Source organism: Eucalyptus grandis, chromosome 1 (genome assembly GCF_016545825.1).
Source record: "Eucalyptus grandis isolate ANBG69807.140 chromosome 1, ASM1654582v1, whole genome shotgun sequence".
NCBI lineage: Eukaryota > Viridiplantae > Streptophyta > Magnoliopsida > Myrtales > Myrtaceae > Eucalyptus > Eucalyptus grandis.
In genome coordinates, this window is record NC_052612.1 from 50,904,144 (window position 1) to 50,973,750 (window position 69,607).

Consider the following 69,607-nt stretch of genomic DNA (forward strand, 5'->3'; position numbering starts at 1 on the left):
TATTAGGGATGACTCTGTGATAGGAGTTTTTGTTCATGAAACTTGTGCTTAGCTCGTATTATAGCTATGACATGTTGGTTATATAGGTCAATGATGGATAGACATACTACAGAAGGGCTTGTAGTGGGCATTAGTCCTCCCACATTTGAAGTTCTTTCTCTGTGAATAACAAATGAATTTTACTCATCAAAAGTTGCTTCTCAATTCACTCATCGAGCCTAAATTGTAGAGAGAAGAGCAGTTATTAATGGGAAGAAAGATGTGCAGTTGGATGCAAGGGAACTGCTGCTTTTTGCTCTGTTTTAGGCCGCTCCTGGAACAGAAATTTCCACATCTCTGCAACCCATCAAACGCAAAGAGGATTTCGATGAAGCAAAGCATGAATTTTTGTAGTTATGACTGAATGAAAGAGATTCATCTAATCTAGTTGCCACGCTCGCGAAGCCGTCGCAGTGGTTGAAGGGACTCCATGGTTAGCTTCTCGAGGAGATCAGGTTCGTGGCAGATGGATATTGCTCCATTTGAGCTTTCGCGAGTTAATTTGATCCCCTTGGTGTTGGTCGAGCTGGTGCCGTGACCTTGGAAGGGCTTGGACATGTTGGGGTTGTGGAGATCGTTGCTTAGCTCGGCCAAGGCCGCGAGGAGAATCGCCCATGCTCTGGGCATTTCCAGGGTTTATCACTCCACAAGCGATTCTATGGGTTTCAGAGTTCGCTTGCCGAGCAGTGGTGCGAAATTGGACATTGCTCGGTCTACTTGATGACAAAGCTCAGTAAGGAAGGGAGGATAGCAGAATTGGGAACAGGTTTTGTAGAAAGTGTACGTAATGAGTGATAAGGAGGAGCAGATGACGCTTGGGAAGAGGACCATTGGACCTGTAACTTGGGGTAGGACGCCGACAAGGGTTGGTACTTGAGCTGATCGTAGTAGAGTGTCGGCTCAGGCCAGGGCAAGCGGAGTAGCGCTGCCTCCAGTCGATGCTAGAATTGATGGGATCGTTTAGGCACTTGAGACGCTAGGAGCTTTGATGGGGGTAGCAAGCCTAGAATTAAGCCGCTGCCACTGGCTGCTGCTACCGCTGCCATTGCTGTTGCTGCCCCACTTATCGAAGTTCCACCTAGGAACGTGGTTGTTCGGAGAGAGAGGCCGATGCACACGCTCGTGGAGCAGTTCTTGAAATTGAACCTGCCGAGGTTCACTGGTGCAGGAGATCTCGAGGCTGCAACCCTATGGATACAAAACTTAGAGAAGGTCTTTGCACTACTGATGTGCAATGAGGAGGAGAAGGTTGTCCTAGTAGTATACCAGCTGCAGGGTAACGCGAGTACTTAGTGGAGGGCCACCAGAGGCAGAATAGTTCCTGAAGGCGTGGTCTCGGTGTGGAAAGCTTTTCTTGAAGCCTTTAACGGCAAATATTTTTCTGACAGCGCTCAAGAACAAAAGATGGAGAATTTCAGCACCTTTGTCAAGGGATGCTAATAGTAGATTAGTATGAGGCCAAATTTGTGGAGCTGTCGTAGTACGCTCCTAGACCGGTGGAAGATCTTGAAGATAGAGCTCGAAGGTTGGAACGACCTTCGATCGGAGCTGAAGAATCTGCTGGTGCCATTTGACTTGAAAGATTACAATGAGCTATATGGTCGGGCTCGGTTGATAGAGGAATCTGAATGAACAAGCCGCTGCATCTGGATCGCGGTTTGGTTCGAGTAGGGAGGGAAATAGGTTTGGGAAGAAAAGGAGGAATGTATCCTATTCCACCTAACAAGAAAGATGGGGTAGGCAAGTACGCACCGAGCAGATTGGCATGTGTCGCTTCTATGGAAGATGACACGGATTAGCCCCGTGCCATTCTAGGTTATAAGTGTGGCCAACAGGTCACTTGGCTAAGAATTGTCCCAGAAGACCGATGGGACCGCAACAGTTGTTGCTACCTGTCGCGACCAACTTTTTCGGGTGTGAACCACCTAGAGTTTGGCTAATGGATTGTTAAGCCTAGACTTAACTCGGGCTCTCCCAAGCCCATACCAATTCGCGACTTAAGTTTGAATTCTTAACATGCATATGGATTTTATTTAGGAGTCGCCGCTAATCTATTTTTGGTGGGTCAATTAGAAACCCAAGTAAAGTAACGGGAGATTTACTTTACTCCTACGAACCAGAGACTATGGGTACGGGGACTTGGTTACACTAGATTTCTCTAATGCCCTTTCGGTACCTTTCTTTTTATTTTGAAAAATGTTTGGCAAGCAGTTTGGATTGATTTTAATTCCTAACATGTGAGATGACCATGCAGGTGCGCAAACCACCAATTTAACACTCAAGAAAGCAAATGAATAAATTGCAGGACTTACCTCATAGCAACGAAAGCACCTGCGTTGTTAGATCAGAATTCACATCAACAACCCTAGATATGATTTCTAATTAACACGCAATTTCTTTTTTTTTTTTTCACTTAATTAATGAGAATCATGCTTTATGCAATGCATGTCACTAATTTAACATGAAATGATATGACATGGCAACATGACTTAGCTATATGACCTAAGCGATATGACATAAATACGAATGTAGTCTATCTTGAAGCATGAGATGGATTTATTCTAAAAATATATATATATTTTTATTTTCCATGAGATTCGAAATTAAAGAAATGCAACACTTCAATAAGCAATCTAAATTAATCTAATGACCTAATTCTAATGACGGGCAATTTCTAATTAAATGCATCTAACAAAAATCACTAAATGACGTGCATGGTATGAAACTAATTCTATATGACGTGCACATGATTTTTATTTTCCTAATAAGCATGCAATCTATTTAGGAGAAATTATCTAAACCTATAATATGCAATCTTAACATGCAATGACGTGCAAAGAATGTCATAATTCTAATCTTTTCCTTTTTTATTATGAAATTCGAAATTAAAACTGCAAAATAATTAAACATGCAATTCAAATTTAAAAAAAAGAACTAACATCCTAAATGACTGCATTTTTGGATTTTTCATTTTTTCAAAAATTTGAAATAAATAATTTTCCTATTCTAAACATGCAGGATAACCCTAAAACGATGAATATTCTAAAACAAATCTAATCTAACTCGGATTTTTTTTTTTTTCGGATTTTTCATTTCTTTTATGGGAGATATCGAAATAAGACATCAAGAGCAGCACGGCAACAAATGAGGCAAGATATCATCCATGTCCATTTTGGAAATAAATTGACGAATCGTATCTCGCGCATGAGATCGGATTGGCCAATTTTCAAATAAAATCGCGAATCATATCTCGAGCGTGAGATTGGATTGGCGATTTTTCCGTGCGTGCGAGTCGTATTTCGAGCGTGAAATCGGACTGTCAATCATACGCACGTTGCGAAATTAGGAAATTTCCTAATTCATGTGGGATCAAGAGATATTTCAGATATGGCAATATCGATCAAACATTCAAAGAAAGATTGCGATATTACGAATTAGGCAACGAGATATATGAAAATCAAATTGATCGAGAGTCTTACCTAATTCACGATGTCACGTGGGTGACCTCCAAATTCGGATGGATGATGGGTCACGGAAATCACCGTGAGGAAGGCCGGCGATCAGTAGCATGCACGGTTGCTCGGTAATCGTCGGGCGTGTTCCACAAGACTGAGTATTTGGAATTCTGTTTGAGAACTTCAGCTTCTTTTCACTTTGCTATCAAGCTTCACCTTTTGCAAGTTCACATCGTGCGCCCACTATTCTTTCACTCGCAATTTGGTGTCTTTTGTTTGACCAAGTCTCAAGCTCCACTCAATCTCTTGAAGACCTCATCATATCCTCCCTTGGCCGTCCAAAACGTGCGTTGCCGACGATATCTCAATTGCAGTTTTGTAGATAGCCAGGGATGTGCGGACTACGATTGTGAGAGAGTTACGTAACCTGCAAGGGAAACAAAGAAACAAAACTTGCCAAATCTAAATTGCGAGTCTGACTGGTGGAACACGTTGAGGCACAGCAAGCTGCCGTCACCAATCGTCGAGCGAGGACCGGACCACCACAAGGAACCGAGAGCAACGGTACGGTAAGTTGTTTGCATTCTTGGACCTCACGATGACTAAGCGGGCTACCGAGAAGTTGCTGTATTTTCACCAAAAATCTGCACGCAGATGGTAAAACATTGTATAAACATGACCGACTATCGTGAAAGCTCGTTGGCTGGCCGCAAAAGAAAACATCAAACTTGCGAGATAACTTGTAATCGTCAAGAGCAAAATTGATATTGCAAGGGAACTGAGAAAGTTTCACTCTTTGGGCGCCAGGTTGGGCAAAAGTGTTATAGACGCAAGGCTCAGCGACCCATAAGGCGTCAGGGACTGGTCGTCGTTAGATGGACCGCTCCGTGATGATTGAACGGCGGATCTAGAGTGGGGCCGGGAACCGGGAAGCTCGCCAAGTTGCGGCGATGGTGATGAGCTCTCGGAATGCCGATGAGGATTCCCCTGGACTTGATCGCGGGTCCGGCACGAAGAAAGGCTCGGTTGCCTTTCTTTCTCTTGACTTGAATCCGTAGCCTCCTTTTGGCTTTTCCTTCGTATTGTGGCCGGGAAAAGCTTCAATTAGTTGAACTTGACGGTGAGTGGGTGTCGACTAGATCGGCAAACCACACTCACGAGAGCGGCCACCAATGTCACATTTGCATCACCGTCTTCGATGTTATGAAGGGCTCCTGTCATCTTTCGGGCTCTCGCCATCTTTCTCCCCTGCTACCCCTCACGTATATCGCTCTCCTCTGTGTGGCCGGGTGTTCGCACATATGTGGCCCCCTCTAAACCCTACGCATCTAATCTATTTATAGGCCATGAGTTAGGGTTTTAATTTGTTTCCAAATTCATATCCATGAAAATTCCTTTTTCCGAACGCAATATCACTTCTTATTTTCCACACCTCTTCTAGATTTCCTTTGCAAAAAATGAATATTCTCTATTGATTTTTTCAAAAATTGCAATAGGATTTTTTCAAATATGGGCTTAGGCTAAATTGCTCTCTTCGTAGACTTAGTCCGACTTGTCAGCTTAAAGTTCAAAACCACAAAATCAAACCAATTTGTCACCGACCCAATGTAAATGCAAATTAAAACATAAATGCACCTAAAACTATATGTTATGCAATTGACTATTTTTTCAAGGATAAAATTAACCCTTAATTTTTTAATGCAATAAATGACTAAACGGGTCGCCAAAATTTAGGTGTCAACACCACCGCTGCCAATGGGTCAGAATATGGGGTTTGTGTCACAGAATGCACCTTAGGATGGACTAAACAGGCCCCTAGCTCAAGAAAGGGGTACGCTGTCACTAGAAGGCAAGCTGAGGACTTGCCTAATGTGATCACAGGTACGGTCTCGTTGAATGACCACGTTGCTTATGCTTTATTTGACCCTGGTGCAACTCATTCATTTATAGCTGAGCAATTTGTTAAGCTGGTAGGATTGAGTCCTGAATTATTGGAGTCAGTGGTTAATATATCTACACCGTTAAAGGATAAGGTGTTGTCTACGATGGGCTGTTCTGGTTACAAGTTAGTGATTGGTGAGCAAGATGGGAAGATATATTTGATAGTCCTAGCCATGTATGATTTTGATGTAATAATTGGCATGGACTGGCTCACCAAGCAACAAGCTAAGATGGATTACTATCGTAAAGCGATTCAGTTTAACCCGTTAGCGGGTGAAAGTTTCGAGTTTATTAGGAGTTGAGGAGGACCCTCAATTACCTTAATCTTGTTGCTTGAGGCAACCCGTTTGTTAGATGGGGTTGTCGGGATTACTTAGCGATTGTCGTGAATACGACGGTTGAGGAGCTGACGATCGAAGATATCGTAGTGGTTTAGGAGTTTCTGGACGTATTTTTGAAAGAATTGCCAAGTCTGCCGTCAGAAAGAGAGATTGAGTTCATGATTGAATTGGCCCCCGGACAGAGCCAATCTCTAAGGCTCCTTACCGGATGGCATTGTCTGAGTTGAAAGAATTGAAGGTGCAGATGCAGGAGTTGTTCGATAAATGATTCATATGTCCCAGTGCGTTACATTGGAGCACCGGTTTTATTCATAAAGAAGAAATATGGTTCGTTGCGCCTGTGCATCGACTATCGTCAACTCAATCAGGTGACGATCAAGAACAAGTACCCACTGCAGAGGATCGACGTTGTTTCTTGGAAGTGTTCCCGGGAATAAGAAACAATTTTTTTTTCTACTTTTTGTTTCCGTTCCAAATGGAACAATTTTTGCTCCAGAAATTTTTGGGAACAGAAACAAAAATAAACAAACGTCCCCTTAATCTCTTTGAGAGATAATGATAAATCACTGATAACTCAAATTCAGAAATATTGACATCTTTTAATTTAAAGAATGCAAAATTAATAGAATCTTTAAATTTGATTTGTCATGTATTCTTCACACATCGCGATATAATGAATGGAGTATTATAACTATTAAGACTACACTACATTAGGATATTAAAAATGTTATTATCTCTAATGATATTAACTAATTGTTTAGTTCTCTCTCTCCAATGTGTGCGACTACTCTTTTCTTCGGTTTCTTTTGCTTTCCTTTTTAAAAAAAAAAAAAAACTATTTTCTTTAGTTTCTTTCCACATCCAAGATATCCGATTTAATATAAAACATAATGGCCAGTACATAAATTGATGTTAAATCAGATGGTATTGTAATAGTACTACTCAGTTTACAAATGAATCCAGTAGTTTTTCGTTTGCAGATATCTAGTTATCAGTTTGGCTCAACCAAATTTATTGATTTTTGCTTTGTAAAACAAATAAGCCAAATAACTTTCCTTTTTGGCAAATTAAGTTACAAAGCCCTATTAAAAAGGTTCAATTTTTATATAAATTGGTTATACTTAATCTCTTTGAGAGATGACAAGTCACCAATGACTTTAATTCAAAAATATTGACATATTGTAATTTGAAGAATGCACAAAGTAATAGAATCTTTCAATTTGATTTGTCGTGTATCCTTCTCACGCTGCGATACAATAAATGGAGTATTATCTGATTGTTTCTCTCTCTCCCCCCAATATGTGCCATTTTCTTTGGTTTCTTTATTTTTCTTTTAAAATTCTTTTCTTTAGTTTCTTTCCACGTCCAACATATCAAATTTCATATAAAACATAAATTGATGTTGAAGCAGATAGTTTTGTAATAGAACCAATTAGTTTATAGATAAATCTATTTTCGTATGTGGACGTCAAGTTGTTATAAGTTTGGTTCCGTCAAATTTATTGATTTTACTTCATAAAATAATTAAAGCCAAATCAATAAATTAATAGATCAAAAAGTTTTCATTTTCCTAAAGCTGTCTTGGTTTAGTTTAATCTAGAGACTTTGATCTCTCTGAGAACACCTATGTGCTACAAAATGCCTACGTCTTTCTACATTGGTAGAAATTATTAGATATGCCAAAACATAAACATGTTTGTAATCAAGAAGAGTTATTTCTTTGTATAAATAGTTTTCAATTTAAGGCTCGGAACATATGATGCGAATTCTTTCAATACCTGAGGGTGTGCCTAGAAGAACATCTTCCGCCTTATATTTTTTTTACGTTTTTTAAATTTTACGGCTTAGGCATCTTTTGACTTTCTTAATAATTTGAACCATCTAAAGCTTTTACAAGATATTGACAACAGATTGGCGAAGAATTGTTTGATATTTATAGAAATTTGGGAACCCTTTTAAATCTGGACCGAGAAAATTACAAAAATTAAAAAAGGAAATATTTGCACGCGTAAAACCAAAACAAACCTTGTCCAGTTTCCCTCTCCTCCTCAACGTTTGTATCGTATAAGAACCTTAGATAGAGAGACCACATCAGTGACATGAAGACGAGACGACTCCTGTTCCACCATAACTGAAGTGAGGATTTCTCAGGTTAGTCTTCTTCTACTTCTTGCCAACGTTCCACCAGCATTCCGGACTGAGTTTCTAAACGGGAAAGTCTTGTGGCGTGAAATCTGTTCCAGAAACCAGAGAGATCGTTGCAGTTTCTTGATAGCTTCTTGCGCACCAAGCACTCTGTTCGAAGTCACTGCTACAATGGGGGAGTCACTGGATGACTGGAGGGATTTCTTCAGAACGATGGATACGGAAATTTTTGAATTCATCGACACCGCGATCATGATAGCCGCCTTGGATCGCCCGAGATATTTTCGGCTACAAAGGGAACGCATCGCGAAGCGGCTGTCCTCGGCCATGACGACTCAGAGTCGGCGCCCAGGGTGCGATGATCTGCCTGCGTCGCATGATGGTAGAGATGATTTTATACGCGCAGGTAAAGGAAGCAAAACGATCAAGGACTACAGTAGGGGTGACGTCGAGCGCGATAGGGTGGACATGAACCCGCAAAGCTATCTTGATTGCGGAGGTACTAAGGCATTCAGTGATGAGTTTGACAGACAGTCTCTAGTTGTTCGTGAAGTTCTAAGGATCAAGAAGGTCTTGGACAACAGTCAATGCGAGGTGAATATCCTAGCATGAATTCCATACATCGATTCTCCTGCTTTTCTGCTTCTTGTACATCCTAAGTCCATTGATTTCGAGTTTCTGTAGCTTTTGGGGATAATGCCTTGAAAAGTTGCTTTTTGTTTTGTTCCTCATACAAATATAACCTGGCTCTGTTTTTGGGTATGGCAGTCTGATTCCGCACTGTACGAATCATTGAGAAAACTCCAGTTGATGACTATCTCGATGGATATATTGGAGGTTCGAGTAAATTGCATATCTTTTGTTTAAGTTCTAGAAAGACAATGCCAATAGGCTTCTTTAATTCATCTAATTTCACCGGCTTCTTGCAGAAAACAAAGATTGGGATTACTCTCAATAGTCTCAGGAGGAAAGATGTATCGACACAGATTGCTCGGCTCGCACACAACATCACTATGTATATTTCAGTTCTATCAATTCTCATTCAGTTCGTTGCTTCTTAAAAATCAGACGCTTGCACTTAATGTGTGTATGCGATGATGCTACATGAAGCAATCAAACATGTTTTTCTCAGTAACTGCTTGTTGCAACTTTTCAACCACTTCAAACTTGATTAGTAACTTTGTAGAGGCACCGGATCTTCTGATTAAAGTAGAAACTCCTTCGACCTGCAATGCCTGCTTCTTGCATAATCGAAGCAATGACGCCCTTTTTGCATATTTCTTGTTTGTAGCATAGGATTGGGTGCCTTAGCAACTTCACTTAATTGGAAGCGCAACAGCATGATTATTTTGTGAGGATTTTCTGTCCTTCTCACAAATCGGTACTTTATATTAATGCAGGAGATGGAAGGCCATGGTCGAAGAAATCTGCCGCAGCACAGAGGATAATGCTGGTAATAGCACTGCTAGGCAAACTTTCTTGTAACTTGATTCTTCTTTAGGTGGGACCCCATTGTTAGTTTGGTAATCAGTTGGAAATTCTTATGTGGATCCGTGCAAACTCGGAGAAATGGATTGTGCCGATAGACCGACATCCTTGGTGAAGAACCAGAACATCACACAAGGGTACCAACAGAAACGCCACGAGGAGGCCGGTTCAATTGCTAACAGGAACCAGAGGCCAATAATGGACAAGCACCAAGCCACTGTGAAGCCCCACATGTCCTCAAGCATCAACTCGATGAAAAATCCAGCAAGTGAGGTTGGGACATGGAAGTTCGAGAAAGAAAGAATGCTTCAAAACTCAAAGGGAATCACGGGGTGCAAAAGACTTTTCACCAGTCGACAAGATGTAAGTGCGAAAGCTATTTAAATTCAGATTATCATTCTAACCAGAAGCTGACTTGGTCATGTGGTTCAATCAGAAGATCGACGGCTCAGATGAGGCTGCAGTGGAAAAGAAACTCAGAGCCTCCGACGGGAAATTACAAGAACATCATCGACAAACACAAACAGGTTAGTAGATTTAGCAAGAAGTTCGGATGTTTCTTAGATCCAGCACATTGTAAATAATCACTCTGTCCGTTCTTTTCGACAGCCAAGAGGCAGCCGATGGTGTTGGCTTTACCTGCTCTCCCAAAGCGACGGGCAAGGTATAAGGGTCTGTGCTCTCGTGAAAGAATCCAAAAACTCTTAGGCAGATGGCGAAGTCACACAGAGAATAAAAAGAATCTTAGGCAGATGGCGCAGTCACGGAGCTGGATCTCATTGTTTTGAACACTAAAGTTCCGAAGCCGAATGCAGCTGCTGTTCGATTCTCCATGTGTGAAAATCTGTGTTTATTACTTCTGGACATGTTGCGTGTTAGTAGGGATGACTCTGTGATAGGAGTTTTTGTTCATGAAACTTGTGCTTAGCTCGTATTATAGCTATGACATGTTGGTTATATAGGTCAATGATGGATAGACATACTACAGAACGGCTTGTAGTGGGCATTAGTCCTCCCACATTTGAAGTTCTTTCTCTGTGAATAACAAATGAATTTTACTCATCAAAAGTTGCGTCTCAATTCACTCATCGAGCCTAAATTGTAGAGAGAAGAGCAGTTATTAATGGGAAGAAAGATGTGCAGTTGGATGCAGGGGAACTGCTGCTTTTGCTCTGTTTTAGGCCATGCTCAAGAGCAGTGTCCGACATACCTCGCATTCGTTTTGCCTGTCTTATAGCTCCTGGAACGGAAATTTCCACATCTCTGCAACCCATCAAACGCAAAGAGGATTTGGATGAAGCAAAGCATGAATTTTTGTAGTCATGACTGAACGAAAGAGATTCATCCAATCTAGTTGCCACGCTCGCGTGTCGTAGATTGCTCTATTCGTCAGTGAAGTTGTCGCAATGGTTGGCTTCTCGGGGAGACCACGTTCGTAGCAGATGGAGATTGCTCCATTTGAGCTTTCGCGAGTTAATTTGATCCCCTTGGTGTCGGCCGAGTTGGTGCCGTGACTTTGGAAGGACTTGGATATGTTGGGGTTGTGGAGATCGTCGCTCAGCTCGGCCAAGGCCGCCAGGAGAATCGCATCTGCTCTGGGCGTTTCGAGGGTTTGTCACTCCACAAGCGATTCCGTGGGTTTCAGAGTTCGCTTGCCGAGCAGTGGTGCGAAATCGGACATTGCTCGGTCTACTTGGCTGATGACGAAGCTCGGTAAGGAAGGGAGGATAGCGGAAGCGCGCAAGGTGTTCGATGAAATGGATGGGAGAGATGAGATAGCGTGGACCACTCTGATATCCGCTTATATCAAGTGTGGGTTGATCGAAGAGGCGCGCAAGCTGTTTGATAGGGTAGATGCCAAGAAAAATGTGGTGACTTGGACTGCCATGCTCGGGGGATATGTGAAGTTGGGTAGAATACGTGAAGCGGAGACTTTGTTTGACGAAATGCCCCATAGAAATGCTGTCTCGTGGAACACCATGATTGACGGGTATGCACAAAATGATCGAGTTGACGCAGCGTTGAAGTTGTTTGAGAGCATGCCGGGGAGGAATGTGGTTTCATGGAATACAATTATCACTGCTTTGGCACAGCGTGGGAGAATTGAGGAAGCAAGGGCGCTTTTTTATCAGATGCCGAGAAGGGATGTAATTTCCTGGACGGCGATGGTGGCAGGTTTGTCTAAACATGGGATGATTGATGAGGCAAGGGAGTTGTTTGATAAAATGCCGGAACGCAATGTTGTCTCATGGAACGCGATGATCACTGGTTATGCACAGAATAAAAGGTCAAGGGAGGCTCTTAATTTATTTGAGAGAATGCCAGAGAGGGATGTGCCGTCATGGAATACGATGATCACAGGGCTTATTCACAATGGAGACATACAGAGGGCCAGGGATTTGTTCAATGAGATGCCCCAGAGGAATGTTGTCTCTTGGACTACCATGATCACTGGGTATGTTCAGGATGGGCAAAATGAAGAAGCACTAAAAATCTTTTTGAAAATGATGGGTGATGATGAGAAAAGGCCTAATCAAGCAACCTTCGTGAGCGTTTTGGGCGCTTGCAGTGATTCGGCAGGTCTTGGGGAAGGAAAGCAAGTTCACCAGGTAATTTGCAAAACACCATACCATGATGATACATTTGTGGCGTCAGCTCTCATAAACATGTACTCAAAATGTGGGGAGTTAGTCACTGCAAGGAAGATGTTTAATGATGGCTTGTGGAGCCAAAGAGATTTGATATCATGGAATTGTATGATCGCAGCTTACGCTCATCATGGATGTGGAAGAGAGGCGATCACTTTGTTCAACCAAATGATAGAATTAGGTTTTAAACCCGATGACTCCACTTATGTGGGGTTACTCTCCGCATGTAGCCATGCTGGTTTAGTGGAGGAGGGCCTAGAGTGCTTCAGCAGACTTGTGCAGGACAAATCCGTGCAGCTGAAAGATGATCACTTTGCATGTTTGATTGATCTGTGTGGTAGAGCTGGTAGGCTGGAGGAAGCTTTTAATTGGATCGAGCAGGTTGTGGACAAGCCATCTGCATGTCTTTGGGGAGCCCTTCTAGCAGGATGCAACTATCATGGGAACACAGAAATTGGCAAGGTGGCTGCGGAGAAGCTTTTCGAGTTGGAACCAGAAAATGCCGGCACATATTTGTTATTGTCTAACATATATGCATCAACAGGGAAATGGAGAGACGCTGCAAGAGTGAGGTCGGAAATGAGGGAGGAAGGTTTAAAGAAGCAGCCAGGTTGTAGCTGGATTGAGGTGGGAAATACGTTTCATGTGTTTGTCGTTGCCGACAAGTCTCATGGTCAAAAGGAGCTTATCTATTCTCTGCTCCGCGATCTTCACTTGAAAATGAGAATGAAGAGGGCTAGTTCTGTACAAAACGATATTGATGTAGCAGACGAGGACTTTTTGGAAGCATGAAAGTCTAGATATTTGCCCTCTCTGTCCAATTGCAACTCTTACTTTGTTTGCTCAGGTTTGAAAAATGGATGACATTCCTGTGGTCATGCGGTAACACGCCCTCCTCAGCCAAGCCAACCGTTAGATTTAGATAATTCAAAACAAAGCATAATGAAATCGTAACATATGTAGGTTGCAAAGCTGCTCATCCATTCAATGTTACTTCTCTTTCGTGTTTCTTGTCTCTTCTCGTCCGGTTGATCAACTTTCCTTCCCTAGAGCATATGCTAAGATGAACGTGCAAATTTTGGTAAAGCATTGGTCATTGCGTGTATCTTTAGCAGAGTCAGCTGTGTCCGAGCTAAGCTTGATTGCTATTAGAGTACTTTGGAAACCAATGCGTCCGTTCCCGCAATACATAAACAATCCGATTACTGCTCTATCTTTTTCAGTGTTCATTGGACACAGTTTACCAGCAGAAGAGTTAGCACAGTTAAGTAGAAGGTAAAAGGTTTCTAGTGTGATTTTAGTCAATTTCTACCTAAGCTGCTTTTTAAGATGCCTGAAGGATCATGCTAGGAATCTCCTTGGGATCGATAGATCTTGGAGCAGACATACAAACTGTTTCCATTAAGAGACCCCTTTCAAGCGCTACCTGTCTGAAAATCTAAAAAAATATGGTAGTTGCTTATACATACATGCGTACGGAGACCCCCTACTTCTCTTGCATCTGCAACAAGTGCCGACTCTTCTCAAATTTTCTACTTGATTAAGGCTTTGCATAAAAGCAGTTATTAATTACTTCAAGTAACTCTAACGATGGAGACTGAGACACTCTTGCAAAAAGGTTTTGGAGCATATACACAAGCTCTGGAGCATCCAAATCTCGTTTCAAAATGCTTCAGTAAAAAACTTAAAAAGAGCAACAATAACCCAGTTTCAGTATCCAGGTAACACAGAGACTATTTTCCCAGCTGAAAATTCCACAGATACATTGGATTTATCATTTCTTGCGAGCCAATGCTGCTGCGACACCGCCTGCTAGAAGTCCGACAGCAGTTGCCGTGATGCCTATTCCGATTACACCATCTGTATTCCAATAGGAGTTATCAGCAAACCTTCAGATATTTTGATGCATTAGAACAATTATCAGGACTAGGTAAATTTTTAATCCATACCCTTAGTGATTCGACTTTCAACAGTCTTTTTGAGTGTCAACGCTTGCCTCCAATCAGGTACAATCTACATACTCAAAGATATAAAGGAATCAAGACATGAAAAGAAGCATGTGAATATAGCTTCATCAAAGAAGAGGGAGCATTTGACAGCTGATCGTCTGATGGAGAAGTACAGTGACCATCCCATATCAATATGAAGCTAAGAAAACCCTTGACTTATAAGCACCAGTAACACTTAAACAACTCACATAAAAAATTCTCCAAGAAAAAAACAAATAGAAATTTTGAGTCAACAAGTTTGCTGTTTAAGTGAGTCAAATCACAATATCGAGGAAAAGCTCGACAGTGAAATCCTTTCAAAGAGGATATCGTTAATAATTATTAACAAAATGATAATGAGTACTAGCTAGTAATCGACAGATTGATAATAATAATTTAACTCATGCATATCTCACAATCTCTTATCTCAGAAGTGTTTAAAACTCCCGTAGTAAAATGTGATCATAATTGTAAGTTTCCATAAACCACAAGAAACAGCTTATTTCAAGCAAAAAAACATAAAGCATACTTGGTACAGAAGACAAGAAACGCAAGTAACTGGAGCAAATGGTTGACTTACTTCCAAACATTGCTGTACAAACTGCAAGCTTTTGGAATACTGACCACTTCTGTAATATCCAACAGCCAGAAGATACAGCTTCTCTCTCTGTTGTAAAGGGGTATTCGTGTTGGCTAAGGAAGCTGAAAACAGATGTCGCCAAATTCAAAATTCAATTGTGCAAGCATTTTATATAAGGTTATTTTAATTTCTAACATCTTCCCAGGTTTGAAGTAGCCTACAAATAATAGCCAGATTCAACCAACATCAAGGTTACAGGTCATAGGAATAACCAAAATATACATCTGCCCCACAAGCCAAGGTTTCCCTTTTCAAGGAATTGTCACTTTTTATTTCTTATATAAACGAAATTCATGAGGTGAACGTACATTTAAATTGGTGCAGATCTCGAGAAATCAACCATCAGGATGGCTTATAAAATGCAACCTAAGAAACATGACACGGTCCTACTGGGAGGAAACAGTCAGACCGACAGAGTAAAAATTCTGATAAAGAGAAATGACCAGAAGTTTTTTTGCCAATTTCATCCAGAGATCATGCAAACAACCTGGTAAAAGAAGACATTTTTCTTGGGCTGATCTAATCCTAATAAATAATCTAGAAAGATGAATTTTTTTGCACAATTTGCAGTGACTTCCAGGAAACAAATTATGATAACAAGATAAAACAGAAAAGACAATCACGGTGCATGTGATTAGATAAATTTTGCATTAAGACTTATGAATGATCTTAATTATCGGGGGTGCTTCACCATGTGCTGATTATTTCTATACCGAAAAACCAAAAGGAACAAAATAAATCTTAAAATGCCATGTGCCATAAGTGAGCTGACAAATAAAAGATATTACTGAGCAACAAGTAAAAGAAAGAAGTTAGAACAGATAATCTATTCACTTGAATATCACACTAGACAGCTACTGCTGCATTGAAAAATACAATTGTTGAGAGCATTGAGCTAGAAAAAAAAAGAAATGAAACAGCGAAGACAGATAACTACCTTCAAGCATGGCTATCCCTCGCTGCACATCTTCTGGTTGTCTAGAATGAACGAGGGCCCATGATAACCTCATTATGCTTTCGCTTTTGAGCTCATCAGAACCACCATTGGCAGCTTCTGCAACATCTCTCTCACAGCCCTGCCAATGTATAATAACTTGACTCAGCAATAGAAAAGCTGAGATACGTAATAAGATCAATCAAACAATCGAGAAGTATGGAAGCAAAGAGAGTTTTGGGTTTGCCTTTAAGGGGTAGGTATAATGATAAACCAAACCACACAGAAAAATAGAATATCCAGATTCACTATAACAGGACATAATAATTAATTAGGTGACAAAAAAAATTGCACTGGGGCAAAAGTAAAGACAAGCAGTAGATCTCAATGACAATTCTTACAACATGAAAGTAAACTCCAATAAGGAAAACCGTCCCCAATATCCGTGGACCCAAGAGATGGCAGGCAAATCCACAATCATTTATACAAGCTACTTGGCTCCTTGAAGCCCAAAACGAAAACAAGGAAGCTTTCTTGCAGAAAATAATCCAAAGAACTTGTTCCCCTGTTCAAGACCGCCACTGGTACACCAATGATATTGTGTGCATTTGTTTAACAAGATACTCGAGCAAAATAGTAAACCATGAAAGCTTGGGATATCGATCAAATTCTCTGATCAATCAAATGCTGAATTCCAACTTCCATCATTAATTTCGAATTAGTTTGTAGAGAAGGAACCTCTATGTAATAGCATAATAGAGGTTCCAATGAGATTCACTAAAAAAAAAATCTTCCAAGAGCTATATCATAAATAGTGTATCATCCAGCTAGCCAAGTATTTGAATGACTAGATTTCTATGTTGCAGTCAGTGGGCAGTAATTTTCAGTATGAGATAGTTATTCTCCTTATTTCTAAGACTAGCAAAAAAGTCACCACAAAGACCAAGAGAATCACCAACTTATGCGGATATTACCATCCAAGAACCTTCACTGGATAAGATAGTAGAAGGCTTCACCCAATTGAGCACGCACAACAAAATAAGTGCCAGTTATAGTAAATACTAAATTTCTGGACAAAAGAAAGGCACATACACTAATTTCCATGACAAGTTTACCAACAATGAACAAATGAATTGTTACGATTTCTATCTTCTTCCAGGATAAACAACCATCAATTAGAAAATCGATTTCCAGAATAGGGACTGGCTTCACTTTTTTATTTTTCCCTTCTTACTTTTCTTGTAGAGTTTGAAACTGGACTTTGATTCATAGTCGAATACCTGAAACCCTTTAAATATACAAGTATTGAGACGTATAGTCATCTAGAATCTTTCCAGAATGTCTTAACGATAAGAAAAGTTTCCTTTCTCATGTACAAAGTTTTGGAGGCTAAAGTACTTAAGCTAAGCCAAACAGCCTTTTCCCTGTGGCCAGAAAAGGCCTGACGAGGCATTGAAGCTCCTTTCCTATTTAAGGTACTACAAAGCAACATTTAGAAAAACCACAACTTTGGCACAGCGCCAGATATTGATCCTTCCCCGCAAAACCTGTTTCGCTGCCTCTGGTCAATCCAACAACTAGGGTTCACCCTGAACCATGAATTCCATTTAAAAGGTGTTGCTTTAGTCTTATGATTAAAGGCACTATGAATTCATGACGCATCAGATCATGGATAACCCAAGATTTTTTTTTTTTTTTTTTTTTTTTTTTTGTGGTCAAAATGGATTACCCAATTTTTTTTTTTTTTTTTTTTTTTGGGTCAGATGGATTACCCGAGTTGACTTTCCTAATTCCTATCAACACCCATTTACTACACCCGGAATCAACCGGTCCCAAGCCGACACGAATCCACGGAAACACCATTCCCCGCGGACGCGCCGTCAAACAGAAATGAAATCAACGGGGGAACCAGTCTCCGGCTTTAAACCTTCGGGTATGACGGTGATCCGGAGCAGATAGAACAGTAGCTCCCACCGATTGCCGGGAGAAGAGACCCGTTCGAATGCACGGGACGATCGAGATGAGATGGGGGAAGAAAGGAAAAGCGCGACTCGTCGGAATGGCGGCAGAGGGAGGGAGGATGGCTTACGACGATGATGTCGCGGTCGCACCAGGGGATCTGATCCTCGCCCTTGAAGAAGCCGCCCACCGAATCGAAGAACCGCCCGATCTTCGCTTCCATTTCCGAATTTCGCAGTGAAAACGCGATCCAGAATGCACAGCAAAACGCGCAACGATGCGCGAGAGAGAGAGAGGGGAGAGGGTTTTAGCTTCTGATTTTTACGTGGAGAGAAAGGGAGAGGCCGGTGCTAAGGAAAGGAGGGTGACGTGGCGTTGCGTCGTTTCGCGGGCCAGGCTGAGCCCGAGCTTTCGTTCAGTTTTTGGGCGGGCCGGGCCGGGCCGGGCCGAGATCAAGCCGTGCTGGGTTTGTCAGGGGTGAATAATTGAGCTGATTCGACTTGAGAACCAGACCGATCCAACATTAGTCGACCCGTCGGTTTCCATTTTCAAGGTAAAAAATTTGAGAATTGGGCTTATTCTATCCCGGGACTGTCAATTCTTTTTTTTTTTGGTCGAAAGTACAATTACTATTCATTTACTTAGGTAAGTTTGGAGCAATTACATCAAAAGTATCGACGCAAAATAAATCAAACAGGGCTGTCAGGAGATTAGTTACCAAATTACTAGGAAGGTAATTCTTTCTTTGGGCTTTTGTAAGCCAGTCTGCTGGTCTGTTGGCTTCTCTGCTGCAATGGGCTACAGAGAAAGGCCCGGGAAGTCCTTTAATTTTGCCTTGATCCAGTCCACAATCGGCGCCACTTCCCATTTGAACTTAGTCGCAAACAGAACCTCTTGCACAAGCAGCATACAGTCAGAGTGTACTTGTAGGCTTTGGTTAGATTTGGTGGAGAAGAAGTCTAGGGTTTCAAAGAGAGCGAGTGCCTCTGCCTGTTCTACCGAGGATGCCGCCACCAGCTTGGAGAAACCGTCGACTAGGCGACCTCGAGAGTCTCGGAAGATGCAGGCGATGGCGCCCCTGTGCTCGTTCTCCTTTGTTCTCCACAAAATCTGATGTCGCGCCTTTGTTCCGGGCAAATGAGGAGTCAATGTTAATTTTCAGTATTTCTGAGGTTGGGGGTTTCCATTTGAGCGTGTGAGCCTCGCTTTTCTTCTCTTTTGTTGTGGTTCTATTCTAGATTGCAAAGTCTTCATGTAAGGCTACTGATTTAAACAGGGTTTGTTGCGGGTGCAAGGGGTTTTGTCCGAAGATGGACCGGTTCCGGTCTTTCAGATGCACCACAAGGTAGTGGTGATTTGGTCAAATTTTGGTGCACTTCGTGGGTCTTCTTTCCTCATGTACAGCCATTCATCAAGTCGTGTTAACCCGATTCTTGTGATTTTGATTTGCAGAGGGGTAGCACTCCATATTTGAGCTGTCCAAAGGCAGAGTAGCAAAGTATGTTCAATAGTTTTGGCTTTCGGTTTGCAGATAGGGCATAATGGATCAGGTACTATTTTCCTCCGGTGCAAGTTGTCCAATGTAGGTAGTGCGTTTTGGCATGCATTTTAGAGAAATTGTTTAACTTTAGGTAGAGTTCCAGAGTGCCAAATATATTCCCAGAGATCTGGCTTTGTTTGGTGAGAGGAAGTTGCTATTGTGGTTTGTGGGTTGGCTGCTCAATTTCTAGTGGTGAAATAGCCACTTTTCACTGTATAGGACCCTGATTTGTTGTTAATCCATACCATTTTATCTTCTGTAGTGGATAGTCCAATAGGGGTAGCAAGGATTTCCTTCACTCTTTGTTCATCAAACAACGACCTTACCATTGTTTCATTCCATTTACCATTCCCTTGTTTTATTAATCTGCCCACTTTCTCTGGCTCATTTCTTGTTGCTGGGCCTCTAATGGGTTCACTTTTTAGCCATTTATCTTCTCTTATCAAAATTTTCTTACAATTGCCAACGGACCACATAACTTGCGGAGATATAGAGTCTCTTCCCAAGACAATGCTTAGCCATCCCCACAAAGGTCGGGAACCTTTTCCAGCTTTCCAGAACTCGCATTGTGAATAGTAGAGGCCCTTCATCAGTTGACTTAAAATGGACTTAAATTGCTGTGAAATACGCCACGCTTGCTTTCCTAACATAGTTTTATTGAAAGCTAGTAAATTTTTGAAGCCAAGACCTCGTTCATTCTTCATAAGTTTCAAAGTTTCCCATTTTTTCCAATGAACCCCAGCAGTTTTGTTACCATTTCTCCACCAGAAATTGGCAATTTTCTTCTCAATTACTTTGCAAATTAACACGGAGATTTTGAAAATGGACATTGCGTATTGCGGAATGGCCTGCACCATTAATCAATATCTCCTTGCCTGCTTTTGATAGCAAGTTGTCCTTCCAACTCTCCAACTTCATGTTAACTCTAGCCAGAATCCAGGCGAAGATATCTTTCTTTGAGCCTCCCCAATCTGAGGGAATTCCTAAGTACTTCTTTGTTTTCTCTATTTCTGGAACTCTCTCAACTCTGCAGCCATATTTCTTCTCAGATTCATTGGGCAGCTCTTGCTGAAATAAATTCCTGATTTGTTTAGATTAATAGCTTGTCCTGATGCAAAACAATATTGATGTAGAATGGCCGCCAAATTCTGACATTCCAGTATAGCAAATGTGATAAAGTGGGGTAGCTACTATTAAGCTTAATTCCTCGAAGTGTACCATCTGCTACTACTTGTTTCATCAAGTGAGATAGGACATTAGCCACTAAGATAAAGAGATAAGGGGATAACGGATCACCTTATCGAATCCCTCATGTAGGCTTGAAAAAATGTTGAGGTTCTCCATTGAAATTGATGCTGAAGGAAACCGTTGAAGTGCATTGCATCACCCATTGCACCCACTTCTCATAGAAACCCATCTTGATCAAGCATTCTTGAAGGAAGTCCCACTCAATTCGATCATATGCCTTTTGCATGTCAAGCTTTAGGATAGCTTGGAACTTACTTTTCCTCTCCCGAGTTCGCAACTTGTAAAGTACTTCCTACACAATTAAGATATTATCTTGAATTTGTCTGCCCCTCACAAAGGCGCTTTGTTCTTCAGCAATAAGGCTTGGTAGCAGATGTTTAAGTATATTTGTCATTGCTTTGGAAATGATTTTATAGACAAAATTGCACAGACTAATAGGCCGTAATTGTTCAAGCTTTTCGGGGTTTGGGATTTTGGGAATAAGGGTAATTTGGGTTCTATTCATATTAGGATTTAGGTATCCAGTCTCAAAAAAATTCCGCACTTCTCTAAAAATGTCTTGGCTTATATCTGGCCAATGATTTCGGTAAAACAACTCATTTAGCCCATCCGATCTTGGAGCTTTAGTAGCCCATAATTGTTGCATTGCAGCAATAATCTCCTCCATTGTGACAGGTTCTACTAACCTTTGGTTCATCATTTTATCGACTGAGGTAGGTATTTGTTGTATGATAGGCTGGAAGTTACGAGACCCCACTGACTCGTATAAATTTTTAAAGAATATCTCTGTCATCTCCTTCAAAGGTTGTTTCTCTTTCACACAATCATCTTCTGCATTCTTCGGCAAAGTAATTATGTTCCCGATTCTTCTCTAAATAGTTGTTGCGTGGAAAATTTTTGTATTTCTATCTCCCCATTTTAACCAGTTAATTATAGAGCGCATACCCCAATACATCTCATCTTGCCGCCATAACTTGTCAATTTCCTGGGTTATCTTCTTTGCTGTCTTGCATTCTTTATCTACTTTAGAGCCATTTGTCAGCTTTTGTAGTTCACTTCTCAGCTAATCTATTCTTATTTTTGCATTAGAGAATATGTTTTTGCTCCACTTTGCCAGCTGTTTTGCCACAATCTGCAACTTTTCCACCGTATTTAGATTTTGGGAGTCGTTTTCAACCCAAGTTTTCTTGACTAAATGCACACATTCCTCATCCTCTGACTAGAATGCTTCGTATCGAAATACCCTCCTCCTCCATTCCTTCCGTGAGTAGAATGATAGTGTCAGAGGGCTGTGATCAGATCCAATGGCTGGTAATGCTATACATTCAGCATTAGGATGTGCTATCCTTCATTCGAAATTACATAATGCTCTATCAAGTCGCTTCTTGACAAATTGTTCTCCTGCTCAGTTGTTTGTCCAAGTGAACTCGCATCCCTTGCATTCTAAATCCATTAAGGAGCATTGGAGAATGAAGTCCCTGAATGCTGTAGGTCGGTAATTTTCTACTCTCTTTTTACCCACTTTTTCCTAGTGATACAAAATTTCATTGAAGTCCCCCAAGCAAAACCAAGGTAGATGATAGTTTACACTTGTTATATATATGGCCTCCCATAACAGTACTTTTTCTTGAAATTCATTAGGAGCATGTACGAAAGTAATATGCATCCTCTGTTGGGTTTCTTTGACTTGGCATTGAACATTTATATAATTTTTTGAAAATGAGTCAATGGATAACACTACCTGGTTGTCCCAGAAAAGGGCCAAACCTCCTGCAATTCCTTCTGGATTCACCAAGAAATTGTTTTGAAATTTCAACCTCCTTCTTATACGTTGCACCTTTTGCTCTTAATTTTTAGTCTTCATTAAAAAGATAGTATTGGGCCTTTCCTAAGTCGCTAGGACTCTCAAAGCTTGAATTGTCAAGGGTGTGTCCAACCTGTGACAATTCCAACTTAATAGCTTCATGGATGATCTGGTAGCTTATTAGGGCTAGCCACCGAAGCCTACTGATTTAACTTCTCTGCCACTTTAATAGGGATTTCCACCAGCTGTGTATTGTCAAAAACTGGTGTTTTTGAAGTTTGTGTGCCTGGGAACTGTCAATTCTACAAAGTTAGTTTCCGGGTATAACTAGTTTTGAGTCAATTTCAAAACTAGTTCTTGGGTGATATCGATTTTGAACTGATTCAAAACTGAGCTTAAATCTCTTATACTTAAGTAGTTTCTACTTTGTTATGTTGGAGTACTTTATTTTGTCTTTTATTTATTTTTTATATGGGAAATTTTTACATTGCAGGTACAAAATGATATGCTTGATTAAAAAAGATTGAAAACAAGAAGGAAAAAAAATGTAGAACGACTCCCGGGTTGATCCTGAAATTGGGTGGATCGATTCCAAAGTCAACCAGTTCAATTCTTTATTTCAAAAGATCAAACCAACTCTACCAAGGTAGATTTCAAGTTTTTAATCTGAAATCTACTTACTACTAGGATGATTAGTTTTTAGGTGACCTTCCCACCTTGATACTTACCATCCCTAGTGCTTAACCACTTGCCAGCTGTGTAGAACAGTAGAAATGATTATCGAATAGGTTCATTCTAAGCCGAGTTAGAATCAAGGAAAGGCAATTTAGAAAGAAAAAATGGCAACTTTGTGAATAGATGCAAGATGTAAACTAATGTCAGGTTCAATATATTTTCGTCATGTGCAACTGAACATTTGCTATTAATACGATACCGTATCCGCTTCCAAGTATTGGGATTTTATGTATGGATTATGTGAAAAAGCCCACCCCCCCCAAAAAATAAAAATAAATAAGAGCACTGGCTTTCATCCATAAAATATATGGAGGTAAAAAGTCGTGGGAGGTAACGTGGCTCCACTCAAGAATCCATTCTACCTCGCTTTTAAGATATTTACTCAAAATTTAAACATGAACTCGAAATTATAGCTTATTTATTTATTTATTAAAAATTATTAAAGGTCAATATGAAATCAAAGATAAATTTGAAATTCTAGTTATTTTCACGTAACAATATTCATATCCAAGCTAATAATGTGTCTCAAGTGCCATAAGCTTTTAATTTCTTTCCCTTTAGAATACGAAAATTGACTTAGACAAATGTCAATAATCAATGCGCTCCAAACATAATCTAAATTTTTTTCTACTTTTTTTAGATGAAAAACCCCGATTGGTATATTTGTGACAAATTTAATCCAAATTAATCCCAAACTAATACATTGGCGATAAATATACCTCAAACTAATTTTTTTATCACTAAAAATTCTATCCTCTATTTATTTTTGTTAAATTTGATTAATATTACGAAAAATCATAAATTAGCACACCTAAAACCTCAAACTAGTACAGTCATATATCATCCAAGTCAATAATTTGACCATAAAATTTAACAAAAACTAATGGAGAATATTGTAATTAAAAAATTAGTTCGAGGTAAATTTGTCAACGATGTTTCAATTTGAGGTTCCTTGTGCTATCTGTTCTTTTCTTTAAGGGTTCATCTTAAACAAGCATGACATTAAATAAGGAAACGTGCTTCCTCATAGAATCAAGATAAGGGCGTTGGATACGAGCGATCCGGTGATGTTTCCTTTCGCAAGATTTCGAAACTGAAGAAGACGGATATGGCTTTGGACTGGAAATCCACATCTGCAACGAACCCAACTAGGGAAGTGAGTTAAACTCTCTCCTCCAACGCTTCTGTACCGTCAACTTTCCTTCTTGATCGCTTCTTGCTCCCGGCACGCTCATCCGAAGTCGTCGCCGCCATGTCGAAGTCACTGGACTACTGGAGAGCGTTCTTCCGAGGGACGAACGCCGACGTCTTCGAATTCATCGACAATGCGATCGCAGTGGCTGCCCACGATCTCCCGGATGATTTTCGGTCGCGGAGGGGACGGATCATGGAACGCCTGTACTCGTGCGAGACTGGCCGGCATGCCCCGAGTGAAGAAAGCGAGGCGAACGGCGACAGTGGGGTTGACGTCGAGCAAGAAGCGGTGGGCATGGACAAGGAGAGCTGTTGCAGTTGTGGCGAGGCCAGGGCATTCGCCGATGAGACTGACGAGCGGTCTCGAGTCTTCGGTGAAGTCCTGAGGATCAAGCAGGTCTTGGACAAGAGTCGACTCGAGGTCAGTAGTCTAATATAACTCTGAATCGGTACCGTCTTTTCGCATGGCGATCTGTTCTTGCCGATGTCTTGTTCGTTCTTCATCATCGATTTCGGATATACATAAATTTTCGGCAACAGACATGCGCGTAGACCATTAGCTGCTGTATTGATCATTGAGAATCTTGAAGCACACGCGATCTTTTACTTGTTTTGTTTCTCGTTTCAGCAGTCTGCTTCGGCACTGTGCGAATCACTGCGAAGACTTCAGTCGATGGCCATTACTCTGGATATCTTGGAGGTTTGAGTGCATACCCTTTCGTATGAAGTTCCTAAAACACAATGCCAGATAGGCTTTTGAGCATCTTGTTTGTCATTTTTCGCCCAATTTCGCTTGTCAACCATGAGTACCTAAAAATTGACCATCTGCAGACGACCAAGATCGGCATAAGTGTCAACAGTCTCCGGAGAAACTGCAGATCGAAGCAGATTGCTCAGCTTGCGCACGGCATCATAGGGTATGGTGTTCCTTACCATTCTCGTCAAGCGTACAAGAATGAATTAGCTCCTGAAAAACATGACATTTACAGTGCTGTCACAGGAAGAAATAGAACAAATCTCACACTGACTGCTAATCAAGCAAATCTTTTCCTTGACGAAAGTCAGAATCTTTAGAACCAGTTTGTACTGATAATTGATGATTATTTCTGGGAACTGCAAATAATTCGATCCGGTTGTTGTATAATCCAAGTCAGAAACACCCTTGTTTGGCATACCAAATGCCTGGTTGATGGTTTGGCATAGATGCTTCAGCAACTTGGTTTTATTCAGTGTCTAAAAGCTTGGATTCTTTTACACTTCGATCCAGTTCTTGTATAATCACTTCTTGATCCTTTTCGCTGCAGACAATGGCAAGCTATGGTGGATCCTGATGGAAGTAAGCAGTCTTTTATAGAGCGCATGGCTTTTTCAGCTGCTGTTGCTTGCCATGCCTTTTAATGCAAGCTGAACTTTTTTTGTGCAGATCCTTGCAACATTAGGGAGAAGAACTCTGCGATCCAGAAACCGAAGCAGAAGCTACAGGTTGTGAAGCCCAACGGGTCCGCGCAAAGTGACTCGAGAACTACTCCTCCTGACGAGATCACGTCGGAGAAGTTCGATAAGGAAAGAAACGCTCAACTGGAAAAGCCGAACAAAGTCGCCGTGTGTAGCAAAAGACGACTCGCCGGTCAAAAGGATGTAAGTAGGAACGGAAGTCTCGAGTTTCGGGTTTATCTTTGCCTCGAAAAACTAACGATGGATCTCTGTTCACTCAGAAGCTCAAGTTCTTGCAGGAGGTTGCAATGGAAATCAAATTTGAAGCCGCCAAGAGGAGAATCCAAGAGCGATATCAGCGAGAAGCAAACAGTAAGTGATTACAGCAAATAAATCTGGCGATTACACTGCTTATTTAGCAGTTGTTACTTTACCATCATCCTTCAGCAAGGATTAGTTTCAGTCTTCATTAGCCAGAAAAGAAAACAAATCCTAGCCCGCGCCGGTTTGGTCACGAACCAAAAAAGATTTGCTTAGAAAAGTTTCATTGTCTTGCCAAATGATTGAACACTGCTCTGCAGAATCTTGTCTAGGAATTAATGGTTACTCCAGGTGGAGGAAATTAAGGTTTTCCATGAACTCTCAAATCTTCGGAATCATGCAATTACTGTTTTTTTTTCCTGGACAGCCAAGAAGCAGCGGGCTATACTAGATTTGAACTTACCCCATCTCCCAAAGCAGGCAGCAAGCGATACGACTCGACGCTCAACCACCGAAAGATCTCATAAGCAGCAGACGAATGGACAGCGCTAAATCCCGTGGTTGTGAAGAACATTCTTCAGAGGACTTCTCCATTCTATTCTCAATAGGCGGAAATTTTTGCAAAATCTGCAGGGACAGCGATCTTGTTCCAGACAGTGTAGACACTACATTCTGAATTTCCGATGACAGATGACAGTTGCATATGTCTGTCCTCTTTATCAGCTGAAAACATAGTTGGATATGCAACAGTTAACTCATTAGTCACGAGGGCACAATGATCTGTTGCTTGTAGGAAATCAAAACTAGTGATTGGTCATCGTTAATTCATTTCCTACAGCCTAATTAATGTTGCTACAGGATACATACACGCTAACGAGGAAGCGTCGTCCACAAATCCTGCAAATGCATACAGAGACCACATTTTGGATTTAAAATCGACTCTGGGATGAGACCGTCTCTACTTGCTCCATAATCTACTCACTTGGGAGTCGTCAGTATCTAGGAACACAAACATTGTCACTTCATTACCACGGCATGAAAATTGCACAGATTCAATCACATGCATTTGCCCCCCACAAAAATAAACGACGAAAGTTCAAAGTTATCATCTGTCGGATATACACAGCTAAGACCAAAACACTCCACGCACCTACACCGAGACAATGTGAAGTCTGTTACCCTGTAGATGAGGGTGATCAATAGCCACTGGCAATCCTATACATATAGTCAATGGGTTAAAGTTTTCATCACAGGGATTTGGTGCTAAAAGGAGAATCTCCCAACTTCTTCATCGTCCTCATCTATTATATCTTCATCCTCCTCAGAGAATCTCTCAAAACCGTCTACATCTTCCTCCTCTTCGTCTTCGTTTTCCTCATCCATCAAATCCTTGTTCTTTCCTTCTTTATCCTTCAACCCTGTGCTCAAAACCACAGTTTCTCCCCCGGTTTTCTCCATATCCTTCCGCAGCTTTTCCATGTTCTGTCTCCGACGTTCTTCTTCCAAGCGCTGTTTCTCTGCTCGTCTCTTGTCAAGTTCAGCCCTACACAAATAGATAATAAACAGTCAAACGGGCAAGAATATTAAGGTAAAGCTACAAAAACTGAAAATTAGTACTAAAGACCATACTTGTAGTTCTCCATGTACTCCTCAGCACTAGCCTCAATGGTCTTAAAGAATTCAGCCATACCAGCACCAGAAATAGCAGAAACTCCAACTGATTTCAAGTTCTTATAGAACTCATCCAGCACAAGTGAAAGACTTCGGGTTAATGTTGATGTATAAGAGTGATCTGAGTCAAGCGCTGTTTGAAATACCTCAAAATCTTCCATCCACTGCAACACCAAGAAAGATTTGCATTCTTTACTACAGCGACGTATCCTCATTGAAAAGGGAACAGAAGCTTTTACTCATACACTGTATCTTATTCCAACTTCTTCACAATTAAAATCAAGAGTCTTATGAACTATAAGATATGCAGCGTACTCTACAGTGGACATCTACGCCACACCTACAAAGAAGGGCACACGATACAGAAGACAACAAAATTGGCACAACCATGTAAGTCAAAACTTCACAAGTATGAAGAGGTTGGAAAAGAGGGGTGACATTAATTGTTCCTACCTCTTCCTAAAAATTTTCGTCCTAGTAAATTCATTGTCTACAGATGTAACTTGGCTTCTTTCAAGTGTTGTGATTTCAATTCCCTAAATAATCGGGGGATCAAGTTTCTCTACTCTGGATCATTTCACAGCTTAAGTAAAAATATAGTCGGAGATTCCAATCTGATGCACATGACCCACTATTCGGCGTAAGATGTGAACAACGTCATTCAAGCAATCAAGCAAATGAACAACACATAAACACTTATTAAAGCGTTTATCCAAGAAAGGCAGTTTCCAGCTCAGTGTTTAATATATAAGAGGAAAGAAGCAAAAGAGAACTTACCTCCAAAGCAAATTGGTGTTGAGCCACATCAGTCTTATTAAATGCCAACACCATAGGCAACCTGGTTTTGTAGAGGATACTACAAGCATAGAGCATATTGCTCATAAAAGTAACAGGACTTTCTGATCGAGGTGTGTCAACTACATAAGCAATAACAGTAGGAAAGGTGGAAGCAAATGCTTCTGTTATAATGGCTCCTGAAGCAGACCACGTGAAAATCTCAATTTGACCTGGAGTGTCCACTAGAACATAATCAAGCTGATCTGCTCGCTTCTCAATAACCGATACGACCTGGTATTTGGATAAAGAAGACACGAGATCATTATTATCATAAAGAAAAACTGGAAAAGAAGAAGAAGAAGAAGCTCGTGACAATGGCAACCCGATATAACACAACTAATGGAAAGTTGTACAAGGCAAACACGGTCTACATTTACTTATTTTCCTAAGTTTTACCTCATCAAACTTTGTGGCAAAAAGGTTAAGTGATGTGAGAATGCCGCCATTAGGCCCAAGATTGAACTGCTTCATCACTTCTTTATACTTAACGGTGTCTCTTATATCGATATTGGCACCAAATGGGAGGGTCATTATTGCAGGATCAAGGTTAATGACATAACCCCGGATATTCGAGGCTTGCGTGTGGCAAACAAGCCTGTGCAGAAACGTCGTTTTTCCGCTGCCTACACGATTTATATCATCAATAAGGTACTCGCTAGAAACAAGAGAACAAAATTTACAATTTCACTAACTTGAGGCAGCCGACTTTAAAAAAACTCACCTGCCATGCCGATAACAATGATGATGACAGGCTTTCTCTTGAATGGCATTCCTAGCTGCCCAGGCGACGACTCCGCAATGTTCAACTTCTCCAGCGACTCATTAAGTTCCTCCTTTTCTTTTCCCTTCGTCTTCAAACAGCATCGAAAGTAACATGAGGACACATCAAGCCAAAGAAAAACCGCATAAGCTTAACAATCGAGACGGAGAAGAATCGCCCACCTCCACGCCCGAAGAGTCTAGGGTGTCCATTGGCACCGAAGCGCCTTCATCAGCAGACTTGATGTCCATACCCTGAGCACCGGAATCGACATCCATTATCCGAAACCTCGCGCCGACCTAGCTCCGGAGAAAACGCCGCTCCGCTCCGCTCTGCTCTGCTCCCCAGTCAACTGATCAAGAACAAAAACGAACACTCGGTCATTGGAAGCAGCTCGAGAACCTACCAAAGCGTCGCTCCCGACGCTAATCAAAAACCTAGACACATCGTCCCTCCTACTACTAAACTCCGCGATTCCAGAAACAACCCCATTACAAGCTTCGCCCCCGTACAAGAGCTCAAGAAAAAGACGACCGTCGCAGGGATTAGGTTTCCGTCAAACCGTGCGCTCCTATCGGCGGACGGAACACCGAGAGCCGAGGACCAAACAACGGAGGCGACTACTCAGCCTCGCTCCGGCGCGGCGGAATTTAACCGCCGCCGCCGCCCCGCCGCCGCCGCCGCGCCAGGGGAGGGGGAACGCGAAGCGCGCGAGGAGAGAAGGAGGGAGGGGGGAAGCTTACTCGGACCGTTCGTCGCCGAAATCGCAGGTCCACCTCCTTCGAGCGAGAGAGCGGGAGGGTTTTGGCAAAACGTTTGTTTCAGGGAGGTTCTACTGACCGAGCATCCGAGACTGGAAAAGCCTTTATGATGCCCCGGCGGTGGCGGCATAGCCCGAAAAGCCCGCCCGACCGGCCCGCAAATTTTTGGCCGAAATGGACTATTCGTTCCACGAAAAATAAATAATTAAAAAATGCTTTTTTAAAAAAAAACTGATTATATCTTTAACAGAAATAAATGAATACAAAATACTTTTTCTCATCTATGAAAATATTTGAAGTGCATTTATTTTGTAGAAGATGAATAAATGACTATCTTGAAGTGTTATAAAGGGGGCAAAAGAAATTACTATGGATCTTTTTAACATTTTTCTTTCAAAATTTCTTGATTCTGTAGTATGATTTGCTTCTTCTTTTTAATGTTTCACATCCACTTGACCTTGCATGAGAAGTCCTTATTGATGTGTCAATGCTTGTATGGTTGAAAGCTATTAAAATCTATTATTCTTCCAATTTATTCTTGTAATCATATTTCACGTGTAAAAAGAATTCTGGATCAGCCGCATGAGATAAGACGATTACATATTAGCTAATAAAACGACAAAAACATTATACCCATCTTGAGAATTACGTTTCTAGGTTTGTCCCTAGAAAATAACTAGATCGAATTGCTTCGGATTTTGAGAAAAATCTGAATTTTTGGCATTGCAAATAACCAGTCTCTTTTGTCTATTTTTCAGTTTCTCTTGCGACCCTCTTAAAAAGGCTGACCTCACCTCATTAAGCTTGAGAACAATTCAGGAGGAAAAAAAAAAATTCAAATAAGGACCTGAACCACCATGTATACCGATTATTCACTCGAAACCGAACAGATTTGTGTAGAAACGCAGCATAAAATTTGCTGAACTAGCGCTCCAGAAATGAGCACAAGAATGGCCTTTTCATCCTAATCCGTGGAGGACGCATTTCCCACCTTGCCGATCCTGAGAAAAACAGGGAACTTGACGACCTTCTCCGCCTCGCCGCCTTCCTCGTTCCAAGCCCGCCGGTACCTCTCGACGACATCGCGGCCCAGAAGCTCCACGCCCTCCTCCTTCGCCTTCAGGTACGGCGACGTCGACCTCACGAACGTGAGGAACTCATCCAACCCCATCGCCCTCTCCGCCACGAACCGGACCGGCCCCGTGTCCTCCATCCCCTCCACCGGCTCGAACGGGAAATCCATGTCCCTGTACTCGTCGATCACCACCCTATGGGTCGGGCTCCAGTACGGGTTCGAGTCCATCGAGTAGAACTCCTCGTAGATCGAGTCGACCGGGCCGGTGACCCTCGGCATCGTGTAGCCCCACGCGGCGATCACGCCGTCCGGCTTCTTGAGCAAGCGCTTCGCCTGTCGGTAGAAATTGGGCCGGTCGAACCAGTGGAGGGCCATCGCGATGGTCACCAAGTCGACGGTCGACTCCGCGGCGACCTTCTGCTGGAGCTCGGCCCTCGACACGACCGAAGAAGTGAGCTCGTAGCGGATGTTGGGGAGCTTCTGCGCGAGCTCGAGCTGCTCGGGCTCACGTCCGTGGCCACGACGTTCTTGTAGATTTCTGCAAGCTGAGATCAACACGACTTACTATGGCCCCGCAAATTAAAACTCCGGAGATAGCGAAACAGACGGCAATCGACGGCGAGGAAACTCACGGATCGGGCGGCTTGGCCGCTTCCCGTGCCGACGTCCCAGGCGAGGTCGCGAGACGGCGTCTTGGATGCAATGAATTGGAAGAGCTGCGGCGGGTAGCTTGGCCGACCGTCCGCGTATCGCCGGGCTTGCTTCCCGAACAGCTCGGCCATGTCTCTCTCTCTCTCTCGTGCAGGCAGATACGAGGAAACGAGGTGGGAGTTCAACCATTTCAACTGCGCATGCTCACTCCATCTCCATTATGCAAGCGGAGTGGTCCATCTGGGAAAGCGACAGCACCGTGTCGGATCGGCCCTCTTCGTCGCTCGTCACATGTTCCTTGTCTCGACCTTAAAGCTGCAAAAGAGAAATTGGAAAGGTCTCTGTTCCAGATAGCTTTGATTGATGGTCATTGGTTAAAATAATAGATGTTGATAATTTTGAGGGTTATATTAGGAAAAACTCCAAAATAATATATCTATAATAAATTTATCTCAAATTAATTTATTAATTATATATATATATATATATTTTTTTTTTATACTAGGAAACTCTATACGCGACTGCCCAGGCGGGTAAAGGCTGAGTGATGTTAGCGGAGGACCCACGCACCCCAACATCACACTTGGCATGGGTTTTGGACCTCCACTTTGGGCAATGATAATCTGAGCCTCTTTATTCGGCGGAGCACCACGGCCGATAGTATCATAAATATTTCTTAACTAATATATTTATAATAAATTTACCCTAAATTAGATATTCATTTCACAGAAAATATGGCGTTATTGAAAAATGTTTTCTATAAAGCTATTTTTAGGAAAAGATAATATTTTTCCATGTTTGGTTAAAACTTGAAAATAAACTAAAAAATATTGTTCATCATTCAGTATGGAAAATTTCATTTGATTTTCCTTCGTGCACTACTTTTAATAATCTTTTTATTTTTTATTTTATTTTTCCTTTTTCTCTTTCTTCTTCTTTTTGGTTGGTTTCAGGTAGATAAAAGGACAAAGAAGGGGGTGTGAGATAAGAAAGAGTTAGTGGGGAAAATGTTTTTCCCTATTTTAGAATACTTTTTCTATTGATGGAAAATGTTTTCTCTAACCAATTAATTTTCCATAAAATAAACACTGGAAAATTCGGAAAAAGTTCTTTCGAAAGTTGTTTTCCGTGAAATGATTGGAGTCTAACTTTTAGGCCACTAAAAATCTTAGACTAATATATTTGTGATAAATTTATATCTGTTGATTTCCATTAAATTGGATTAATATAAAAAAATCACAAATTTGTACACATATGACAAACGGAGAGTAAAATCCTCAATCAGTATACTTGTCAATTCAATAAAAATTAATTGAAACTGGGAAGATAAATTTGTCAAAAGTGTACTAAGTTAGGATTTTTAATAACCAAAAAATTAATTTAGTAAATGCATAAATTTGGGATTTTTCGTGATACTAATCTTATCGTAAATTAAAGTCAGCTGACATGGGCGTTTAAGGTCAAATGGGAAGGTGTCGCCATTGCAAATAATGTGATGCAGAAGTCAAATGAAGGCTCCTAGCCCCACATTATTTTATTCGCACGCCGCATTATTTTATTCGCACGCCAAATTTGTAAGCGCGATTCTCACGCGCTGCCCACCCTTCCGATCTTGAGAAAAACCGGGAACTTGACGACCTTCTTGTCCTCGCCGTCATCCGCCCAAGCCCGCCGGAACCTCTCGACCGTGTCGCCGCTCAGGAGCTCCACGCCCTTCTCCTTCGCCGTCTGGTACCCCGACCACGACCTTATGTACGTGAGGAAATCCTCCACCCCCATGGTCCTCTCCGTCACGAACCGGACCGGCCCCGTGTCCTCCATCCCCTCGACCGGCTCGAACGGGAAATCGATGCCCCTGTACTCGCTGTCCACCAGCTTCCGGGCCGGGTCCCAGTACGGATTCGAGTCCACGGAGTAGAACCGGCGGAACACGGAGTTGACTGGGCCGTCGACCTCCGGGATCGTGTAGCACCACGCGGCGATCACGCCGTGGGGCTTCTTGAGGACGTGCTTCACCTGGCGGTAGAAAGTGGGGAGGTCGAACCAGTGGAGGGCTTGCGCGACCGTCACGAGGTCGACGCTCGATGCGGCCGAGACCTTCCGATCCAGCTCGGCCATCGACATGACCGGGGAAGTGAGCTCGTACCGGACGTTGGGGAGCCTCGGGGCGAACTCGAGCTGCTTCGGGCTCGTGTCCGTGGCCACGACATTGCCGTAGATCTCCGCAAGCTGAAAGAAAAATGACACGACTCCTTTACGGTCTGACCCGGCGGATCGAAAGCAATAGGACTGATGCCAAAGAAATGGAAAATGCGGCCCGACAAGCCTATGGTACTCACGGATTGGGCGGCCTGGCCGCTGCCGGTGCCGGCGTCCCAGGCGAGGTCGCGGGCGGGCGTCTTGGAGGCGATGAAACGGAAGAGCTGCGGCGGATAGCTCGGCCGAGCCGCCACGTATTGCTGGGCTTGCTTCACGAACAGCTCCGCCATCTCTCTCTTTCTCTCTAGCTAAGTGATTTTTGCTGTGCGGATTTTGGAATGAGAAGCTGTTCCAACCGCTCCGCATCGCAAATATAGGAGGGAGAGACCGTCCGTTGAGAAGCATCCGGCGGGCTTCCTTCTGCCGGGTCGTTTTTTTCCATCCTTTCTAGTCCACAACTAGGAAGCCAAATAGGTTCTTTTAATGGGTTTTTTTAATTCAAGTGCTATACGAATTACTGATTGAAATTATTTTTTAGGAATTTACCCTTTTTGTTAATTTAATCTTGTAATTTACGCACTTGACTTCTCTAGATAGGGGAAAAAAAAAGCTCCTGAAACTTTCGTGGAATTTTAATATCGACATGTTGGGTGTTTAAATAAGCCAATTGCGAATAGTACTCCTTTAAATGTTTGATGTTATGGTTGCTGCATTATACAATGAACAAATTATCGTAGGAAGCTTGAAAGTTGATCTACAAAATTTTTGTATTGTGATTTATTGTAAGTGTAAAGTATGCTACATCAAATGGTATCCGTCATATGATTAGTATACTTAATAGGAAGTAAGAAACTTTGCATTTTCTTATTCATTTGCTATCTCATGTTATTGTGTACTCGGTGCTACAACAATTTGAGTTTTATCTTATGTAACTTAAATTCGTACTGTAGAGAGATTCGGTGACAGGATCCTACTTAATCTTGTTTATTTAGTGTGATTTATTAATGTTGGGGGACCTAGCTAGTAGTAAAGGCCCACACGTCTCTTGACTTCAACTTACATCATTAGTCATACCTTTGAATGGCACGTGCTGCATTATCTAAATACAACGTACCTTTCATACATAAAACTTTCTAACCGCTAGCATTTTGATAGATTTACAGTACAAGCTTATCAAGCTCGGACCTTTAGGCCATGGATGGCGAGAAATACTTATGATGTGGTACAAACATTCTGCAATAGTGCGACATCCTTAAGGTCCCACTCAGAGAGGAGCACTAGCGTTGGTCGTCCTCTCCAAGTACTCTAATGATAAACAAACGACAGCGGTTGACTAAAGAAGTATAGGCAGACTTCCCCTACAAAAAGGCACTGAGTTGAGGAGAACGTGCACGCCAAGCCGCCGCTCAATTTTTATGGGCTTTTTTACTCCAATTATTTCGCTTGTGATGTCTTGCACGATCAGAAATAACACCATTGGTGTGATGTGGTATGAAAAGTCACCGATTCTTGCACAAATTGAGTTTGTCATCTAACATGCTTATTCCTATCTTTTAGGAGTCAAGTATCGCATGATTGACGCTAGTACGTGGTAATGATCCTTAAAAAACGACATTTCGACTCTTATGTACTTCAAATTGGAAATTTAAAATGAAAGTCACTAGTAAATTTGATATATGGATGTGTTCTCATGAGAAAGAAAACGAGTGATTTCTATATATGTCCGTGATTTTGTATGTGTTTGATCAAATTAGATAAGCAAAATTGAAGAAATGTTGTCGATAACATTGATTTCGCACGAGAGCCCAGAAGCAATAAGAAAGAAGCCCTTGATGGGGCTAATTCAAAGTAGCGGAGATCGGGAAGGCCGGTTCCGACGTCAAGAGGCTTGGAAGAGGAAAGAGACAATGAATTTGGAAAGAGAGCAATAGAGAAAAGGGATGAAACATGGACAGCAAGCCAACAGACACACCCACGGTCTAGCAAGCCCACCAGCCAAAGCCACGTCTCTTAAAATTGGGGAACTCCGATCTATCGAAGTCTGATATGAATAGCCTAGAATTGATCATTTACAGTAAGAAACATTCGACATATATTAACCATTAATAAGGGCTGATCATATGTGCACATGTAGATGTGCGTGGATTCATGAGAGAGAGATCATTCAAGATAAAGTTACTCTAACAACCATATTTAATAGGTGGATCATAAATTTTTGAATGATGATACGTGCAAATTCATCGTCATTGAAAATTTCATAATAAAAGAATTTTTTTCTTCCTGAGAATCATTCCAAGGAAGTTAGTCTTCATTTGGGTTATGGTTTAGGGAATATGATTTAATTCTTACTAGAAAGAGAAGATGTTTCCTTTTGATGTAAACTTGTTATTTTCAGTTCATGAAAGATGTTTTTCGTAAATCAATTACTTTTTCGTTATCTAAACACTTGAAAAAGTCAAAAATTAATTTTACTGAAAACAATTTTCTTTTAAACAAACAAACGGACTGATAATTTGATGACAGCCACGGTCTCCTTTCTCCTTGATATGAAGGAAAGGTGACGATTTGGGCCCAGAACAGGAAGCCCAGATTCAGTCTGGCCCATTAAAGCTAGAGCCCAATGTCCATAAAAGCCCGGCCCAGTGGAATCTGCTTCGGAGCCCCGAAGCCCGACAAGTCCCCCCACCCTTCCCGTTGTCTTCTCAAACAAAAGTGTTGAAGATACTGTTGCCCATAATTGATCACAATTGATCCTTGTTGATCTAATTGTGATATTTAGAGAAAATTAGAATTTTGTATATTTGGGAAATTATTCTTTCCTCCTTTTGTATATTTGTCTTCTTTAATTAGTTCGGGCTTGTACTTTATTAATAGAGCTGTAAGATGTACAATTGATTTGTAGAGAAAGAAAACACATTTCCCAACTCTTAGCTTGTTTCCATCTAATATTTTGACATGGTATTGAAGCCTTTCTTCTAGCTTCCACTCCTTTTTTTCGTCTTCCTCTCTTCTTCGTCCAAACTTTTATGTTCATATGTTCTCTTTCTTTTCCACATCAAGCCTGCAATTTTTACTAAATCAACAAGGAAACAAAATGCCGAGAAACCAAACTTCAAAATCTGGCACATCCCAAAATCTAGAAATTTCTTCTAGCATCCAAGGATTGGGTGACTTACCTTCGGATGAACAATCAGATCTAGTGACAGAAAACCAGACATGAGAATAGAATCAAGTGCCGATCCATGAGGAGCGACAGGGTTTTGTTTCAGGCCAATTCCTTCCGAGCCCATATGTTCAATGGGTTCCAATCCAAGTTCAACCTATTTCGGGCAAGATGAGTTAGATAAATCTAGCCCAAAGTTCCACTGGTTTTGCCAAGAGAGTCAATGGCGGGCCAGGGGAGGAGATTCGCACTTTAGTAATGAGTCCAACTCCGATGGGACGAGTTGGCCCTTCTCGAGTCAAATCGGTTTGAGTTCATCAAGATTTGGGGCAAATCCGTACCCGACTTATGGACTCGGATTTCTTCCCTTCACAGGCATCATTGGCGATCGACCTGAACCTAGAGACCCCCTCTACACCTCCGCCGCGGACGGACCGGAGCTCTATCTCATCTCTCAGCAGTTGTCGGGGCTGAAAAATTATTACATTTGGTCACGAGAGTTTTGTCGGGCCCTGATCACAAAAGACAATGATTTATGGATGGAACAGTTCCACTTCCGAGTGATGAACGCCTTGTGCGCCACTGGAGAAAGTGTAATTAGCTTGTCCGGACATGGATTGGCAAGTGCCTCACCCCAGAAGTTGCCGCCGGACTACCTCCAACCGAAGATGCTAAAGGAATATGGGAAAATATACAGGAAATGTACGGAAAACTTGATCGAGCCAAAATTTTCAGCATAACCTAGGCTCTATCTAAATTAAGACAAGGGAGTCTTTCAATCTCTACCGTTTTCAACAAATCTCTACCGTTTTCAACAAATAGTCAGCACTATGGAACGAATTGGAGATGGCCAAAGAAAAACTGGAGGGACCCGAGACAACCCTAGCACAATACCGAGCGATAAGGGAGAGGGAGGAGGTAACTTCTTTCCTACTCATCTTGAACGAAAGTTACTTACCGTTTTGCAGCCAAATCCTCGCCATGGAACCCGTACCTTCGCTTGGCTGGATTTATTAGCTTGCGGTCCAAGAAAAGTCACAGTGCTTGGCTTCCTCAGAGTACCTAAAAGTCAGGGATTGTGTCATCCTCGCAACTAAGGCAATGCCGGAGCAAAAGTTAGCCGTGGGAAAAGTTGGGTCATGGAAGCCATGGTGAATCGGGAGCTGCAGTTGTAGTAGCTCTAGGGTTAGCAAATGGAGAAGACAAGTCCTTTTATTCAACTGGAATAGGTGGCCAAGATTTAATCAGCTGATCGGATGGCTCTGGCCTTTTGTGGACTCCCTTTCCAGTGAGCGACAGAGATTTCATCTATGGATCCGACGGCTATAGTTTAACCAGACGATCCGACAGTCTGGGATACATCTGGCAAAGCGTAGACCTGATGGCACATAACAAGCCACGTTTTCAGCTGCATGGAGGGGATCTAATGGTCATAATTCGACTACATCCTCAAGTAAATCCCATGGGGGAAATACCAACAAAGGAAAAGACAAATTCTGCGATTATTGTAAGCATCCCAATCATACATGGGATAATTGTTGAAAATTACATGGGAAGCCGGTAGATAGAGAAAGGAAGGAAAATGATATTTCCATTGCAACGAATGTTAAAGCTCACCAGCTCATTAGTAATGGTCAATTCTAATAAATCATGAGAGCTCTAAACCAATTGGGATCACAGGATAAGGCAACTGGTTATACAAGTACTTATGATTGCTTAAGCTCTATTTCAACTTAAGCATGGATTATTGATTCTAGTGTTAGTGATCACATAGTTTGGGACAAACGTTTCCTTTCCGATGTTCAAGAATCCTCTCATGTTACTTCAGTCCGCCTTCCAAATGGGAATGATACCTCGGTCACCAAAATTGGAACATTTAATCTCAGTCCATCCATCACCTTGAAAAATGTCATGTTTATTCCTGAATTTCAATTTAACCTTATCTCTGTCTCAAAAATTTGTGAGGACAATTTCTATAGGGTCATTTTTAATTCTATTACCTGCTTATTTCAGCCATTTTGATTGGGAAACTGATGGGCTTGGGTAGAATTCAAGAGGGACTCTATTTTTGGGCCACACTTCCCAAAAATCCCAATGTTTCATTACCTTTAAATAAATGCATCTTATGTAATGCCAATTCTAATAAAAATATTTTGCTCCATCACCGTTTAGGCCATAATGCCTCATTTCCTCATCCAAAGTGTCATATTTGTCCAATAGCTAAACAATCTCAATTGCCTTTTTCGCAAAGTACCCCACGAAGCAAAATGGCTTTTTCTCTCCTACATGTGGACATTTGGGGACCATATCATACACCACATCGATATGGGTCTCTTTTTTCCTTACAATTGTGGATGATTATACATGGGCTACCTGGATTTTCTTGATGCAATCTAAAGCACAAGTGCTTTCTCATGTTAGAAATTTCCTTGCATTAACTAAGAATCAGTTTCACAAATCTGTACAATGGATTCTTATTGATAATGCTCGTGAATTCTTTAATCATGAGTGTTCTTCTCTATTTACATCACATGGCATCTTTCATGAGAGTTCTTGCATTTATACACCTCAACAAAATGGGGTAGTTGAACGAAAACATCGCAATCTCTTAGAAGTTGCCCGTGCTCTTAAGTATCAAGCCTCAATTCCGAAAATGTTTTGGGGAGACTGTGTGGTCACAGCAGCCTACTTGATCAATCGGATGCCATCCCGAATCCTGAATGGGAAGACTCAATTTGAATTGCTTTTTGGAAACAATTGGATATTAGTCATCTTTGTGTCTTTGGATGCTTGTGCTATGTTTCAACAGTGGGCCCTCGAGATAAATTAGGTCCCCGTGCTATTAAAGGTATATTCATGGGATATCCTATTTCTCAAAAGGGATACTTGATCTATGATCTATCTATTGGTCGCTTCACTGTTAGCAGGGATGTTACCTTTCATGAGGACATTTTTCCTTTCCAAGAAGAACTTCCTTCAGGTTCAGGTTCAGCCACACATCATCGTCTCTTCCTGAGAGAAGAAGATTTGTCGCCTTCACAGCAAGTTCTATTTCCTCATGTCTCATATTCTACACCTGTAAGTAATCCGCAATTCTACACGGATTATGCCACACCTGGGGAGCCATAAGCAGTGATATCATAGGATTCTGCTCCACCAACGAGTTCAGATAACATCTCTGCTATGCCACTTGTAAGTGCACCGGATTAACCTCGACGATCAGGGCGTACTACGTGCCCGCCCACGTGGACAGCAGATTACATTTGTCCCACCTTAGAGTTATCTGATACACATCATCCTATCTCATCTTATGTTAGTTTTGCTCATCTTTCCCTGGAACATATGTGTTGCATTAGTAGAATCTCCAAGGGACGGGAACAATCTTCATATGAGGAAATTATCAAAGATCCTCATTGGCAACAAGCAATGAAGGATGAACTATGAGCCTTAGAAGAAAATGAAACTTGGGATATTGTTACCATGCCTCCTCATCGACGACCCATTGATTGCAAATGGGTATATAAGATCAAATATAAGGCAGATGGATCTACTGAACGATATAAAGCAAGACTAGTGGCCAAAGGATTTACGCAGCGGGAAGGGTTCGATCATACAGAAACATTCTCTAGCCAAGGAAGTCATTGTTCGTTCTTTTCTTTCTATTGTGGCTTTGCGTGATTGGCCTCTTCACCAGATGGATGTTCATAATGCCTTTTTTCATTGAGATCTCGAAGAAGAAATTTACATGGATCTTCCACTGGGTTTACACAGACAGGGGAAGAATTGAGTATGTTGTCTTCGTAAATCCTTGTATGGACTCAAGCAGGTCTCTCGCCAATGGTATGCTAAGTTCACTACTGCACTTACTACTGCACTTATAGTTGCAAGATTCCGACAATCCAAACATGATTATGCCCTCTTCACATAGAGTCAAGGTACATCATCAATCTACTTGCTTATTTATGTTGATGATATCCTCATTATAGGAAACAATGAGTCTACCATTCAACGTTTCGAAAGGTATCTACACTCCACATTTTGGATTAAGGATTTGGGACCTCCTAAATATTTTTTCGGAATAGAGATTGCACGATTGGATAAAGGGATTTGCCTCAGTCAACACAAATTTATCCTGTAAATCATATCAGAAGCAGGATTATCAAGATCCAAGCCAGCTGTTGTTCTAATTGAACAAAATGTTAAGTTAACCATAGCGGAGTACAATAAGGGACTCTCACCCCTAAATGAAGATCCTTTACTGAAAGATCCTTCTATTTACCAGAGACTTGTCGAGAAGCTTATCTATCATATAATGACTAGACTTGACATATACTATGCAATGCAAATTCTCAGTTAGTTTATGCACAATCCGAAATAGTCCCACATGAATGCCGCACTGAAGATCGTGAAGTACTTGAAAGGATGTCTGGGTTTGAGAATATTGTTATCTCAAGATAGTAACATGGAAATGACATCATTTTGTGACACAGATTATGCTATTTGCCCCATGAGTAGAAAATCTATTATGAGATTCTATATAAAACTGGGAAACTCATTGTTCTCATGGAAGACTAAAAAACAATGTCATTATTGTTTGCTGAAGCGGAATATCGAGTAATGGCAAAAACCAGTTGCGAAATAGTTTGGATAAAAGACTTAGAGGCTTACTTCAAGATCTTGGCATTTGGGTAAAAGAACCAACTGTCTTGTTTTGTGATAATGATGTTGCACTCAAACTAGCAGTATATTCGGTTTTTCATGAAAGAACGAAATATATAGAAGTTGATTGCCATTTTGTCAGGGACAAGATCTAAGCTAAAGTAATCAAGACAAGAGGGATAAGTATGACGGAACAGCCCACGGACATATTTACCAAGCCCTTATGTTAAAGGCAACACACGCATCTATTAAGCAAGCTTGGCGTTCTTGATATGTATAGACCACCAGTTTGAGGGGGAGTGTTGAAGATACTGTTGCCCATAATTGATCACAATCGATATTTGTTGATCCGATTGTGATATTTAGGATCCATTTGTTTCGTGGAAAATATCATGTTTTTGGAAAATATTTTCCTAGAATTCATTTTCTAAGAAAATGACCCTATTTTCCAATGTGTGGCCAAAATCTAAACTTTGAGTGGAAAATATTTTTTACCGTTCGTTTAGCTAATTTAATTGTTTGGGAAAAATTATCAAAATTGAATTTTAATATTTTTAATTGACCAAAAATTAGTTTTATTTTTTAATATTTTTAAAAATAAAATTTAAATTATTTGTATTTTTAAAAATAGAAATTTTTATTATTTTTTCTTTCCTTTTATTTTCCTTCCTCCTCCTTCTTCCTCCTTCTTCCTCCGCTACCGCATGCCTGACAATGGTTGGCTGCCTGGTGGCCGACCAAGACCTAGTCGCCAGATCTGGCGAGCTCGGCCGATCCAGTGAGCTTGAAGCTCAGCCAATCTTATCCAAGCTCGCTAGAGTTTTGGGCTCTGGCGAGCCGCAAGCTTAGGTTTGCCTGGATCGGGAGCCCGAGCTCTATTGCTAAATCCAGCGAGCTCACGGCTCGCTAGAGCCTAGCAAAACTCTGGCGAGCTCGGGCGAGGCCCGAGCTCCACCCCAAGCCAGCGAGAGCTTCACCTCGCCTGATCCGGCGAGGCCTGAGCTTGGCTTCGCTAGATTGGGCTAGGCGGAGCCTCACCAGCCTGGGGGGAGGCTCGAGCTAGCTTGCGGCCGCGGCCGATGACCAGCAGTGAAGAGGAAGTAGGGCACGTCATGGAGATCGAACTGTCGGACGAGGGGACACTCCGTTGCTGCTAATCGTTAGTGTCGAAGGAGGAGGAGGACGAGATCGAAACCCAAGGCTTCGTGAGGGTGGAGATTCAGCACCGCTGGATGAAAGGATGCTCCGCCGCTGCTGTTCGTCAGTGTCAAAGGAGGAGGAAATGAGATAAGAAGGGTTTCATGAGAAAGAGGGCAAAATTGAGTAAGGAAAGCATAATATTATGCACATGAAATCATTTTCCACAATCTAATGGGAAGATTTTTTATTAATCGGAAAATATTTTCTTTGACCATTTATTTTCTGCCATCTGAAATTTCAAAAATATTTTATTAGAAATTATTTTTCGCGAAATAAACGGACCTTTAGAAAAATTAGAATTTTGTATATTTGGGAAGTTATTCTTTCCTCCTTTTGTATATTTGTTTTCTTTAATTAGTTCAGGCTTGTACGTTATTTTTTTTTTGGTCGGTGGGCTTGTACGTTATTAATACAGCTGTAAGCTGTACAATTGATTTGTAGAGACAGAGAAAACACATTTCCCAACTCTTGGCTTGTTTCCATCTAATACTCTGACAGACCGCTCCATCGACGGTGGCCGCTCGCAGTGATCGTCGGCGCTCGTAGTTTCGATCCGGCGAGCCCCCATCTGTTTCGGGAGCGCAAAAGCCGCAGGAGACGATGGAGTTGGTGGCGCCGCCGATACCGGCCGAGACGTACAAGCTCGGGTTCATCGGGGCCGGCAAGATGGCGGAGTCCATCGCGAGGGGGGTCGTCAGCTCCGGCGTCCTGCCGCCGTCCAGGATTCGCACCGCCGCGCACACCAACCAGAGCCGACGCGCCGCCTTCGAATCCTTCGGCGTCCAAGTCCTCCCCGACAATCAAGCCGTTGCGTATCCCTCTTCCTCTCTCTCTCTCTCTCTCTCTCTCTCTTTCCTCTCTCTGTGGAAGCGTAAAGGAATGCGAATGATCGGATCTTCGGACCGCCTGATGAAAATGCAGTGATGTGATTAGCGTCAAGTTTCGGTTTTTATGGAATAGGCGTGAAAAAGGTGTGAGCTTTGCCTTTGCCATGACGTATATTTGCTGCCCCGGCTCTGCGTCGGCGTGTCACTATTACAGGGTTTGGTTTAGTTATTGGAACGACATTGCTATTCAATACTGAAACAGCTCAAAATCTGTAATAAGTGTATGAGAATTCGATGTCCTAGCTCTGCCTCGGGGTTTTGTATTTTTGCTCACGGCGAAAAAATTCAGGCTGTTGCTTCATCCTTTTAGTTGCTGGCATTGGTTGGTGTAAGTTAATTGGGTGGAAAATGACAATTTGTGTGTCTTGTCGGCTGAGCAAGTTCTTGAGCAAATCCGATATCTTGCCCGGGTCTTTTGGACTGTGAAATCTCTTCTTAGATTTTATGTTGCTCTTTGAGAACGAGCAAGTTGGTTTAGCGATTGTATAGCTTGCGGTTCAGTAGACCTACTACTTTTCTTTTTCTTCTTGTTTGTGGATGTGAGAAATGAGTGGATGAACAATTGCGAGTTATTCTACCTCCTGGGGTTTCTTGACGGGTTTAATCTTGAGTAGCTTGTTCCTCTTTTTCCCCTCTCTTTCTAGATAAAGAAACTTAAATTTTGTGAAAGCAGGTAGTTGAAGACAGTGATGTGGTCATCTTCTCAGTGAAACCCCAAGTCGGTATATAGCACTTGTACTCTGTTGCTCAGTTTGTCGCTTTTCTTGTCCTTTCTTTTTCTCAAATTTCAATAATGGGATAGAAGCACATATATGGTCGATATGACCACAAGCCACCAATGTTCTTCAGCTTTGAGTTGGTAGCAGCCAAACATGTGACATGTGATTTCACAACATGCTAGTGCATCTCAGTTATCACCAGATTTTGGATGAATGCCTTCACTATTCTTTATCATAACTTTTGCAGTGATGATCGCATGCTTCTACAACATATTCTCACCTAAAGGGATAATTTAATTCTGTTGATGACCGTCAATGGTCCACAGAAATTAAAGAATTATGACATTATTCTGTAGTTTTACTAAGTGATGATACAATCTGGAGAAGGATGTTTCCATTGATATTTGATTTCAAAAGTAGAATGGATATTGGTTCTAGAGGTCATGCATCTTCCTCATTGCTGAAAATGTTACTTATAGTAGAAATTATTTGGAATATTTTTTAATTTACTTTTGTTGTTCTTTCTCTAGTTAAAGGTGTTGTCTCCCAGTTGAGGCCACTACTATCAAAAAAGCAGCTTTTGGTCTCAGTAGTTGCCGGAGTAAAATTGAAGGATTTGCAGGTATTTTGCCCCACTTTCTTTTTTATCGGCACGAACTTTTTGGTTCTTGTCTCAAGTTTCATGGTATGGGAATATCTTATACAATGCTATTGAGGATTAGAGGCTCTTTCACAATTCACATCATCAAATACCTGAAAACTGCATCTCTGCCGTCCTTATTTTCCCCCACTTCCATTTTTTTCATGCTATAATGTATATATCACTTTCTTGGTTTGAATAGACTGGAATGACGTTTCTACAATTTGTTATCTTCATTCGATATGTTGTGCAGGGATCAATTTCTCATTTGAGCAACCTAATTTACGTCCTGTGGAACCATTTTTGTGAATTTAGGGGGTGCAACATGAACCGTGGATTAACATTATATTTTAATGGTAATCATGATTTAGATTTAACAATGCTTAGGAATACCCTCAACAATGAGATGGGATTTTCAGTGTAAAATTCTGTGCTGCTTCTTAAGTAGAGTATAAAAATTATGCTAGGTAAAGAAACAAAATGTTCAGGTATGTTATGTTAATGTATAGTAGTTGTCCAGATGGACAGCTGATAGTTGTGATAGTAAACTTTTTCTAATGAAACTTTGACTCTTTGAAGTTTTCTTATCTATGGGCCTTTTTCTATTAATTATTATTTAGAATTGAATACCATAATCCGGGTGTTCACTGTCGGTTACTATTTCATCTAATCTTAAGAATTGTCTGTTTTTGAACTGCCTAGAGTGAGTATGCTTTCCTTTTTCTAGGATTGGGCTGGCCATGATCGATTTATCCGTGTGATGCCAAATACTCCTGCTGCTGTTGGCGAGGCTGCATCTGGTAATGTATATACTAGGTCTTTGCTGATCTTCCTTGTATGCATGGAAAAGCCAATATTGTTTTGGCCTTAAATCGTCTCATGTAGAAACTGACTTTTTTTACCATGTCTCTTTGGATGATACATAATTTCTCTTCACAGACTGTGTTGCTTCATCAGAATCTGAAAATGCTTTGACATTGCAAATTGTTGATTTTCTTCCATCATCTTCTTATGCAGTCCAAGACTTGGTCATGTCTGTTAGCTGCAGGGAGTTAAATGAAGCATCGAACCCTCTTGATTTGATGTGTTTAGTTGTTAAGTTCCTCAAGCTGGATTTTAGAATATTGAGTTCTTATCCTGAGTATCTACAATCAATTGTAATGATGAAAGTGTAGGGTTTCCTTTGGTTGAGTTAATGTTGCTTGGCTAAGTCATTTTCAAATTACCATAGTTTTGTATTATGAAAATGTGCAACAATTTTTGTTTGGATGTTGAGGTTTCAAGTGTTGTGAGAATTATTTGGGATCTATCTTCTCATTAATCATCAGGAAAGAAGATCTAGTCATCAGGTTTCCATGATACTTGCAGTGTAGATATAATCCATGGCACTGTCGTGATGTGGTCAGGATGGATTACTCTTTCTGTTATCTGTTCTTGTGATACAATGGCAGTATAGTTAATGCAAGTGTTCTGCCCTTTCATCGTATCACTTTATTATAAAGTGGATTGCTCCGATACCCATGTGGAATTACTATTACTTATTTTGTGAGATAAATTTCCAAAGTGATCTGTCAGATTCAACTATGTTATTATCTGATTTCGTAAGATTGAAGTACAATGAGATTCTCTGATGTCCTTAATGTTGAATAGTTATGAGTCTGGGAGGAGCAGTGAAAGAAGAGGATGCAGAACTCATTGCTACTTTATTCGGATCTATAGGCAAGATTTGGAAAGCTGATGAAAAATATTTTGATGCAATTACTGGCCTGAGGTATTTGGAATGGCTTTTAAAGCATCAGTTCCCTTATACTTCTGTGAAGGTTTTGTATAAAAGTGTGGTGAGATTACAGTTTGACTTAGAGCTTTCCTTTTTGTGTACATATGCAGTGGCAGTGGTCCAGCGTATATCTTTCTGGCAATAGAAGCTCTGGCCGATGGAGGAGTTGCTGCAGGTCTTCCAAGAGATCTTGCATTAGGTCTAGCTTCTCAGACGGTGGGTTGTCTTGCATAAAATCACATTATTGTTTTCCTAATGAGAGATTGTGACACCTTTAGAGTTATAGTCAGATGCTCCAATGCAGCCTGTGCTTAGGCTATGAGGAAGTCCTTGAGAAATCCCCTCTTGACCTTCTTTTGAAATGAAATCATCATCCTAATAGATCTTATTTTGTTATATGCCCTGAAAATGAGGATTGACTAATAGAGTTGCTTTCTCATGGGCTTCTGCCTTTTTCCCTGGCAGGGTGGCTTTTTTCTGTTGCATGATGTGATTACATATTTAATCTTCTTTGCTTTCTTTAAATAATATTTATGAAGGGAAACAAATAGAAGAACTTATGTTTGTGAGTTACGCACATAGAATGCTCTGGCTAATACGATAATTATAGGTTGAGAAAGTGTGGGTCTAAATCGACACCTAGAATAACTTAATGCGCAGTCTCTTGAACTTAGCATACCAAAAGGCCCAGAAGAAAGAGAAACCCCTTTTCAAACACATGTATCTATCTCCCAATCTAGTTCCTCTCTCTCTCTCCACCCTCGCCTGCTTAAGTTTAAAATCATTTGCAAGTAGTATTCAGTCTAAAAGTGCCACTGCCTCTTTTATCTTCATAGACTTGTCATCTTCCATGGATAGCCTCAACAGAGATGGATGTTCTAGTGTAATAAAAAAGAAGAAAAAAAGAGGAAGAGGGATGTCACTTTCTGGAATGCAAAGCTTTTGGAATGGTACATAATATAGGTGACTATCCAATAACGAACTTGGATGAACACAGTGGACATCTAATGGTCCATTATGCAAACAAATGTAAAAAAGAAATTAAGCTCTGTAGACTATATTAACAAAGTGAAGTACAGGTGGTGTATTTTAAGGTTTGAAACATTCTTCCATTCCATTTTCATTTTGGTAATTTGATTCATATTGCACAACAGTCCATTACATTCTACTGACCTCTACTTCCTCTCTCTTCAGTCTTCGTCGCTCTTGGCTCTTAATGTATTCCACAGAAAATTCTTACCCTTAACATTTACTCATTTTATTTCCACGAAACCTATTTGCAAAGGGTTTCTACATCATATGACTGCGTAATTGATCTTCCTCTAGCAATTGGAGCCTGGCCAATGATGATTGGCAACTATTTGATCAATTTCTTACTCAGTTCATAGATGCGCTTGTGATTGCCATTGGTAGAAATCCAGTGTGGTGATTGGCTTGTTTATATTCAAGGATATTTTGGTTCATTCAACAAAAATGTCGTGTTTTAAGCTATTTTGGATGTCGAAATGGTGCCATCCTTACAAAAGCCACAGCGTAGATAGGTACGTCTGTTGTACACTCTGGCGGAAGAGTTGACAGAAGTAACATTAATGCTGGATTATGGACCGCACTAGTTTTATTCCTAACTTCAGTACTTTTGCTAGGTAAGATACCTTAATCATTTTAACAAAACTTCAGAAACTTAGCATGGAGAGATTGCTGTGGTTCCTGTATGAATGTCTGCTTGAATTATTAGTGGCTTGCACTGGCTTTCATTCATTTTGAAGCTTCATTGTTTTGCTGCTACATTTGCAGGTGTTGGGTGCAGCATCTATGGCCTCTAAAATGGGCAAGCATCCCGGTCAGCTTAAGGATGATGTTGCATCACCCGGGGGGACTACAATTGCTGGTATTCATGAACTGGAAAAGGGTGGATTTCGGGGGATTTTGATGAATGCAGTCATTGCTGCTGCTAAGCGTGGCAACGAACTTTCCCCTTCCTAATTCCGACTTCAACTTTTCAGCCTACATCGTATTCATCATTTTAGAGAAAATAGCTCGTAAGTGTGAGGATGGTTCTCTGATTTTGACTTGAATACCAGTTTTATCTTAGGCTAGGCTTCTCTAAAGGTTTCACTTTTCGGCTGTCGGAATCTATTTAGTTCCATTGCAATCCTTCTGCTTGGTTTTCGTATTAAATGAAGGAAGATTACTTATAGGTGCAGCTTGAGGTTCAACTTGCCTGTAGTTTTTAAGTTCCCTTTCTTTCAAGTTCTGTACTATCAAGAGCTTGTAGATCCAACGACCTAATTTTGGGATCATATCTTTTCCCACGTCGGCAGGGATTTTCTTCTTTCGGAATGCAGGCGTCCCTGTAGCACATTTTCTTTAGATTAGGTTGAGCAGATTGATTATGGATGAATGATAGTCGTCGCACCCCAACTCTCCAAGCATAGGGGAAACGACACGACCTTCCTCCTATTCAAACGATGTGGCCAACTCACACATAATCAACATAGAACTGTCCTCAAAATATATGATACGTGATAAAAAAAATGCAAGCTGATTAAAAGGACTGGACTGGACCTGAGCAGGTCTGGTCGGAAATAGCCTACGGACGTAAAATGTGGGCAATGTTAACCGCGGGGGACCAGACAACCCTATGCAAGGATCCCGGCTCGGATTCTCGCGATGCTCTTCTCCTAGCGTACTAGGTTGGGTACTAGGTTGGGTACAGGAAAATGAAGAGCAGCTGGTCCGGTCCGAAACGGCACGACCTTCCTCCTATTCAAATGATGCGGCCAACTCACACATAATCAACATAGAACTGTCCTCATAATATATGATACGTGATTTTAAAATGCAAGCTGATTAAAAGGACTGGACTATTTAGTGTACCGAAAAGGACATTCATCTCATCAGCTAAGCATAAAACTCAAAAGATTAAACTGTACTGCATTTGTCCAATGAATGACAAAGCTAGAGTCGAAAAGTACATTTCATTCCCAATAATCTCAAATTACCTCAAGTGAAACTGAAAATATTTGCCCGTCGAAATCTTCTTATCCTACTTGCTGGTACCTGTAGAACTTGGAAGAAAATTGGAAAAGAATTGAAATGAATGGTATGAGTAAGCCATAGCTCAATGAATAAAAATCTTTTCTAAATAGATTGAGCATTTACTATGCTTATGTATAAACATTTTGAACAAATAACTCATATTTGTGAACCAATATATCATATATATATATAAGACAGATGTTTTTATATGGTTTCACACAGGTTCATATAATCAGGAACATCAAAAAAACACCAAATATTTGTGTTCAATGTCAAACTATGGCCATCTTAAAACGAGGCATATCAAGATTTTCTCTAACATAAATCTTCACGTATATCAGCTAGTGGCTTGATCCAAACAAGACATCCCGAGAACAATGGTTCAGATCATAGCAATAAGAGCATCAAACTATCATCACATCCTCCAACGAATCATAAAAACACATCAGAATGACCAAACTGGCAAATCAATACAAGTAGCCTTTCCCAAGCCCTTGCATCAAGTAGAGGGTCGGAAGTAGAGTATATTTTGCATAGCAATTTTTGAATTATTTCAAAAATAATTTTGACAAGTGCTTTACTATGCAATTTCATGTAATCAAATTGTTAGTAAATGCTTAATCCATCTGTATGCAACAAATAATTTTGACAAGTGCCACTTTTCCTTTTTACTAAGCGATGATTCTTTCATATCTTACAACACATTTAATTCCTATAATTTTCAAGACATGGGTTTCCAAATAATAAAAGACATGTTATACTAAATTGAAAGAAAAATATTTTGAACAGCAAACTCATAATTCTATCAATGAAGCGAGAAATGAACATCAAAATCAATTAAGACGTGACCAAACAAAGCTTATTTGGTAACAAAAAATAGAAAAACTCTTGATATGCATTCAAAAACTTGTTCAAAATAGACAGCCCCCCCAAAAAAAAAAAAAAAAAAACTCTACCAAAGTCTTTTTCAAATGGGTCCAGAGTCATTGGAAATCTAACTTGATGTACTTCAAATTGTGCCTTTGACCCAAAAGATGACCGTAGACTGGCAAAAATCAACGCTCAAGATAGAGATAGAAACTATTTCAACGGGATGCAGTAAACTTCAAAATTTCGTCTTGATGACACTGTGACACAAATCGACTTCTCTAAAATCCTAGAGGTCCACGACATCTGAAAAGTTTCTTTACAACGCGATTATACAGCGCAAATACCTCTAATGTCTACCAAGCAACTAGAATTCAAAATAATCCTAAATTGCAACTTTACTAAGAAATTCCCTCTGATTAAAGGGATCAAGGCTTGGAATTCTTACCGAGTGCTTTGGACAGATTTTCGAGATGTCTGTGCTTGCAGGAACTGAATCCTTTCCTTTCTATTTTACGGTTTTTCCTCTTCCTTTCTTATTCCTTTCTTTACACTGTTCTATTTTTCTTGACGCCACCTGCAGCAAAAATGAGAAGTGGGCTGAGTTGTAGCTTCATGGGCATTAAAATGGGTTTGCATAATTGCTCTGGATCTTGTTTCATTTTGGCCCCTTGTCTCAGTGTCTCTCAGCCAAAATGATTGTAATTTTTTTGGCATTGTAATTGCTAGTCACTGATGGTATTAGGTGCAGCAATGCACTCATAGAAGATTATAAAGGTCATTAACTAGGTGAGCGTGTTTCTGATTGGTCGTGAGTGAGGATGACAAAGCCTCATTGATTACCAGCGTCTAATGCTTACTGCTAGCACTTTTATGCATGCTATGTACATGCCGATCCATGAGAAAATGATCTTTTCTTAGCAGAAGTACGTAAAGTAAAAATAATGCGAGCGCACTGTTTTCTATCGATTCTTTAAGCTCATGCAGTTGGCAAGTACTCTATTGTGTTCTTGATATTCTTTGAGATTAGAAACCAAACTTCATGCTTTAAAAGATTTTTTTTTTTTTTTTTTTTTTTTTTTTTGGTGTTAGCAAGTGAATTGAGTTTGAGATCATAGAAAACGTTGATTTAAATATTTTCTGGCTAATACCATCTATGGCCACACGTGATAAGATCTCAAAGGATATCATCTAGATTTGATGCCAATGGCTGACGAAGAGGAGTAAAAGCAGAAGAATAGGTTTCTTGTTTGGTTCGATTTCCATCCAATCTTTTTCACTCTTTGCTTTAGTTTCTGTTTTCCTCTCAAGAGTCATTCTAGTCATGAGAATCCTTGACCTTCTGTCTCTTACCTCTTTCTTGCCTGTTGTTTACTAGTTTTTGATTACTAAAATGTGCACAGAACACTCAGATTTGGAAGAAAAAACAGAGTATCCAAATTAGATACAGGTGGCAATTCAAGAGGGACCTGCTTGTGTCAATGAACATATGGTAGTGATATACTATATGTGCAGAAGGTGTATGTTATGCAGGCCATAGCAAACTATTACACACTGATTCACACACCCCAAGTAGTATATTGGTGAATTCTCCTGCAAAGCTATCAAATCATAGGTAGGAACATACCAGACAGAGGCAGCAGCACAACGGGGCACACACGCTGGATTGTTGGGGAACCACAAAAACAAGCCATCAAGGAACTGTCAGAAAATTTCGAATAATAGCAGAGAAAGGAGTGATTATGAATTTCAATTGCCTTCGAACTCTCATGAGATCGAACTTTTTGCTCATTGATGCATTTGATGCAAATCTTCAGTCGAAGCTAAAAAAGAAGGCGATTTTTGTCGACTTACAATCCTTGCATGAAAAAGTCCTTTCCTTTCTTCTTCTTCTTATTCTTGCTGCTGCACAAAAATTTCCATTTGCTTGGGTTTGGCGGGCTTTCTGTCGGGGACCCTTAAACAAAAAAAGAGGACGTTAAAAGCTTAAGCTTTCAAATGCGCCTTAACTTTCGCTACTCCGATGAATAAATCCTTCCATCAAGGTTATCAAGAATAGGGTGGTAAAATACCCGGAAGAAGTGGGTTTTGTTGTGCTCCTGATTCGGGCATTTGGGAAGAAGAAGAGAGCGGGAACAATGTAACTAGTGCCTTTCAATGCCCTTTGTGTTTGCTAAATGTAGCTGATGCTGTGATGTTTTTCTTGCTTGTCTATATATAGTCGCACTAGACATATCTCTACAGAATTTATATTGTTTCAAAAGGTGCACGTGGGGGCTCTTTCAAGAACCAATGAAAAAGAGTAAGAGTCGAAGTAGAAAACAGAATCAATCTATCGAATGGTTCTCAATGAAAGGAGAGATTATTAGAACCACAAGCATATTTTAAAAAGAATTGGGTTCTCTAATTGTCTGTAGCATTCGCGGAGGAATCAAGTTGGGAGCTCAATCTACTCCAAGTTTGACACTAACTATACATGAATTCTTCACTTGTAAGCCAAAGCCAAAAAGCATGGCTTGCAGAAGCTATGAGGAGTGAGAACAATGGAACTATTTGGGGAATTGTTGACGTGCAGAGAACGCGGGATTTGATAGATAATTAAGTTCGCCATCGGATGCTCCAAATTCACTTCTTTGAACACCCAATTAGATCATGACACAGCATCTAGTATATTAGCTTTAGGATGTCTTCTCGACCTACATTATCTTACTTTTATCCACATTGGAAGTGGATCATTAATCAACCATCGACTCTAATAATATTTGTTAGAAATGCGAAATGTAGGAGAGAAGAATTCAGAGAAGAAATGTGGGAAAAATCCTTTCAAAATTAGGAAGTGAAAAATCATGGTGTCGTAAAAGACAATTAGGTGTAAAGAGGAGGGAAGACAATGAGAGACTATTGTTAATTTCATGATTAGCCTCCAAGTCGGACATTGATGGAGTTTTTTTTTTTTTTTTTTGGTAAAAGGTAGTAATATGTCAAAGTACAAAAACAGTCAAAATGAATAAACATAATGAAAAGTATGCCATGCTGTAAAACACAAGGCAATGCCTAAAAGAAGGCAAACAGCAAACTATGAACAACCGGCAAAGAAACAAACATCATAGGAGGAGAGATCTTCTTGAAGCGTTGATTGAAACCAGGGTCGATTACGGGTCTCCCAAGAAGATAATGGAGTTGTGAAGTATGAAATAGAAAAATATTGTTGCTAAGGGTATGCATATAACTTCTGCCTTAGACTCTTATTATATATTGAGGTGATATCTCTTGTAATTATAACTTGAAACTCGATTCTTATAGTAAAAAGATTGCCATGTATGGCGCTGTACTTTTTCTCTTAATATTTCGAAAGAGTTTTCCATGTAAAATTTCACCTGTCCTTTTCTTTTGTTGTGTTCTCTTTTACGTTTCATTTTCCTAACACAATCTTATGGGAAAGTCCGTATTGTGACTTTGTTGCATGCTTTGTCCGTAAAACATTGGTCCTCCTCTGAATATTATATGCAAGTACATGACATGAGAAAATAATAAAAAGAAAAGACATTTGCCTTCCTCAGGTACATTTACTGAACTTCTATGCTCATTCTTGGCCTAATTTTTTTAAAAATAATCCAACCTTAGTTCGAAACCCAATTTTACATTTTATCTCATAAAGAACCTCCAACTTTACATCATGTCCCACATGTTTTTGCTCATGAAAAACCCTACACAATTTTTTTTTTTTTAGTATCATAAAAAATCTTAACTTTAAGTCCAATAATAATTCTATTATAAATTTATTTTGTCTCATAAAATCCTAGTTTTAGGTTTAGTTTCAATTTCATTCTTTTTTTTTGTCTCACATAATGCCACCAACTTTTACTTGAGTCTCAAATCTATTCTCCATTAATCCTCGTCAAAATCACCCTTAGTGATTTTGCACTCATCAATCTATCATGCTTGGGAATGTTCCATCTCTGTGCAGTCGGAGAGCTTGTGTCGGGGATGCTTGAACAACTCGTGCTTAGGAATTTTCCATCTTTTGGTTGTCAACGAGAAATCGTGGATGGAGGGTTAATGTGGTCAAATTTGTAACTTAAGTAAAAAATTGTGGTTTTTATCATATTGTAAAAATTTTAGGATAAAATTGAGACCGTATGGTAAAATTAGGATGACCTAAGGTTAGGGGTTTTTCATAGGAACAAAAAGCTTATGATAGAATTGGGACAAGACCTAAAGTGATGGTTTTTATAAGACAATATAAATTTTATGATAAATTTGGAACTTGACCTAAAGTTAAAGGTTTTTAAAGAGACAAAAAGTAAAATTGGAATAAAAGTCAAAATTGGAGGTTTTTTAAGGTATTAGATCCTCATTCTTTGGGAGTAAGACAAATTATACATGTATAAAACCTATGTCATGTAATGCTCAAGTGAAAATACTTACAAGTCTCAACTTCCTAATTAGTCAATCAACGATGTAAGATTTCAATTATCATTTACTTATAAAAAAAATGATATTATCATATCACATTCATAGAAGTGAAAATAATATCTTTCAACTTGTAATTAGATACCAAAAAATAGCAGTAAAATTTAGGGTTACCATGAAAAATCTCAAATCAGTACACATGTCATAAATCTATCTAAAACTAATTTTTTGACCACTAAAAACCCCAAACTGATAATCTATGTGTGACATCCTGAATTTTTGACCTTGTTTCGATTAAATGAAATGGGCTTTTCATCGATGCGTCTATGGTTTTATTTCTATGAGCTAATCACTCATGAGATAACTAATCTATCAGGTGAAGCCGTTAAGGGATATAAACGCGATAGACCTGAAAATTCGATCAGAAATCGATTGTTCGACTGTACTAATCGACAATGGTTAATACGGTACCGTTATAATCGATTAGAGATCGAAAATAGGTCGATTCGACGGAGACATGTAATTAAATTGTGGGTGATTCTACCTGATTGCAAAATTTGCATCAAACGGCACTAAACCGATTTTTCTTACGATTCTGTACTCGGTGCCCATAATTGAAACCTTGAGATTTTTACGACAACTGAGAGTCGCCAATGAGTCAAAAATGCACAAACGTGGATTGAGAATTATTGACCACGGGTTAAATGTGATAAAATTTCTAAAAGCTACCTGGTAGATTAGGCCACGCTAAAATCGTGTTTGATCGAAATTAACCACGAAATTGAACTTGGTTTCGAGAATTGAAAGTTTGAGCGTGTCACAATTTATCTTTGGGAAGTCGACTCATCCTTTGAAGAATTTTCAGCGAGCTTGGATTTTTGGCGGAAAATCAAAATTTGGCAAATTAAAATCGAGAAATTCGGATGAGCATTTTCAAGTAAAATTTTGGCCTTCAAAAGGGATTGTTTGGTGAAGTAAATTATGGACATTCATATGGACACCTTAGTTAGTATTTTTGGAGGCTAATTTGACTTGATTTGGTGAGAAATTAAATGAAGACCAAGGAAAATTCGTAGGGGCAACTGTTGGGGTGGATTTGGACACCAAAATGAAGTCATGTGGTGAAGATTTGTGAAGAAATGGCTTGTGGGAGAAGCTTGGATAGCATGGGGCAAAGACTTTGGTGCCAAGGGCACTCAAGTGAATGATATTTTCACCTTAGACCTCATTCAACAGCACCAAGACTTCTTGGCCTCTTGTCCCCCTTGGTTCCCCTCTCTCCCTCCCTTCTCCTCCTTGGTCGACCACCACACCCAGCAGATCAGCTTCTACTTTTGTTTCAGCTTCTTCTTCTTCCTCAAAGCTCTCTTTCCCTCCATTGTTAAAGCTGTAAACACCTAAGACCAAGCCAGCACTGCCGAGCTAGCCAAAGTAGGGGTGAGTGCGGTTCCGGGTTACTCGGGAACCGGAACCGAACCGGAGGGTTCCTGGGTTCTAAGGGGACCGGTTCCAAGTTATCGGTTCCTTTTTTCGGGAAAGCGGTTTGGAACCGGAACCGGAACTAGTTTCAGAATTGGTTAGGGCTCCCAAAGAAGAAGACGATCTTCATTCGTATCTTTTGCAAAATCAATTCAGACCTCACACGCACACACACGGTCACGCCGCTTGACGTCGCTTTGAGTCTTGCCACCGGACGATGCTCACCCTCGAGGCCATCGCCGCCTGTGCTTTCACCGTGTCCTCGCCGTTATGGCGTTCGATTCCGGTCCTGAGGTTCATCCATGGAGGTAGAGCGGCGGCGAGAGTGGTGGCTCCTAGGGTGGCTCTGGTCGAGGTGAGGCCTCGGGGTTTGCCGGAGGCAAGGGACAGCGGCGCCGGTGTCGGCGGAGGAGGAGAAGGAGGCAGGGGCGGCGCGGTCGTGCCGGTGTTGAGTGCTGACCGAGCTGAGGACGTCCAAGCCGAGGCTCGAGCCATGGCCTGCGTCACCAATGCCATCATTTACTCTTCCGAGCTCCTCTCTTGCCGACACGGCTCTCGCCCTATCAAGGTCTCTCTCTCTCTCTCTCTCTCTCTACCGATAACTAAGCTGTAATTTATGCTGGATGTTATGTGCTTATGAGCGTATTTGGTTAGCTTACGTGCGTAGATTTTGAATTTCACTGGGGAGATTGAATCCTGGTTCATTTGGTTGATTGAGTGGAATTAAATTTCGCTAGGTGGTGGCGAGAACGCTGGAGATATTGGTCTCGCTAGGTTCTTTCACGATTAAGTTGTTGCTGGATCAAAGCAATGGACAAATTGATCAGAATAAGAGGAAGTGAGGTGCTGGGGTGAGAAGGATTTTTACGAGATTGGGGCCGACTTTCGTTAAAATAGGGCAGGGGCTGTCAACAAGGCCTGATCTCTGCCCTCTCGAGTACTTGGAGGAGCTCTATGAACTTCAGGTACTGCTTCATCTCTGAACATGTGCATCCGTGCGCCTTGAGATTGCACTTAACTCTCATAGAGACATGTTACTATGGCACTGCTCTATTCCTTATAAGAATCGATTGACCTGAATTCTAGTGCATGTATGAGTAATGCATTTATGTCAATTCAGATGTGAAGATTGCATTAGAATCAAGAGGGCATTTTTGTTTACATTGTTAGCATATTATTTTGTTGAGTTCGTACATCTCAAATCATTAAATTGGGGTTTCTACATCTCGTTTGTTTGTACGATAATATTCAGGATAATAGAGGAAGACTATGGAGAGAGAGAGCAAGTTTTCTAATGATTTATTGCCTTTATTTTTACCACAACAGGATGCTCTGCCCACATTCCCAGATACCAAAGCATTTGCCTGCATTGAGAAAGAGTTGGGGCTGACCCTTGATTCGACTTTCTCGTCTATATTCCTTTCTCCAATAGCTGCAGCAAGTTTAGGCAAGTTTACAAAGTGCGGCTGAGATATTCTAATCAATTAGTTGCTGTAAAAATGCAAAGACTAGGTATCGAAGAAGCTATAGGACTAGACTTCTACTTGATAAGAGGTCTTAGAATTCTCATCAATAAATACGTCGACGTAATTACTAGTGATGTCGTTGCTCTTATTGATGAATTTGCTTGAAGAGTTCTTTAGGAGCTCAACTACGTGCGGGTTAGCTTCCTTATGAACCTAGGGTATAGATAGATGCTCGCACTACCATTCAAATTTGGCCTTTAACTCGAAGGTGTACTTACTTCTTAAGATGTATAATTAGTTCAAAAGATCTCTTTGCGATTGTGTGATTTGGTAAGCCCTTCTATAAGATTTTGTTGGGCTTGATTGTTAATTTTGATAGGTGTCTGCAGGAGGGGCAGAATGCAAGGAGGTTTAAGAAGTTATACGCTGACAAGGCAGATGTCCTTGTCCTTGATATTTTTTGGGATTATACAAGTGGCAAAGTGTTAACAATGGAATACGTGGATGGAGTCAAACTAAATGAGCAGGAAGCAATTGAGAGATAAGGTTTAAAAGTTTTGGATTTGGTGAATGCAGGCATTCAGTGCAGTCTGAGATAGCTTCTTGAGTATGGATATTTTCATGTAGATCCTCATCCTGGTAATCTTTTGGCGACACTTGATGGTAAACTTGCTTTTCTTGATTTTGGGATCATGAGTGAGACCCCAGAGGACGCGAGGCTTGCTATAATCGGTCATGTGGTTCATCTCGTTAATTGGGATTACAAAGCTATGGCTTGTGACTACTATGCTCTAGATTTTCTTGCACCTGATGTGGATGTAGCGCCAATTGTGCTGGCTCTTTGGAACTTTTTTGATGATGCGCTTAATGCAACTGTCAGTGAACTGAACTTCAAAACCTTAGTTGATGGCTTGGGCACTGTTTTGTATCGGTATCCTTTCAATGGTGAGCTGTGCCCCTATTGATTTTTCTGCATTTGCATTATGCTTTTAATGGACCTTGAACTCAAGTGTGCCTCTTTCAACTACATTTTCTCTTTGGAAATTTATTGGTTTTGATTATGTATGTTCAAATTCTTGGTAGTTGGCATTGGTATGTTTGCTAAGATGTGGGAAGTTACCGTAGAGTAGACGCATACGTTATAGTTCAAATCTAAAAATGAAAAAAAGAAGAAGAAAAAGAACTGTTGGAGCTTGGAACCGACTTTGAAACCGTGATGTGGTGGGTTTCAGATTTTTGGTTCTAACGGGTAGGTTCCAAGTTCCAAAAAATGAGGAACCTGTACCCGAGGGTAGGTTCCAGGTTCCAGACGGAATCGAACTGGAACCTAGAACCACTCACCCTACTAGCTAGCAGCCTCGCAAGCCATCGCCAATCCGCCCGAGCTGCCTGCATACTCGCCAGATGTCTGCTGGTTCAATCGCGACGCCAGCTCCTTCACGAGCCCGTCCCCGAGCTCATCGCCAGCTTGCCTTCGCCTGTCCCAGCGTTCGTCTTGTCTAGCTCTAGCCACCTACCTCACCGCCTCTAGCCTTCATGTTGTAGCTCCGCCTCAGCTAGCTGAGCTAGCTTGGTCTAGGACGGAGCAAAAGCCAGCTAGGCCGTGAGCCTAGCTAGGCCTTTTTCGGCCCATTCCGAGCCTCCCTTGGTGTCACCGTAGGCTCGAGTTTTAGTCGCCGTTGCGCCGCCATCACCATGGGCCCGTTTGCTCGCTTAATCGGTGAGTTTATGTTTTAATGTCTAATTATGAGGCTAATTAAATTTAAGGGTGGATTAGTAGGCTAATTAGTGGATTAGTTTAGGCTGAAATAGGATTAAGGTTAATTTAGTTAGTGTAATTAGTCATTTAATTAATTAGTTAGATTAATTAGGTGGTTAGATAGATTAGTATATTAGCCTAATTAGAGTAATGTGATTACCCTAGCTAGATTAGGTAATTAATTCGATTAGGTGGATAGATTAGCTTATGTGGATTAATTAGTGGTTTAATTTAATTAATTTGCAATTTATTTAATTAAATGTAATTTATTTAATTATTTATTAATTAGCGTAAATTATATCGGGATAACCGATTGTCAAAATTTTACGCCGATCGCCATGATGGCGTTGGTTTGTGAAATTGAGTGCTAAATTGTGCAATTGAGTGCTTGATGATGATTTTTAATTGTTATTTCAAAATATGAATTTTGGTATTTAATTGGAAAAATACAATTTGTCGGGTTTTTACGCTAAAAATATTTTATGTACTATATAAAACGTGAAATTTTAAAAAGAGAGTATCACGTTCTATGATTCGATTTGACTGTGTGACTATGCATATTATTTTACTGGGTGTTTTTAATATGAAGAAAATAGGCCAAGCACATTTGAAATTGAGGCATTTGAGTGCAAAACACGATATCCTTGGCCAAGATTGGATGTGCGTGTGATCGCTATGAGAACTAGTCACTTGATGAAAGTCAAGGACGATGCTCCTATATGGAATGCCACACGTCAACGGATGTTGGTCGCAATGGAGGCTGGGCCGATGTTTCTTCGAGAATGCCGTTTAGATGTAGACGTTGCCGTGCCCAATGAAACAGGACGACGCCTGGTTATGCTGGATGATCACCGACTGTTGAGTTGGCCGTGGCCGTTGGATCGCAATTAACTGGAACGCTTGAATGAGTGAAATAGCCGCACTTGATTATGGGACAAAATTGTGTGACACGGAATGGAACGTGTCATAATGATTTGGCGTTATAATCGAGACCCCTGTGATTAATTGATATATGACATGAAGTGTTCCAATTAATGGTATACACTTGCTGCCTTCAGACATGTGTATATATATGGTGTACTAATGTGCAGGGAGGTGCTGAGGCGAGGCGAGTCTTATATGTTGCTTGTTTAGGCTGCCTCTAAGTGAATTCTCGTACTAATTGGGGTTTAGGGTGTGGACTTATTGAGACTTTGTCTCACCCCGTCGTGGTTTAAATTTTTCAGATCCTTAGTATGGAGATACCGGAGGGTGTCGTGGAGGGTCTCGAGCCAAAGTCGAAGGGATCCAAAGTATAGGTTGCCCGATAGTTCTTCTCGGGATAGACCTTTGGTGTACAGACCCGTAGGACTGACTTAGCTTGTATACGTATTGTCGCGACCCGATCTCACCGCTCTTAAATCCCTCATCATCGCGAGGAGGGAAAAGGGGGAAAGGTCAGATTTAAGGGTACTTGATCACGAGAGTTCTCTCACGGCTCGAGTTCCAAAAGACGTCATCACCTCGCCTTTTAGATCAATCCTCTTGTGAGTTCCCTTCATGAGATTGCAAGCTCTCCCAAGATCGTACCCCGTGTGACAGCGGAGTGACGCGATCCATACCCACACGAGCGACACACCTTAGAAAAAGGGGTCAGGTGTGAATATTGGATTTAAGGTTACCTTTACCATGGTAGCCCTCTAATTAGCTCGCCCATAAGGATGACATCACTTCATCCTTTGGGGAACTCCCATGTCGAGTATGCTAAACCATCGTGAGTTTCATCGAAACTCATACCCTGCGTGACGGGTTATTTGTACGATCTAGTTGTTTATGACAACCTAAAAATAAGACGGGAGTCGCCACTAGCCTCATTTTGGGGGTCGGTTAGTAAACCCAATGGAGGGTCGAGAGTGTTCCCTCGATTTCTATGCAACCAAATATCTAGGTTCGGGGACTTGGGTTATGCTAATATTTCTATTGCGTCCTTTCAGTACCTAAACAACATGTTGTGTTTTCCTAACATGTCCATATGTTTCTTTTTACATTTTTAGGATCATTTGTCCTAAACTAAGTGACCATGCGTGGTTGGTCATTTTCATTTTATTTTATTTCTAGAAAAACAAGAAAAGAAATCAATCAATGGAATTGAAATTGCAAAATAGTAAGTAAACAATCAAGGAGAGTAATAAATCTATCGTGCAATCCTAAAAAATTATAAAAGAGAAATACAATTGAAAAAGATGAGAGAAAGAGAGAAAGCCCACAACTCGTTGGATTTTATGCAACAAATGAAACTCGAGACATATGTCGGAAAATGAATAGTACATGATAATGGTTGGAATGGATATCAACCTCCATCGTCTTTGCGCTTTCTCCATCTTCGGGGTTCTAATCTAATCCTAATCTAAGAAACTTATAACTAGGTGCAACTAGGTGCATACAATGGAAAGAAACAAGCATACATATCAAAACAATAAAAAAAAACAAGATATTATGTTGAAATCCATCATTTAAAAGAAGTGCAATACAAAAGGCAAATTTTGGGGCCTCGGGGTCGACCTTTGTCTCTCATGTAAGGGTCCCACTAAGACACCTACCAAATTCTTTTTTTTTTTTTGGTGACTTATAGCAATTGTTGACCAATTGTATTCTCGCATGGCCAATAATGCTAATAAGTCTCCTAATTAAGCGATCTATATGATCCCAAGGTTTTTCCTTGATATCATGCATCGACCCTACCATTCATGTGACATCATGATTTTCATATTCTGTTTTCAATTGAATGAGTTGGGCTTTTCATCAACGCGCTTATAGTTCTATTCTCTAAACTGATCACACACGAGATAACCAGTCTATCTAGTGAAGCCATTAAGGGATTTTAACGCAAGAGACTTGAGAATTTGACCATAAATCAACTGCTCGACCGTGCTAATCTGCAAGAGTTAATACGACACTATCAAAATCGATTAGAGACCGGAGATAGGTCAATTCGATAGAGGTAAGTGATTAGTGTTGTGGGTGATTTCACTTGATTGCAAAATTTCTATCAAACGGTACTAGACCGATTTTTTTTGTCATTTATGTACTCTATGCCCGTATTTGAAATCTCGAGATTTTCATGACAATTGAGAGTTACCAATGAGTCAAAGATGCATAATATCGCTCGAAAATAATCGACCACAGGTTAATTGGACTAAAAATTCTTAAAAGCTACCCGGTAGGCTAAGTCACGCTAAAATCGTGTTCGGTTGAAATTAACCACGAATTAAACCCGATTTAAGTTCTGTCATGTCACGATTCATTTTAGGAACTTTGAATCATTCTCTGAAGATTTTTCTGCAAACCCGAGATTTTGGCGAAAATCAAAGTTGGGTTATTTTGGATTGGGAAAATCAGATGGCCATTTTTTGTCCCATTTTTGGCCGTCAAGTTGGACTATTTGGCGAGGGAATTATAAGAATTTAATGTGGGTACCTTGGCTAGAATTATAGTTACTCAATTGGATTGAATTGAGTTGCAATTGAAATGAAATTTGGAGGGAAATTGTCCAAATTCGTAGCCAAGGGGGTGCAACCACTTTTGGACCTATTGGGAAGCTTGTTTGGGAAGCTTGAGGCTGCAATTTGGCTGAGGATGCCAGCCAAGGCTGGTGGGGCACCAAACTCAAGTGTCTTAGGATATTTTATGGCATCCCTTGCTTCAACAGCCTCTTTCTTCTTCATTTAGGCTGCTTTCTCCATTGTTGTTCAAATTTTGAGCTCAAGAAATTAGAGAATAGCCAGCACACCTCCCCCCTTCACCATTGATCGCCTCTCGAGCTGCTGGACCCGCCGCACGCCACCTGCGAACCTGTACGCACATTCCCTAGGTCCGCGCCTCTTGCTTGCCGTCTCGTCATCCAGATCATCCTGCGTTGTCGTCCGTGTTTGCTCACAAGTCTTGCGAGTCACCTGATCGCTGTTCGTTGCTGTCCAACCAATCGAAGCCACCACCATTGTTTGCCTGGCCCCACTCCCCACCGCAGCATCGTTGTCCCTCCTTGCCACTTCCAGTCTCTCGAGTAGCCTTCTCGGCCCAAGAAGCAGAAGTCGAAGCTCAACCCTGAGTTGAGAGCTTGTGGCCCGTTTTAAGGTCCGTCCGGACCTCCGTTCGTGTTGCCGTAGGCTTGTTTATTGCTTGCCTCCGTGTAGTCGTCACCGTGGACTTACCGGCCTGCTAAACCGGTGAGTTTACTTGCTAAACTCTGTTTAGAGAGTCAATGACGCTTAGTGGATAATTAGTTTAGTCTAATTAGGGATTAGGTGGTTAGTTAGTTTAGATTAGTGAATTAATCGCTTAATTATGCATGTTAGGTGGTTAGACTAGATTGATTAAGGGCTGGATAGATTGTACTATTTATCTAGATAGGTTCGGAAATTTTCTAGGCCCATTTAGGTGGTTAGATTGGCATTTTGGGCTTAAGTTGGTATTTATTGTATTTAAATTGCATTATTTAATTATTTTTGGTATTCATTTAATTATTTTATATTTTTCAAAAATTATACCAGGATAGCCGATGATTGGAATTTCATGTTGATTGCAATGGTGTGCTTAGTTTATACAATTGAGTATTAATTTGTGCAATTGAGTGGTGATTGGAATTTTGGTTATTTATTCCAAAATTGTGAAATTTTGATATTTAATTAGAAAATTCGGAGTGTCGGGTTTTGACACTGAAAATAGTTTTAAAAACTATATCAAACAGTGAGATTTTGAAGGGAGGATATCAATTTTTCTAGTTCAAATTGACCGTGTACCCACACATGATTATTTTTATCGGGTGTTTTTAATACGAAGAAAACATGCAAGTCATTATTTTAATTAGGATATTTAAGTGCATAGCACGACGTCCTTGGCCGGGATGATTGATCGTGTAATGGCTAAGTGAACTCAACCCCGATGTGCATTAGTAGGATGTTGCCTCTATACGGGATGCCCTTGGACAACGGATGCCGGTTGCAGTAGATTCTGGACTGATGCTTTTTCAGGAATGCTGTCCTCGATGAGCGTCAGTGGATGTTGCCATGCTCAAAGGAGTGAGATGAAGCTTGGCTATGCTAGAAGACCGATGTGCGTCAGTATATTGTGCCTATGTGGGTAGTAATCAAGTTGGAAAGTATGATTGAAATTGAAGCGTTATATTATGAGAAAAAATTGTGTGGCACGGTATGGGACGTATCATATCGATTTGGTCTTATAATTGAGACCCCATGTAATTAATGGATCGATTGACTGATTGATTGATCGATTGTATTGATTGAATTGATGGATTGATTGACTAATTGAGTAAGTGAATTGTATTGACATGCAAGAGGGAATTGAGGGGAAGTAAGTCCTTTTTTTTTTTTTTTTTTTTTGTATAGACTGCCTTTAGGCGTATTTCCTTTCTAATCGGAGTTTATGGGGGTGAACTTACCGAAACATTGTCTCAACCAATCGTGGGGTCAATTCTTTTCAAGTCCTTAGATAGCGGTTCCTCCGGAATGTTTTGGTCAACCATGAGCTATTACTAAGAAGGGTATAGACGTCATTGTCCCTGGTAGTCATTGGGTCTACGAGTTGGTCATGACCACCGTCTGGGTCGATGATGGCCTACCTAAGAGGGTACCTCATCGATTCAGGGCATGGTTCTGCCATGGACTCAATTGATACAGAGTTGGTCCCCTCCATGGTTTTGAGATCTCCGCTGTGGTAGTCGAGTGCAGTTGACCCTCCTGATGGTGCTGTGGAGGACCCGACGCTCTCGAAGCTTGTGGAGTCTGAAGGATCGATGAATGTGTTCGACTAGTAGGTCGTAGGACAGTTTCCTTTTGAGGGCCGACATTTTTGGTAGACAGACTAGTTTTGTATATAAACTTAGTTTGTTTATAAAAGCATGTTTGGGTTGTAAATTTGTTATCCTGCTTTTCTATCCCATGTTGTTTGTTGCTAGGGGATTTGTTTATTTATTTATTTATTTATTTGGTAAAGGTAAGAATATATTGATAGCTTTGGATAAATGTACAAAAAACGACACCAAAAGCTTACACTCTAGATGCAAGAGCACAAGAGTGAGAGGGAGCCGCGTAAAAGCCATAAAAGGCGAAAGCACAACCTATAACAAACACTGCCCAGCCAACAACTTTGGCCACGTAACCTCCAAGGACGCTAGGGAAGTCGAGGGGGAGAGCGCAAGGCAGGACACGAAGAACTACCCATCCACCAACTTCAACCATAAACCTCCAAGGACGCCCATGAAGCCGAAGAGGGAAATTGCGCAAGGCGGGAACACAAAGGCCAGAAGCGACCGAGACTGGGACCAAAAGGAAGCAATGGCGGTTCAACTAAAGACCTGCAATCTTACGCGAAGATGGCTGGGTCAAAACCCCAACCTCTCTGTAAGCACCGATTCCTTGGAGTGTCAGGCACATCTCTATAAGTAAGGGCATTTTCCTTAACCATCATAATCAAACGGTTCTTCAAAGTGGAAATATCCAACGAATCCCCTAAAAAAATCATGGCATTTCTTTTCTTCCAAATAAGATAGCACAGAGCACCAAATGAATACCAAGAGAGACTATGAAAGAAGTCCTTACCAGCAAGGAACTTCCGGGCCCAATCAAGGTTTTTTTCCCAAGTGCCATTTCTCCATGGTAGATTGTATCTGGTAGCCTAGAAGTAAACTAAAGTCGCTGGAAAATTACAGCCAAAGTACAAGTGGTCAATAGAGTCCGGCTGAGAATTGCAAAAGGTGCACACCGAATAGTCAATTCTTCCATAAGAGAGCAAAAACGCCTGGGTAAGCAAACATTTCTTAGTGGTGAGCCACAAAAGAAACTGAAACCGAGGGGCTAAGTTCTTGTCCCACACAAAGGAGGTCCACGGAACTCTTGCTTTAGAAATTCTAATAAAATTCCAAGCCGAGGCCCAGAGAAAGAACCCGAAGCATGTTGATGCCACACAAAGCGATCACTACTAGTCGAGAGAGATGGAAAAGAAAACCCAAGATCCTCCGGACGCTGTTTGCAAGACCCGCCAGCGTATGAATAGAGAGACGCCACAGTTGCCCTAGCAGGAACGTCGGGATCAGACACAAAATGCTTAGGAACCTGTAGATGGAGAGGGCCACTAGGCAACCAATTATCAAACCACAAGGAAATAGAGCGGCCATTACCGACCTCCCACCCGAAGGACTGCCGAACGATCCCCTTAAATGAAGAATTTTCTTCCAGCTCCAAGCACAAAGGCGAAGGCTGTTGGGCAACCCAGAAGTTATGCTTGTTTAAGAAGTTGGAGTGAACGATTCCTTATTAGTGAACAAAATCCAAATATATTTCAGCATTGAGGCTTTGTTGCAATCCTTAATAGATCGAATACCCAACCCCCTTCCTCTTTAGGCAAACAAATATCCGCCCAAGCGACTTTCGCACCTCCCGTGACCAAAGAAGTGCCTTTCCACGGGAATCTACATAGAATATTCTCAATCCCCAGGATTACCGAAGCCGGCAAAGTGAAAACACTAGCCCAAAACGATTGAATTGCATGAAGCACTGGCCTTATAAGCTGGAGTCTCCCCGCAAAGGAGAGAAATCTGTGAGACCAAAAACGGACTCGCAAGGTGATGCGGTCAATTAGCTGAACACAATCTCCCTTGCTCAACCTCTTAGAAATGATTGGCACTCCAAGGTACCGAAGTAGGAGTTTTCCTTCTTGGAAACCGAAGGGGAGGATTTACGCTACGAGAAGGATCACCTCCCGAAAAGAAAATGTCACTCTTTTCTCTGTTAGGAAGAAGTCCACTCCAAGAAGAGAAAATGTCGAGGCTTCTTTTCAGGATCGTAGCTGACTTCCAATTTGCTTGGCAAAAAAGAAACACATCATCTGCAAAAAACAGATGCGTAAGCTTGGAAGATTTACATCTCCAGAAATATTTGAACTCCTTGGCCGAGGACCTTTGGTTCAAAATGCCCGAGAAGATCTCCATGATCAAAGTAAACAGATACAGTGACATTGGGTCGCCCTGCCTAAGGCCTCTGCCTCCTGGGAAGAAGCCATGAAGCTCCCCATTAACAGAGATAGAGAACTTGTCTGTGCAAACACAAGCCATAATCCGAGTGATGATCCACTGAGGAAATCGAAAAGTTATAAGTGTGAGCTCTAGGAAATCCCAATCAACGGTATCATGCCTTACGGAAATCCACCTTTACCGCACATCTTGGAAGATATGGGTCAAGGTGCAAACTGCAAACAACTCTTGGGCCAATAAGATATTATCCCTAATTCTTCTTCCTTTAACGAATGCATTCAGGTAGGGTGATAAGATCCTGAAGTACGTGTGCTATTCGATTGGCCAATATTTTAGTGATAAGCTTGTAGACGTATTGCGGCATGCAATTGGTCTAAAGTCATTCACTTCACAAGCATTCGGCACCTTAGGGATAAGGGCTAGGATAGTCGCATTGACTTCCTTTAGAAGAAAGCCTGAGGAGAAGAAATCTTGCACCGCCTCAGTAACTAAGGATCCCACAATATTCCAGTTATTCTTGAAGAATTCTACTGTAAAACCATCTAGACTAGGGGCCTTTCCTTTGGCAAGCGAGAACAAAGTATTCTTAACTTCCAAATCAGACACCGGTGAGGCTAGAGAACATACCTGGCCCTCCGTCAACGGCCTCGGAATAAGAGAAGTCAGCTCTTGAAGATCTGGTTTAGCCACATTGACTCGAAGGGCAAGGAGATCCGTAAAGAAGGATAGGAAAACTTTAGGCACTAAAACAGGATCGAAACAACCACACCTGTAGAGTCCTTAACCGAGAGAATTCGATTGTTGAGGCATCTAGCTTTGACATAGTTGTGGAAGAATATTGTGTTACGGTCACCTTCCTTCAACCATCTAATTCTGGATTTTTGCTTGTAAAATGATTATTCTTGACGATGAAGGTCAATAAACACACTTCGCTGACCTCTTTCAAGTTCAACAAGCGGGATATTTTCAGGATCCGACTGAAGGAGCATCTGAGTAGAATGCAAGTTTTCCCTCGCTTGAAGGGTTCTCCGTGAGATATCCGAGAAGGCTTCCATATTAAGATCCTTTAGGCGGGCTTTTACCAACTTTAGCTTAGAAACAAGTCTAAACATCGGAACACCCCGAACCTGACTAATCCATGCATGAGAGATTGTAGACTAGAAATCTAGATGATCAACCCAGAAATCGAAAAACTTAAAAGGCTTTCTCCTTGGCCGCGGATCAACAACCCTAACAACCATAAGGGTGTGATCTGAAATTCTAGGGTTGAGAAAGGACGCCTCCGAATAAGAAAAGTCCATCCTCCACTTAGAGTTCACAAGAACTCTGTTGATTTTTCGCATCTTCCTGGCTTCTCTTGCCGAAGTTGACCATGTGAATCTCGAGGCCCGAGTACCCGAGATCTTCAAGTTCCGTTTGATCCGGACAAAGTTTGAATTCATTAAAACAGGGGATCCAAGCATTAGAGCCACCAAAACAGTCAGAAGGATCTTTGATTGCATTAAAATCACCTGTAACTAACCAATCAGAATCTTGAAAGAGCTCATCACAAAAGATAAGATCATCCCAAAGAGGCCTCTGACGCACAAAGGTGTGCTCACCATATATAGCAGAAACGCAGCAAGTGAAGTTGGACGAACTCATATTTAAACGACCATGGATGGCTTGGTCATTAAGGGAGATCACATCAAAATCAATGGAATTTGGGTTCCATCCAATCCAGATTTTGCCTCTAGGAGCATAGTCATAATTAGCAGTCCAACGC

At 41.0% G+C, this 69,607-nt stretch overlaps 8 protein-coding genes, 1 long non-coding RNA gene and 1 pseudogene across 10 annotated transcripts; 5 read left to right on the top strand and 5 right to left on the bottom strand.

The window, feature by feature from the left end:
• Nucleotides 1-10,171: 10,171 nt before the first annotated feature.
• On the top strand, nt 10,172-12,933 carry LOC104425365 (pentatricopeptide repeat-containing protein At2g35030, mitochondrial). Its single transcript, XM_018864698.2, has one exon. It carries the CDS (start codon nt 10,942-10,944, stop codon nt 12,847-12,849), a length of 1,908 nt encoding a protein of 635 aa, XP_018720243.1. The 5' UTR covers nt 10,172-10,941; the 3' UTR covers nt 12,850-12,933.
• A 644-nt stretch (nt 12,934-13,577) lies between these two features.
• LOC104425364 (mitochondrial fission 1 protein A) lies at nt 13,578-17,910 on the bottom strand. Its single transcript, XM_010038044.3, has 5 exons — nt 17,709-17,910; nt 15,623-15,761; nt 14,626-14,747; nt 14,007-14,070; nt 13,578-13,917 (listed from the first exon to the last, which is right to left on the bottom strand). Exons 1-5 carry the CDS (start codon nt 17,799-17,801, stop codon nt 13,832-13,834), a joined length of 504 nt encoding a protein of 167 aa, XP_010036346.1. The 5' UTR covers nt 17,802-17,910; the 3' UTR covers nt 13,578-13,831.
• A 6,247-nt stretch (nt 17,911-24,157) lies between these two features.
• On the top strand, nt 24,158-25,173 carry LOC120287550 (probable mediator of RNA polymerase II transcription subunit 26b). The gene is made up of 3 exons (XM_039300385.1): nt 24,158-24,520; nt 24,728-24,799; nt 24,931-25,173. Exons 1-3 carry the CDS (start codon nt 24,158-24,160, stop codon nt 25,171-25,173), a joined length of 678 nt encoding a protein of 225 aa, XP_039156319.1.
• A 236-nt stretch (nt 25,174-25,409) lies between these two features.
• On the top strand, nt 25,410-26,513 carry LOC104427442. Its single transcript, XM_039302493.1, has 3 exons — nt 25,410-25,435; nt 25,523-25,905; nt 26,222-26,513. Exons 1-3 carry the CDS (start codon nt 25,417-25,419, stop codon nt 26,243-26,245), a joined length of 426 nt encoding a protein of 141 aa, XP_039158427.1. The 5' UTR covers nt 25,410-25,416; the 3' UTR covers nt 26,246-26,513.
• Nucleotides 26,514-26,790: 277 nt separating this feature from the next.
• Nucleotides 26,791-29,933, bottom strand: LOC104425362 (GPN-loop GTPase QQT2). Its single transcript, XM_010038043.3, has 7 exons — nt 29,806-29,933; nt 29,245-29,414; nt 29,024-29,153; nt 28,699-28,925; nt 28,243-28,533; nt 27,424-27,629; nt 26,791-27,337 (listed from the first exon to the last, which is right to left on the bottom strand). Exons 2-7 carry the CDS (start codon nt 29,338-29,340, stop codon nt 27,058-27,060), a joined length of 1,230 nt encoding a protein of 409 aa, XP_010036345.2. The 5' UTR covers nt 29,341-29,414; nt 29,806-29,933; the 3' UTR covers nt 26,791-27,057.
• A 724-nt stretch (nt 29,934-30,657) lies between these two features.
• Nucleotides 30,658-31,937, bottom strand: LOC104425361 (putative methyltransferase DDB_G0268948). Its single transcript, XM_010038042.3, is given in 3 exon segments — nt 30,658-31,401; nt 31,404-31,443; nt 31,531-31,937. Coding segments are annotated over 3 exon segments (804 nt in total). The 5' UTR covers nt 31,681-31,937; the 3' UTR covers nt 30,658-30,787.
• A 1,065-nt stretch (nt 31,938-33,002) lies between these two features.
• Nucleotides 33,003-34,180, bottom strand: LOC104425360 (putative methyltransferase DDB_G0268948). The gene is made up of 2 exons (XM_010038041.3): nt 33,889-34,180; nt 33,003-33,778 (listed from the first exon to the last, which is right to left on the bottom strand). The coding sequence occupies exons 1-2, from the start codon at nt 34,036-34,038 to the stop codon at nt 33,137-33,139; spliced, it is 792 nt and encodes a 263-aa protein (XP_010036343.2). The 5' UTR covers nt 34,039-34,180; the 3' UTR covers nt 33,003-33,136.
• Nucleotides 34,181-43,218: 9,038 nt separating this feature from the next.
• Nucleotides 43,219-49,125, top strand: LOC104427441 (pyrroline-5-carboxylate reductase). Its single transcript, XM_039301292.1, has 7 exons — nt 43,219-43,577; nt 44,331-44,379; nt 44,907-44,998; nt 45,744-45,816; nt 46,667-46,787; nt 46,904-47,009; nt 48,588-49,125. The coding sequence occupies exons 1-7, from the start codon at nt 43,371-43,373 to the stop codon at nt 48,774-48,776; spliced, it is 837 nt and encodes a 278-aa protein (XP_039157226.1). The 5' UTR covers nt 43,219-43,370; the 3' UTR covers nt 48,777-49,125.
• Nucleotides 49,126-49,618: 493 nt separating this feature from the next.
• On the bottom strand, nt 49,619-52,894 carry LOC104425359. Of its 2 annotated transcripts, none has more exons than XR_001982479.2 (5): nt 52,772-52,894; nt 52,554-52,656; nt 52,327-52,360; nt 51,148-51,276; nt 49,619-49,853 (listed from the first exon to the last, which is right to left on the bottom strand). It is a non-coding gene; the product is annotated as an uncharacterized LOC104425359 (long non-coding RNA). The 2 variants fall into 2 exon arrangements; XR_001982478.2 differs by having other exon boundaries at nt 49,619-49,861.
• A 3,914-nt stretch (nt 52,895-56,808) lies between these two features.
• Nucleotides 56,809-59,022, top strand: LOC104427440 (annotated as a pseudogene).
• Nucleotides 59,023-69,607: the final 10,585 nt, after the last annotated feature.

Bases quoted from the DNA above. Each gene is read 5' to 3' on its own strand.
- LOC104425365 (XM_018864698.2), top strand. From the start codon at position 10,942: ATGTTGGGGTTGTGGAGATCGTCGCTCAGCTCGGCCAAGGCCGCCAGG.
- LOC120287550 (XM_039300385.1), top strand. From the start codon at position 24,158: ATGTCGAAGTCACTGGACTACTGGAGAGCGTTCTTCCGAGGGACGAAC. The intron at 24,521-24,727 runs GTCAGTAGTCTA...TTCTCGTTTCAG, and splicing joins TGGACAAGAGTCGACTCGAG to CAGTCTGCTTCGGCACTGTG. The intron at 24,800-24,930 runs GTTTGAGTGCAT...GACCATCTGCAG, and splicing joins TTACTCTGGATATCTTGGAG to ACGACCAAGATCGGCATAAG.
- LOC104427441 (XM_039301292.1), top strand. From the start codon at position 43,371: ATGGAGTTGGTGGCGCCGCCGATACCGGCCGAGACGTACAAGCTCGGG. The intron at 45,817-46,666 runs GTAATGTATATA...AATGTTGAATAG, and splicing joins TGTTGGCGAGGCTGCATCTG to TTATGAGTCTGGGAGGAGCA. The intron at 46,788-46,903 runs GTATTTGGAATG...GTACATATGCAG, and splicing joins GATGCAATTACTGGCCTGAG to TGGCAGTGGTCCAGCGTATA.
- LOC104427442 (XM_039302493.1), top strand. The intron at 25,906-26,221 runs GTAAGTGATTAC...TTTCCTGGACAG, and splicing joins ATATCAGCGAGAAGCAAACA to CCAAGAAGCAGCGGGCTATA.
- LOC104425362 (XM_010038043.3), bottom strand. From the start codon at position 29,340: ATGGATGTCGATTCCGGTGCTCAGGGTATGGACATCAAGTCTGCTGAT. The intron at 28,926-29,023 runs GTGAGTTTTTTT...TAAATCGTGTAG, and splicing joins CATTGTTATCGGCATGGCAG to GCAGCGGAAAAACGACGTTT. The intron at 27,338-27,423 runs GTATGGTCTTTA...CTATTTGTGTAG, and splicing joins GAGTACATGGAGAACTACAA to GGCTGAACTTGACAAGAGAC.
- LOC104425360 (XM_010038041.3), bottom strand. From the start codon at position 34,038: ATGGCGGAGCTGTTCGTGAAGCAAGCCCAGCAATACGTGGCGGCTCGG. The intron at 33,779-33,888 runs GTGAGTACCATA...TTTTTCTTTCAG, and splicing joins GCGGCCAGGCCGCCCAATCC to CTTGCGGAGATCTACGGCAA.
- LOC104425364 (XM_010038044.3), bottom strand. From the start codon at position 17,801: ATGGAAGCGAAGATCGGGCGGTTCTTCGATTCGGTGGGCGGCTTCTTC. The intron at 15,762-17,708 runs GTAAGCCATCCT...ATACATTGGCAG, and splicing joins GCGACCGCGACATCATCGTC to GGCTGTGAGAGAGATGTTGC. The intron at 14,748-15,622 runs GTAGTTATCTGT...ATCTGTTTTCAG, and splicing joins AGGGATAGCCATGCTTGAAG to CTTCCTTAGCCAACACGAAT.